The sequence below is a fragment of the Lactuca virosa genome, chromosome 3, assembly GCF_052849685.1.
Source record: "Lactuca virosa cultivar CGN04683 chromosome 3, Lactuca_virosa_CGN04683_v6, whole genome shotgun sequence".
NCBI classification, from domain to species: Eukaryota; Viridiplantae; Streptophyta; class Magnoliopsida; order Asterales; family Asteraceae; genus Lactuca; species Lactuca virosa.
This window is the reverse complement of record NC_136428.1, coordinates 126510786-126582874: the sequence shown is the minus strand read 5'-3', so window position 1 is coordinate 126582874 and position 72089 is coordinate 126510786. Positions and strand designations below refer to the sequence as shown.

General features: G+C 35.3%; 2 long non-coding RNA genes and 1 pseudogene across 2 annotated transcripts; 1 reads left to right on the top strand and 2 right to left on the bottom strand.

The window, feature by feature from the left end:
- Positions 1 to 34167: 34167 nt before the first annotated feature.
- LOC145164024 (uncharacterized) lies at positions 34168 to 57219 on the top strand (annotated as a pseudogene).
- On the bottom strand, positions 34835 to 35555 carry LOC145166530 (uncharacterized). The gene is made up of 2 exons (XR_013740583.1): positions 35405 to 35555; positions 34835 to 34992 (listed from the first exon to the last, which is right to left on the bottom strand). It is a non-coding gene; the product is annotated as an uncharacterized LOC145166530 (long non-coding RNA).
- On the bottom strand, positions 41576 to 42210 carry LOC145166531 (uncharacterized). Its single transcript, XR_013740584.1, has 2 exons — positions 42146 to 42210; positions 41576 to 41733 (listed from the first exon to the last, which is right to left on the bottom strand). It is a non-coding gene; the product is annotated as an uncharacterized LOC145166531 (long non-coding RNA).
- Positions 57220 to 72089: the final 14870 nt, after the last annotated feature.

The following is a 72089-nucleotide window of genomic DNA, read 5'->3' as shown; positions in this document are numbered from 1 at the left end:
AATTACATATACAAAAAAACGTCCAGACTTCCATCTAAAATAAGGAAGATAATGATCTAAGTTTCTTCAAAGGTGTATTGGCTGTAGTGTGAGATAGAAGCTGACAATTGTAGATTGTTATACAACCAAATGTTGATAATCACAATCATGTTTAGCCTAAAACTAGTATATAATTAAAAGTCCAACAAAAAACACACAAACATTCACATGAAGATGATGGCAGAGACCTGTAATGCAATTTAAATCAATTTTGTACATTGAAGCATGAACCGAATCCAACTTACTTGTATTTATATTGTGTTATCATCATCTTGAAAATTGCTAATACATTTGTGATTTACATGTGAATTACAAAAGTGAAATATATGTGAATTACATGTAATTCATATGAATTACATATACAAATGGCGAGGGGGACATATGAATTACATGTGAATACATTTTTTCATATGTAAATACATTTGTGATTTACATGTGAATTACAAAGTGAAATATATGTGAATTACATGTAATTCATATGTGAATTACATGTGATTTACATGTGAATTACATGTGATTTAAATGTAAATTCACAAGTAATTCACTTGTAATTTACATGTAATTCACCTCCCTGAATTGGTTAGCATCTGAAACTTGAAAGCATATCAATTCACCACTACCGAACGGGGTATAAGGGATTCTAATATGCATTGAAATAATAGTATGATTTCTTTTAATGTGTGTTAGGTATTGGGGAGGTTACTAAGGAAATATTGATGTGGTTAAATAAGATGTAATTCACATATGAATTACATGTGATTCATATGTAAATGACAAGTAAATCACATGTAAATCACAAGTGAATCACATGTGATTCACATGTAAATCACAAGTGAATTACTTGTGAATTTACATGTAAATCACATGTAAATCACATGTAATTCACATATGAATTACATGTAATTCACATATATTTCACTTTTGTAATTCACATGTAAATCACAAATGTATTAGCAATTTTCAAGATGATGATAACACAATATATATTAGCAAAACTTGCATAATTTACCAAAAGTTGTTAAACTTAGTCATTATAGTGTTTTACAAAATACGTGCATACTAAAAATTTTGCCAAAATAGCCCATACAATTAATTAAATCCTAACATTCTACTGTATAACAAGAGCTTTGTTTTTAGACATTCCTATTCCTTTTTTTTCTATTACAATTTTTTTAACTTGTTCTCAGTGATCCTTTCAGAAGTTTTTCTAGTTCTGATCATTTTAGAAGTTTTTCTAGATCTTCCTTCCTTTGTCTTATGGACCTCATCTGTGTAATCCACATGCTCTTTGTTATCGACCTCATTATCTTCCTTCTTTTCTTCTTCACCAATTCCTTTTTCTGACATATTCTAGTATAGAAAAAAAATAGATGTTAGTTATGTTATTAGAATTTAAAATTTACTCTGAACTTTAGAAATATACCTTTTGGATTTCTTTTGATTTATGAAAGAAGTCATCAAATTCCTTAAGTTGTTATTTGGTGATATTAAGAATCGAAATGATATCTTGCTCACTGTAACTTGATTGTCTCAAATCATTCAGAAGTTTACAAAGTCTTTCTCCTTCAATGATATGATCGACCTGAACACATGCTTTTGGAAGATGTTGATTTTCCAAAGTTGTTTGAACTTTTTGAGTAATTTCCAAATTGTCAGGTTCTCCATCTATATTGTAAATCACATACAATTCACATATGAATTACATAATTCACATGTAAATCACATATGTATTACATGTGATTTATATGTAATTTACATGTAAATCAAATGTAATTCACATGTAAATCAAATGTAATTCACATGTAAATCATGAGTAAATCACATGTACTACATCTTTGTCAATAACAGGTTCCTAGAAATTGAAAGTGCAGCTTGGCTTGATCTGGAGACAACTGATATATCTTCTAATTCGGGTATAAATCACATGAATTTTTAATGAATCAACTATGAATATCAATTCAGAATATTTTAATACCATACGTTTATTATTAAAAAAATTATGAATCATTACCTGCTAAAAAATTTATCTCGCTTTGCGGATCTTCAAGTATTCTTCCTGAATCCATTAAATTGCTGAAAAAATCTCAATTTACATTCAATAAAACAACGAATTAGAAATCCGAATGCTACTGTACTTAAATATATAAATAAAACATAAAATATTCGGTAATATGTTTTTCCTTCATTGATATAATCGTAATGAATGAATCGTATGAATTTAAGATAACATGATAACCTCAAAAGAAATCAATGACGAATCGTATGAATTTTTCTTTGTAATCGATCTCGAATTTGCGTTAACAGCGACAACTATTCGATCGATGTAGATTTGTTATGATTTCGTCGTTGATTTTGATAATTTTGAAGGTTAGAAGATGATATTTTGGAAACAAAATCGTACAGATGTTGTATTTACGTAATTAAAGTAATATTCAAATAAAACGTAAAAGACAATCTTACCCTTATGATCTTAAATCCAATCCAACGGTCCATTTTTAGTTCTCGGGTTCTCGGGAAACTATGAGTTCTCAACCGATCTCAACCCTATATATATATATATATATATATATATATATATATATATATATATATATATATATATATATATATATATATATATATATATATATATATATATATGTGTGTGTGTGTGTGTGGAAAAATGCAATAAAGTCCTTACATATTGGGCTCATAATCGATTTAGTCATTATATATTTTTTTTATTCAATTAAGTCTCAAATACCGGTAATCGTATTCATTTTAACTATTTGAGCCGGTCAACATGTCATCCAACTTTAAAAAATTACATTTTTGGCCCAATTTTCAAAATTTATTACAAATTTGTTCTAACATTTACACTTCTGACCTAGATTTTAAATTTTATTACAAATTTGGTCCAAATTTTACCCTTTTTGCCCAAATTTTAGAATTTTATTATGAATTCATCCTAACTTTAGTTTTTTTACAACTTTTTTTTTCTCAAAAATTTGTTTCTAATATGTTTTTTCTTTATAAACTCATATTTATACAAAAAAAACATATTTTCACATAAAAATCTTATACTTTCTATATAAAAACTTTTTTTAAAAAGTTTTTGGTATATGAAATATCTACTTATAAAAATAGGTTTGGATTATTTGTGTGATGTCTCTTAAAAAATCAATTAAGAAATTAAAAGTAACCTCCCCAGTCTCATCTGAACAAGCAATCTAGCATGTGGTGGAGGATGAGCAAAATGAAGGTCATAATCAAAGGTACGCCGTATATAATGGAATGTATTTGAGATCATGAAGATGAGACTCTCGGGGATCGTGCATGTATAGACAAATTTGTTGAACTGCAAAGGAGATGTTCGGAAGGGTGAAAGTCAATATTGCAGTCCACCTACAAGATTGTTATAGAAAGTGGGATCAGTAACCGGAGGTCCCACATGGGCCAACTTTGAGACATGGGCCAACTTTCAGTTAGGTTACGGAAAGGATTACATGATCACATATTAGCATGATCCAAAAGTTAAATGGATATTTTTGTTGAGATAAAAATGGTCCTAACTTGTGCCACGTAGCAGATATGCCTAAAAATGAGATAAGTCTCTGAAATCTATCACAGAAAACTTGGAGGACACCATGGATATATTATGTTGGAGAAGCGAGTCGGTGGTGGCCATAAAAATGATATCATCAACATATAATAATAAATAAGAATCAACGTCCCCTATCAGAAGAATAAATAAAGATGAGTCGAATTTGTTGTGCATAAATCCGATCCTAGTAACAAAGTCAGTGAATCTATGAAACCAAGCTCAGGAGGCCTGTTTTATGCCGTAGAGAGACTTCTGAAGATGAAAAACATAAAGGTCATGGAAGAACGGAGAACATATCTGATGGTGGTCAGTTTAACAACAGTACTAAAAGTCTCGTCACAATCGATTCCGAGGCGTTGGCTCTTTCTGTTTGCAACCAAGCGGGATTTGTACCTGTTAGGAGAGCCATCGGATTTATATTTCTTTTTTAAATAACAACATATAACAAACCACATTAGCATAAAGGGGACACAAAACAAGAACCCGTGTTTTGTTAGATATAAGAGCATCAAATTTGTCTTACATAGCAATAGTTCAGTTTTGGTCACGAAGGGCATGAAGATCGGATTTTGGAATTGGGGACTCATTAGAAACGTGAAGGTTGAGACGGTAAATAGGTTATGAGATCACATGTTGAGATCTAGTAACTATGGTATGAGTGGGAGGTATGTGATGTTCGGTTTGCAAAGGGGCAGGAGAGCTCTCAGTTTCGACTGTGGATTGGGGGGTTGTTAATGGTGGTCTAAGAGGTGTGACTAGGAGGGTCAAGATTGGTGGTGGAAGAGGTGTTTTTTTGTCAAGAAAGGATCGAGATATGGGTGACATATCGAGAGATAGTGATCTTTTAATAGGAAATGAGGACTCTTTGAATGTGACATGTCGAGATATAATGGTCTTTCAAGAGGAATGATCAAGACATCGGTATCCTAAATGTTGAAAGGGGTACCCAATAAACACACACGGGGTAGAGCGAGGTGCGAGTTTAAGAGGTGGATATATGTGAGGGTAACAAAGACATCTAAAAACACGTAAGTGATCTTAAGATGATGGCTTGTTAAAAATTTTGGAAAAGGGTATGGCATTATTGATTGAGGTGGATCAGGTAAATTGGTGCATGTGAGTTGCCTTATGAAGGGCTTCGACCCAATAGGTGGGGGAAGGTGAGCTTGAAAAAAGAGGGTCGCACAATGTTATTTATGGAACGAATCGTAGACTCTAACTTTCTATTTTGTTGGGACGTGCGAGGACAATAATAATGAAAAACAATCATGTGTTGATTAAACAAATAGTGGAATTGGTGGTTATCAAATTCACACTCGTGGTCATATTGAAAAGATGTAATTATGAATTTGAATTGGGTTTGAACATAAGCACAAAAATGGATAAATTTGTTAAACACTTAATGTTTAGATCTCAAAGGGTACACCCAAAGAAAATGAGAATAGTGATCAAGAAACAACACATGATAATTAATGGCACTTACACTTGTAACAGGAGATGTCTATAAATCCGAATGGATCATTTCAAAATATTCACAAACAATAGTACTAGATTTAGAGAAAGGTAAATGAACATGTTGTCCAAGACGACACGATTCACACGAAAAAGAAGACTTAGGTTTATTACATAAAAGAAAATTCCTAGAAATTAAATTTTGTCATACGAAAAAGAAGACTTGATTATTGGGATGACCATGACGTTGATGCCACAAAGCAGGACTGCACAACATGAAAGCAACATGTTGACTTGGATTGGAAGAAACGAGATACAGATCACCCAAGCTATCGGATCTAAGGAGTGTTTGACGAGTTAGAAATTCCCTCATAGAAAAACCAAATTTGTCAAATTCAATAGTAAGATTATTATTAGCAGTGACTTGACGAACATATATGAGATTTTTTATTTTATCGGGACTAACACGGACTTTGTGTAAATTAAAGGGATGGTGTTTGGAAGAGATTATGTTGTGCTTAGTACTAGTGGATGGACCATTGCTAACAAGTACAAAATTAATACAATTCTTATTTCTATGGGAACTAAGTATACCTGAGTCTGAGGCCAAGTGTGTAACACTCAGTTTCGGATTGCTTCATTATTCGGGGTTGTGGCCCAATTATTTGTTATCTTAAGGCTTAGGGCCTTGGGGAAGATTGGATTTGGACCTTTTTAGATGTGGCTATTATGGATTAGATAATCCAAGAGTTCGATTGTGTTTCAGAGCCCAAGGGTATAATCATAATTTGGGCAGTTCGGGTCTTTATGAATTTTGGGTTGTTGTTCGGGAGGTTTTAAGGCGACAGTTAGTTGTTAGAAGTGTATGGCTTCTCATCACCTTTTCGTGGATATAAAGTTTGTCAAAAACGGTCTTAGAATGAAGAAGTTAGGGCCAAGTGAAGTTTTAAGGGTTTAGAGGTTCAATGAGTACGCGGGGCGAACTCATTGTGAACGTGGGGCGTAGTAGGTGAGATGGTCATGAATGGTCATTGACTACGCCAGGCGTACTAAGGGGTACGTGGGGCGTACTCCCTTCAGCACCAAACCTTAATTTTGGAGTTTTACCCCTATATAAGCATCATTTTGTCCTTCCTTTAGGCATTTTAAGTCTGTCTCCACCCCTTTAGCATATATTGAAACCCTAGAGTTCCGTGAGTGAGTTTTGGAGCTTGGAAGAGGGTTTTTGGTGGTTGTACAAGAGAAAAAGAAGGTTGAAGACTCAATCCCTGGAGAGGAGCTTAGAGATCCAGTGTTAGCTTCTTCATTTCGAGACTTTGGAGGTATAAAGTCCCTATCTTGTCTACTCATTTCATATATCTTCTTTTGGGGTTGCTTATGGTCATTTTAGTCCCTTTTGGTTGGTCCTTATGCGCTATGGTTGTTTTCAGAGGCTTAATCTAGTAGATCTAGACATATTAAGGGTCCCTCATTCATAAAGGTGCAAGCTTTATGGTTTATTTGGACTTATGCATGTGTTAAGACCCATCATTAAGCTCTTTTGAGCTCTAGAGCCTAATTAAGCCATGCATTCAAGTAAAGTTGCTAACTTTACGTGATATGTCATACATAGGAATCAGATCTGGGAGTTGGAAGCAAGGGCGTAAGTGATTAAAGGCTTAATGAAGTAGAATGGGGTTCAGGGGAGTATGTTGGGCGTATCCATCTGTTACGCTACCCGTACCGGCCCTAAAAGGTGTACGTTGGGTGTACCAGTTGAGTACACAGTGCGAACTCAGTCTGTTGGAATTTATTGAATTGTTGACCGTTTGACCGTTGACCATTGAGCAAAAGTTTGACCAGGGTTGACCATTGGTTATTTTGAGCCATTTTGCATATAGGGCCTTCTCAGGTAAGGACCATGATGGGTTTGGGCCAATTTGGATATTTGGGCTTTATTAAGTCTTGTTGTGTCATTGCGTGTTTGGGTTATCTTTTGGGCTTGGTTGTATGGGGTATTGCTCGGTCATCTGAGAATAATTGTTTTGAATAAGGGAAAAGTTAATGGGTTTTAGCGTAAGGCCCATGTAAGGGTTTGGGCCCAATTTTGAAAATTAGGCCATAAGTGGGCTTTGGATGATAATTTGGTTTGCGGGCTTTTTGATTGTGAGTTTGGTCCTTAGTCTTGGACCAAACTAAGTGAGGGGTAAAATGGTCTTTTCACCCCATATATGGATTGATGGTTTTGGGATTAGAACCTAAATTTTAACTGAATGTTACTCATGTTTGATAGCGTGTGAATATTAGCGGATCTGCAGTCAGAGAGTAATCGTGGGTTTCAGTTGTCCGACGTGAGTCTTCTCACTATATCTATGCGTCGAAGGCACCAATGTCGGCCCATTACTTGTTATGTGTAATGCTAGTTGTCTCTGTGATACATGCATGAAAGACCATGGTGGCAGCCCATGACACTTGGATATGAGACCATGGGGGTAGCCCATGGCACTTGGATATCAGACCATGGGGGAGCCCATGGAATTCCAGGTAAAGACCATAGGGGTAGCCCATGGAACCTGGATATCAGACTATGGCGGAGCCCATGCATTCCTGGTAAAGACCATGGGGCAGCTCATGGCAACTATATGTATGTCCTATGATATTATGTGCTTGTATGTTATGTGATATTGTAGCGAACTCACTAAGCTTTGTGCTTACGGTTTTCAATTTCAATTTATGTTTCAGGTACTTCTGTTTTCAAAAGGAAGAGTTTGGGATGATTGCAGAGCACACACAACCACGGCCGCATCTTCTTAAATTACTCTGATATGATGTAATGATTGACACATTTTTTTACCTTGATTCTTATGATGATGTTTTTGGAGTACTAGTTTTATTAATTGAAAAATGTAATTTCTCGGGTCCTATTTTTGGGATGTTACAAAGCAAGATGAGCACCGATGTCTATATACCACGTAACATCCGAGGGTTCATTGAAGGACATGGTGCTAAAAGCCTTGGTTGTGATAGTTGGTTAAACCTCTGTTGTAGAAGGGAACCATTTCCATGGAGCTATGACCGTAGGTTGACTGTTTTTGTATGAAACACAGATGGAGCATCGGGAGGCTGTGACCGAGGATTCCTTTGTTCTGTCACGAGGTGGGAGGAGGTACTGGCGGACCTACATGCCGCTGTCGATGCGGGTTCTTATTTGGAAATCTTGGAGAGGACTGGGAAGGTGTACTCCAGCCATACAGCCATACAGAGGCCAATAGGGAGCAAAGTAGGGGCAGTTCATCACCTCGTTCATCTATTGTCTTGATACGTGAACCAGTCACCAACAAATCTGCCACAACATTTACTTTTTGATATTGATCATTGATAGATTGATCTCTGAGTGCCATATTTCGAAGCTCATCCTCTAGTTCGATGGAGTGTTCATCCTTATTGTCACAAAAGAGTTCTTCAAGGGAAAACCAAATCATGGTGGCTGTGGAAACACGTTTGAGAATCATAGTGAGTAAGGGTTGGGATAGAGTAGCATACATCCACATTTTTACTAATGCACCAAGATCCTCCCACTCTGTGTCTTTGTCAGATGTCAGTTTTGATGTGTCATCGAAATGGGCAACCACTCCATAACCTCTACAGTGAGTTCCAAATAATTCGTGCCACGAGTCATAATTATGTTGATTCGGATCGAGGATGAGAGGGACAAATGTTTTGATCTTTTTCACATTGTATGTCTCATGTTCTTCTTAGACAAATTGCTTGCTTCACCATTAGTCATGGTGCCAGGAGATGATGAAACAAAGAAGCGAATATGATTGAGGAGAAGAAGAACAATAGGAGGAAGCTGAATTAGGGTTAGGAGTGTGACAGCTCTGATACCATATTATTTTGGGTATTTTCCCATAATCGCTTAAATTCATTAATCACATAATATATACATAATGCAAATTACACTGGGCCATATCGGGTTGGGCTAAAGAAATACATACATACAACAAATACAATACAAGAGGCAAGTATACACTAATAACTACTTGTCTGATAGTATGGTTACTTATTCTTTTGATTGGTTGATGCATAGATGTAAAAAACGTTAATTCAAGTCTGGTGTCATGGTTTCAAAGCCTAGTTTTGGATATTACTTTATAACTTTGCTTCTTTGCTAGTTTCTTTTTATATAAAATCCAGTTGTTCCAAATAGAAAAATCAAAGTCATTAAATGATTTAATAATACGGAATAACACCTATAATTATATGTAACCAATAATCAATAACAATCAGTAAAATAATATAAATTGGCGATAAACATACCACAATTTTTATGGAAAACCAAAATTGGGGAAAATTACGGACCAATGGGACCACCAGAATGATTGATAACATTGTCATATGATTATGATAAAGAGAAATTACAAGCATTCTCAAAGAAAAGAATAAAGCAGATATAAATACTAGCTAGACAAAAACCCTAATGGGCTAAAGACAAAAGGGCCCATAAACAAGCTGGCTAATATATAGACTAACATCCCCCCTCAAACTCACAATGCCCCTGTAATTAGCATTGAGAGTTTGTCACATAAGAACCAAAACCGATAAGTCGATAAAGCCTTCGTAAAAATATTCGCAAGCTGCAAGGTTGATGAAACAAATGGAAGCGAAATGGTCCCAAGCTGTAGGTGATGACGGGTAAAATGACAATCAATCTCAATGTGCTTCGTCCACTCATGAAAAACAGAATTCTTCTCAATTTGTATCGCACTTTTATTATCACAATGCAAGGGAGTAGATGAAGAAACGTAAACTCCCATATCCGCAAGCAGCCACCGTATATAACCAGATAATCTCACAGGTAGTTACAGCCATAGCACGATATTCAGCCTCCATGGAAGATCTAGAGACAACATCTTGTTTCTTGCTCTTCCATGAAATGAGAGACTCTCCAAGAAATACACAAAATCCAGTCGTGAACTTACGATCATGACGATAACCATCCCAATCAACATCACTATAGGCACGTAACTCAAGAGAAGACGTCGAGGGAAACAAGAGAGTCTGAAACTGAGTGCCACGAAGATATCTCAAAATGTGAAGAACAACTACCCAATGAACAGTGGTAGGAGCAGTAACAAACTGACTAACAACATGAACATCATGAGCAATATTTGGACAAGTAACTGTGAGATAACCCAAACTTTCCACCACAATGCGATAAAGATTCAGATCGGACAAAGGAACACCATCAGTAGGAGAATATTGTGCATTGGTTTCAAGAGTAGTATCAACTGTACGATTGTCAGAGAGGTCCGCTCGTGTAAACACTACTAGAAAAACAGCCTTTTACGAGGCGCAATGCGTGTCGTAAAACGCTCAGACGACGCGCAAATGCGTGTCAAGGAAGGCCTTGTCATAACGAGAGACGACACGCTTTTGCGCGACTTCTATAGACGACGCGCATTTACGATGCGCAGTTACGACACGCACTTACGACGCTCATTTACGACACGCAATGCGTATCAAGGAAGGCCCTGTCATAAAGGAAGACGACACACATTTGCGTGTCGTAATCTTATGACTTGCATTGCGTATCATTAAAGGCCCTGTCAAGAAAGGCCATGTAATAAATGAAGATGACAAACCTTTTTGTGTATCGTAATTTTAAATGTTTAAAAAAAATATTATTTATAGATATACTAATTTCCAAATTAAATTTGTATTTAATGTCTCATAATAGAAAATAAAATATCATATACAAAAAATACAATCAATTACATCAAATTTAATGTCATACAAATAATCGTTCCTTGGAAAAATAAAACAAATCAATAGAAGTTGTAACAGAAATTTACAAACTAATAGTTCTAATAACCTAATGTGTGCCTCACTGTAAACAAGATTTGTGCTGATTTTTTTAAATGTATGTCTCACTTGTTTCCACTCTACCTTAATAACACCACTTAAGAACTCTAAACCTATGAACTTGCTCAGAGTATCTATATTGCCTGCAAAAAAAACATATAACTACAAAATAAGTGTGAGGATGGATTATTACAGTGTAAGAGAAGTAAAGAACTTTGAGCTTCCTCCAATGGGACACATGGGTAGTCAGACAAAAGAACACGAGGTTCTTGGTGACACATCTGATCTGAGTCTCTAGAGTAACTGGAGTAACCGATCTTTCTTCTTTGGCTTGCTGAAGGAATTGGGTACTGTATCAAGCAACACACACTGTCAAATTTATATACTTTTTTATTTTTTTTTAAAAAGTGTTTTGATGTTGGAATTTTCTCTGTACTTGGGGCAGTGTTTGTTGGTTTTCATGTGACCAAACTGATGAATCAAACCATAAAATCATCACATCACAACATATGTAGACCATACTTGACCTTTGTAATTTATGTTAAAAAGGAAAAAGGCATAACATTTGTAGAACATACCTGACCACAAGCTCCATATGCAAAACTCTCTCTTGCATTTTTCTTTGTATTTCCAACCTACATTAGGATTGATCAAGCAACAACTTATTGAACAAAATTATGTTAAAACTTCATCTTGTTTTTTGTGTCAATAAAGAGAAAAAAGCAACTAACTTACTAACCTTCATAATATTCATTCCATCATTCAAAATTCTAAGCTTCTTATTTAGCAAACCACCAACTTGTTCAAGATCTTTTGGGCTTCATCTTTCCAGAAAAGTTCTTTCTGTAAGGAAACATTTCATCCTGCCACCCCACCACATGAACATCAATCACTAAAACTATATAATATAAATATTACATAACACAGGTCCCACATGATGAATACAGAGTTACAGACGTACATCTTTTAATGACTTCACAACATTATCATTTATAGAAAAGGATCCATCAAGTCGTGTAACAGCAGACATAGTTTTCATAGGTGTGTGGTCCCTTCAACCTCTCCTTATTTTTGAAATTATGATTTGACATAGGAGTTGCTCCCGTATCTTTCACTTTTTTTCTTCTTCCGATCTGCCTCATCATTTCCTGAATCATAAATCATAAATAAATAATTAAAAATGGAGATTTTTAAAATAAAAATATAAAACATAACGAAGTTATTAGTTGGTACCATCCATGAGCATTCTGCTATTATGGGTAATAAAAAAGTAAAGTAAAGAGTAAAATTTCACCTGAAAATCACATAATAACTTCAACCTCTTCCTTAAAGAAACTTCAGCTACATTTGCAAACTGTGCAGATAACTCTTTGTCACGAATGGCAGGTGTCAAGCCACGTTTTTGAAGAGCGCGAAACTCATGATACATAAACACCAGAAGCCTATTCATATTATACATCTGAACACCTTTTGATACATGGGACATCACCTCCATGTGAGGCTCCTATTTACATTACACATTTTAAATAAATAAATAAAAATAAAGATGGAAAAAACAAACAAACAAAGGAAAGATATAGGTCAAACTTGTTGACCAACAACGTAAATCCGGTCAATGCGTCTTAACGAGAGCTTTCCCTTTCGAGAGCGAATGAGTAAATAGTCAGTGGATGAGAGTTTATGTGAATAAATTGGAGCTCTGTACATATTTGTTTCAAGACATGATTGAGTTGAACCAGGCTTTATATCTCCTAAAAAAGGGGATTTATCAGCTAGATCGAGTGTAAGAATGTTCCTAAAATTGTTGGGCCCACTACGCAATTGGGTGGCTGTTTGATCACCGGGACTTGATTTTTGGTAATAAGTGCACAAACGAGCACCCATTCCAGGGTTTCCAAGGAGTAAAGGCCTTTCCTCACAATACCTGATATAAAAAAAAGAAAACAAACATTAGAAATGTCTGAAACTAAAAATAATGAATGATCTTGGAAGAATACTTACTCCATTAGAAAAAGAATGACCATCTCTAGCTGAAAGATCTGATTTCTTTTTAAAAGATCCAGGAGGGCGTAAGGACTTGTTGTCACTAGGAAGTTTTTGTTAAGATTTATGGAGTCTTGAACAAATTGACAAGTTCCTAAAAGTTCAAGGGCCATAAATGAAACTTGGAAATATTAAACAATTGAATATGAAATGGACGATGCAATTATGGAGCACACCTTTTGAATTCATTTGTTGGACTGTCAAAGTTTTGGACGGCAAATAATTGGACGGTGGAAAAAATTGTCAAACACATGCATGAGAATTATTTTTTCAAACTATGCGGCAATCTTGTGCATATTGCGGCTCACAAATATACCTATATATATGCATGTACATTTTGCATATTTTGTGTGCAAAAACTTGAGAGAACATCAAGTGTAGAGTGTCAAGCCAATTGTAATCTTGTGAGTTTTAATAAAATTCTCTAGTTGCAGCCGGTAGACGTAGGATTTACACCGAATCCGAACCACGTAAAATTCTTGTGTTCTTTATTGCTTTATTTTCTCGTTTCGTTTGTGAGTGTGTGATAATGTTTCCGCTGCGTGTACCCTGTCTCAATTCCTAACAATTGGTATCAGAGCCTGGTTAGCGAGGTTTTGGAGGGTACATTCTTTTTTTCTGTCACACACGAGTGTACCTATTTTTTTTTGTTTGTCGTAATGGCTGAAGACAAGGTTATAATCGAAAGGTTCAATGGTTCTGATTTTAGCTGGTGGAAAATGCAATTAGAAGCATTGCTATGTCAGAAAGACTTGGACGTGGTACTCGGAGACAAACCGGAGAAAATGGAAAAAGCTGCTGAAGATGCGTGGAACTCAAAGGACAAGAAAGCCAAGGCGGTTATTACATTATCGTTGACGAAGAGCGTTGCTTTCAACATCATGAATGAAACCACGGCGCGTGGTATGATGGAGGCTCTGTCAAATATGTATGAGAAACCATCGGCGGCTAACAAGGTGTTCTTGATGAAGGAGATGTTCACTACAAGGATGAATGAGGAAGGCTCAGTTACGGTTCACATTAACAATCTAAATTCAATTCTGTCCAGATTATCATCTGTGGGAATTAAATTTGATAATGAGACTCAAGCTTCGCTGCTACTAGCTTCTCTACCTGATAGTTGGTCCGGAACAGTTACTGCTGTTACAAGTTCCGTGGGGACCAGTGGTATGACTTTTGAGGGGTTAGAGATTTGGTTCTAGGCGAGGATATCATACGCAAGAATCAAGGTGGATCTTCCTCTTTTGATTTATTAAATGTCGGAAGAGGTAGAGGGAATAACAGGAATAGTGGGAGCAGTGGGAGTCGGGGAAAAAGTTCTTCTAGAACTTTGAAGAATGTGAAATGTTGGAACTGTCAAGAAGTGTGACATGTTAAGAGTCAATGTCCAAAGAAAGAATTGAACATTGCTGATGCTGAGAATTTTTCTGGGGATGATGCATTGTTACTCAGTATGGAAAGTTATGTGGACTCTTGGGTCATGGATTCAGGGGCTTCGTTTCACGCCATGGGCAACGGGGAAACGATGGTGAATCTAAAAGAAGGAGATTTTGGGAAGGTACGATTGGCAAATGACGAGATGCTTCAAGTAACGGGCATGGGAGATATTGATCTAGTTACTTCATTAGGAACTACATGGAGCCTGAAGAATGTCAGGGTTATTCCGGAGCTGAAGAAAAAAATTGATTTCTGTTGGTCAGCTGGATAAACAAGGACTGGAAGTAAGGTTTGGTGGTGGTAAATGGATGGTGGTCAATGGTAATTCGGTGATTGCTCAAGGTTTGAAGCGTGGGTCATTGTATATGGTTGAGGTACCTGCTGAGGGAAGTATGACCATCCCGATTAAGCAAAACAAAATCTGGTTCGCTAAATCTACTGCTAAGAGAGTTCATTTTGCAAACATGAATTCTGGAGCCAATGGGATGTTAGCTGAACGAGTCGGAAATTCTAAACCATTCAGGGGATTCTGTGACAGTGGGAGCACGGGGTGTGTCCCGGGTACAGTTACAAAGAGCCGTTGGGTTTTGAAGACTAAGACTGGAAAATTCTCTCTTGTTGGAAGTTTGCAAAGTTTGGAGAGTGTTAGTGGTCCTCGGTGTATCTCTGGATCTGGTGGAGTGTCCAAACCGGTTGAGACAGAGGATGAGTCGGTGGTGGGATTAGCCACGACTGAGTTGGATCTAGTGGGAGCTTCAACTGGCCCTTCTAGTACTTGAAGATGAGGGGCGGCTGCAATTAGAGAAATCAGACTAAGTTTTAGCTTGTTCTTTGAAACTGGAAGCTTGAAGGACTTGGTTGTTTTTTAAGATTACTGGAGTAATTGAGAGTTGAATGGCGGAGAAAGACTAATTTGTTCAAGTCTCCAAGTGGGAGATTGTTAAGATTTATGGAGTCTTGAACAAATTGATAAGTTCCTAAAAGTTCAAGGACCATAAATGAAACTTGGAAATATTAAACAATTGAATATGAAATGGACGATGCAATTATGGAGCACACCTTTTGAATTCATTTGTTGGACTGTCAAAGTTTTGGACGGCAAATAATTGGACGGTGGAAAAAATTGTCAAACACATGCATGAGAATTATTTTTTCAAACTATGCGGCAATCTTGTGAATATTGCGGCTCACAAATATACCTATATATATGCATGTATGTTTTGCATATTTTGTGTGCAAAAACTTGAGAGAACATCAAGTGTAGAGTGTCAAGCAAATTGTAATCTTGTGAGTTTTAATAAAATTCTCTAGTTGCAGCCGGTGGACGTAGGATTTACACCGAATCCGAACCACGTAAAATCCTTGTGTTCTTTATTGTTTTATTTTCTCGTTTCGTTTGTGAGTGTGTGATAGTGTTTCCGCTGCGTGTACCCTGTCTCAATTCCTAACAGTTTTTGACCCCTTGGTAATAAATGTATTCTTGTACTAACAACATGCAGCAAAGAATTTGGTCTAACATCTTGTTCAGCAAGAGATTTTTCATCTTCAAGCTCCTTTCCAGAGTATATAATTTTCACAGGTTTACTTGGTTTAAAATCTACAAAAAAGAAAGGAGAATTTTGTAAAAAAAAAAATTAACTTCAACAGAAACTGTGGTAATATTATTATTAGCCCAAAAAAGAAGACCAGCCAAGCTTCTTGGTAGCTTTTCCTTTGAGAGATAAAACAGTCTCCTCAGCATCTACATGAAGCTTGCTCCCTTTCCCTCCCAAGCTTTTCAATACAATTTTCATTGACCATTTTGTAAGCAGCTTTCCTTGTTCTTTAAGTGCCACCACATTTTCATCAGGATACCATAAAGCTTTTGGCCTATGAAAATAGGCTATATCTTTACTGCAAATATAGTAAAAGAAAATTGAGTTGACAACAGAGTAAAAGAAAAATGACACTAGAGATTTTGTGGTTACTTGCTAAGTTTGAATTTCATTGTCTGTAGCTTGAGAGCGAGCAGGTATGGAATGCAAGACTTTAACACCATGTGATGTGCGTTTCTTGGAATGTGATTTCAACTGTTGGGAAGATTTCCTGTTGGAATAGAATTTGTCATTAGCTTATATTAAATCTCCCCCCTCCATAACCATGTAATAGCTCCAATGAATCTGGTGATGACTCAGCAGACCGAGTTGCGATCATGGCTCCAGCATGAAGCTGAAGATCATCTCCATCTTTGTTATCCAATATTTCAAAAAGCATCTGTTCATCTTGAAGATCAAGAAGTAATTTCGGCTTTGTAACAGATTGATTCGGGTCCCACACTATTCGATCCATCCAAGATCCATCAAGAACATCTTTATTGCGTAAAGGGAGTTTGTTGAATCGTTTAATGGTGTCGCTTTTAACTGTTGTATCTTTTATAGCATCATCTGTTTCCAATCGTGATTCTAATCTCAAAAGTTGGGGATGGTATATGGTTTCTTCAGATGAACTGTATGATTTTGGAGATTTTCTTGAACCAAATGGTTTTTTTTACCTGATTTGTACAAGCAACAAAGTTGCTGCTTAAATTCCAGGGAGTTATTTGTAATTCTTTCTCGATGTGGGAAGCAGCAGCTAAAGCAATTGCTTGATCAGGGAGCTGATTCATTGCAGAGGAGAGACCAGACGGATGAGTCATGCTGATTCCTAGACGTTTCAGTCTGTCATTCCAGCTAGTATGCTTTCAAAAGCGCACACCTAACACACAAAAAAATAAGATAAAAGAAAAGGAAGATAAAGATAAAGATTAAAGAAAAGTGAAAACATACATTTTCTGCTGTCACCATTCTTCTAAGCTCCTAATTCAAGAACACATGAAAAAAGCAAAGGAAGTATGTTCTAAATACTAATTAGAGAAAGCAATTTCAACCTAATATATGTCATTTCATATAATATAATATTGAAAATGTATCTTACTGGTTATATTTACATACATCACAGATAGCTAAATCACAGCCCTGTTCACGACAAGTAACAAAAAGGGGACATTTGTTTTACATGTTAAAAAGAAAAACTCAATATTTCTGAATTATTTAACGAAATTAAAATTACCAAAAACCCATATGAAGACATTAACGAATTCATAAATAATTTCAGAGCCAACAGATTGATAAACCATTAAATACAGTAAAAATCTCAAATGAAATACCTGCTTTCATACAATAATCAAAGACTTCATACTGTTCACTCTCTGTGTTTCGATTAAGTACATTCACGAGAATCAGGTGATTTGTTTGTATGAAACTAACAATCAGTGTGCGTTCAGTGCGAGAAGAGAGTCAACAGTGGAGCAGAGAGTGAAGAAGAGAGAGTATATTGTGGTCAGCACTTCTGAAACTCTCTTACACGTTTCAATCAGAGGATCCCCCAATTGACAAATCAACGTTTGTGTGCTTGTCTGCTTCTGCTTGCATACTTGGCTAGAGATCACATATTCCCAATTCTTTAACTCCTAAAGGCAACCTCTCTCCATCGGAGACCTGAGAATGAAAGAAGGAAAGAAATTACAATCATTTTGAAAGAAATTTGAATACAAGAAGAAACCCTTTTTTATTTTATTTTTGAATAGACAAAAAAGCATATGGACACAATTCTCATTTGCAAGTTCTGGATGCAGTGCTAGCTGGCAGAGTTAACAATCAGGTAACTTTTTATGCTCAAAATTTGAAGTATAATATTGTAGTAGTCATTAACTAATGTAGCTCCATTGGAGCCCATTAAATCCAGAATTTAGGTCAGGAAAATAAGACTCTTAAATTTATGCTCAAAATAGTAAACATGTGGATGTGTGTTTGGTGCTGTGTGCGACTGTGAACAACTATCATAACGGGATTAAGAAGCAGAAAAGTAGGGGAGATGGATGTCTCACCTAAGCAATAAAAAAAACGAGAATAAGGGAGATGGAACAGAGCGTACCTGAGATGCTTAGAGAGTAGAATTGGGGATCAAGGAAGGAGGAGGAAATCACGATTAATATTTGTATCGCTTTTCCAGTTACGGTTTTACAGAGGAGAATACGAGAAGAATCAAAATCGAAATCAGAGGTATAAATAAAGGAGAAATAAAAACCTGGATCTTTTCTTTGACATTCTCGATGGTGTCGTTGCTCTCATCAAAACTAAAGAGGGCTAAATACAAACTTGGAGACAGAGATCGTATGCACTCCAAACTGACAACGGAGGGTGTTAAATATATAACCAAAAATAGAGGATGGCGGTGGGAGACACTCGGAAGGGTCGAACGGTCGTCTTTCATTGGAAGTCGACGGCGGTGGGAGACACTCGGAACGATCAAAGAATCAGCAGATGGCGGAAGGTGAATGGAGGTTTGAGAATCGAGAGAGGAGAAAGAAAGAAAGAAAGGGGGTTTTCGGCGGGGATGAGCTAGGGTTTTCAGCCGGTGGAAACAAAACGCGTGTTTCATTAAAATTTATAAAGCGATATGGTTAGACGACGCACATTTTATTTATGGTGGCCTCCGTGTTTTTTTTATTAGACACTAATTTTAGGGCACACAAAAAATGCATGTCCTCTATGCTTCATATTTTGGAAAAATGACATCAATTTTTAGGGCACTCACAAATGTGTGTCCTTTATCAGCGCGTGTCATTGATTCCGCGTCGTAAAAGGCTGTTTTTCTAGTAGTAAAACAAGTCAGATATATATTTAGTATGGGAAAGAAGGTACCCTTTCTTAGACTGAGCAACCTCAATACCCAAGAAATAACGCAGCAAGCCGAAATCCTTCATAGCAAATCGACGAGCTAGATCATGCTTCAAAGACTCAATACCACCATGGTCATCACCCTTAATAATCATGCCATCCACATATAAGGACAGAAGAATCCGTCCTGCACTCGAGCATCTAACAAACAGAGCAGAATCGTGATTACTCTAGACAAATCCAAGAGAGGTAATCATTGTGGAGAATTTATCAAACCAAGCACGATGGGCTTGCTTGAGCCCATACAAAGCTTTGCGAAGCCGACAAACCTCACCCGGTTGGTGCTGAATTCCTAGAGGAGGGGTCATATAAACCTCTTAATGAAGGTCACCATTCAAAAGGGCATTCTTGACATCCATTTGAAAGATCTTCCACTGTCGGATGGATGCAACTACAATCATAGTACAAACTGTCGTCATCTTTGCAACAGGGGCAAATGTCTCCTCGTAGTCAAATCCATACTGTTGGGAATACCCTTTTGCTACAAGTATAGCCTTGTATCGTTCAACAGAACCATCAGCTTTTGTTTTTATCTTGTACACCCAACGACAACCTATCGTATTTTTCCCAGGAGGAAGAGAAACCAAATCCCATGTATGAGTCTGATGGAGAGCAGTGAGTTCTTCAGCCATAGCATTCTGCCAAAGAGGATCTGTAACAGCTTCTCTATATGATTCAGGTTCAGACAGATGATGGATACTTGCTATAAAAGAAGCAAACGGTCCTTAATATGTAGAGTAAGAAAAATATGGTAGCTTGGTGGACTTGACAGGATGAGAAGATCTCCTGAGGGGTGGTGGTGGAGGTGAATCCTCAACTTCAATAATCGGAGGATCAGGCTCAGGAACAGGTGGAGTCGAGGCACCCTATGAAGAAGTGGGTGTGTCTTGAGCTGAGGGATCATGTGGCATAGATGAATCTCGAGCCTCTATATCTTCATTAAAAGGATCAATACGCAGAAGATCGGACTTCGTTACATTGTGGGTTGTAGCAGGAATAGAGTAGAAAGGAATATGTTCCAAAAAAATAACGTGTCGGGAAACATATAACTTCTGACTCACATGATCATAGCAACGGTATCATTTCTGACCAATACCATACCCCAAAAATACACAAATAGCAGATTTTGGCCCCAGCTTGTTCCTTTCAACATGAGGACGAAGAGTAGTCTGGTAGATGACCATATAACTTCTCAAAAGGAGCTATTCCTGAATGCAATGAAGTAGGGATATGATTAATCACATACACAATAGTTAGGACTGATTCTCCCCAAAAGGAACTAGGGACCTGCACAGACAGGAGCAATGAGGGGGCAATCTCAACAATATGACGATGTTTTCGTTCTGCCACACTATTTTGCTGAGGTGTGTCAGTACACGAAGACTGGTGTATAGTACCATCAGAAGCAAGTAACTGAGTGAAATCATTAGAGGTATATTCACCCCCTAAGTCACACCTGAAGCACTTAATCACAGTCGAATGTTGAGTTTTAACAAGACCTCTAAAATTGTTGTAAATATCAAAGAAATTAGATCTGCGGTTCATAAGATAAACCCATGTATATCGAGTATAATCATATATAAAAGATACATAATAGGTTGACCCACCCTTTGTGGATACTCGTGCAGGACCCCATACATCAGAATTAATAATGTCAAAAGGAGTAGTAGAACAAGACATACTTTTATTGAAGGGTAAAGCATAGGATTTTGCCAGTTTGCAACCACTACAATCAGAAATATCACAAGAGTTTAAATGACCCAAAACACCACTAGATGCTAAAAAAATTCAAACGTGATACAGACACATGTCCCAAACGAGAATGTCAAAGATAAAATTCAGAATACAAAAGACTCAAACGAAAAGAAGATAAATCAATGCAGGAAGCAGCAACAACAGATACTTTGAGGACCTCCAAGACATATAGTTCCCCCACCCTACGGCCGATCCCAATCACCTTATGGGTGTATTGATCATGTATAACACGGACAGAATCAGAAAAGAACACCCAGTTACCAGACTTACATAACTGATTGACTGAGGCGAGATTCAAAGTAAGTTTAGGAATGTGATAAACATCAGGAAGAGTGATATGAGAAACAGAGACATACCCAACACCCTCAACTACCATAGATGTGTCACTAGCAGACTTAACAGAAATAGATGACACTTGCGACAAAGAAGTAAATGATGACAAATGAGGATTCATATGATGGGTTGCACCAAAATCTAAAATCCACAAAGATGAGGGAATACCTGATGTACCAGATGAAGAAGGACCAGAATGAGACATAGATGCAAACATGGCAGTGAGATTAGAAGCCAAATATTGTCTGAAGCTCTCAAACACCTTGGGATCCAATGCAGATGGTGGCATGTGTCCAACGGATTCTGTGTCAACTGGTGGTACAGCAGCAACATCAAATTGTGGAGGATGAGTGGTCCATGGAGGAGTACCAGAGGAATGCGGCTGAAACTTCTGTTGACCAGACCTATTTTGTTGCCCTGACTGAGGTTGACCAGATTTACCCTTGTTGACTAACAATGGACACTAAGCTTTCCAATGATTTTTCTGTTTGCCGAATGCACACTCATCATAAACAACCCTTGACGTTTGTCGAGACTGGTTGGAGGAAACAGCAAGCACAGTAGCAGCAGGAGTAGGAATAGAGGTTGCTTTAAACCCTTTATCCGCATGAGACTTGATACGAGTCTCTTCTGCAATTAACTCATGGACAACAGAATCCACTGAGGGAAGAGGAGAGCGATGAAGAATGGTTCCATGTAGGCCTTCAAAATCAGAATGCAAGGCCATCAAGAACTGGACCAAGCATTATTCTTCCCTCCTAGCAATGTAAGGCTCAAAATCTTTTAACTCTTTAGATTCAGTAAGAGCCAATTGGTCCCACAGATCAGACATAACGGCATAGAAATCTTGAATACTCTGGTCATTCGGTTGAAGAGCACGAATATCATATTCTAACTGATATTGTTTAGCAAAATTTGACTGAGTATACAGTCTCTCCAAGTGATTCCAAACTTCTTTTGTTGTGTCATATTTAGCCAACTGCATACCAATAAACTGAGAAACAGAGTTATTAATGTTGGATTAGGTTGTCTAAGCCCAGAACTATAATTGGTATGTACTTGAATTGATAGCAGCACAGTCCTTTTGGTTTGCCCTCAAACCTAGCAACAGGACAAGGGAATTATGAAAGGAGAGATATTAATTTATTATAAGATTAATAAATTAATATAAATTATTTATTAATATGTTAAAAGATTAATATATTAATTAGAAATCATTATGTTTAATTAATAGTTAGCCAGAAATTAATCAGAATTAATTTTGGGGTTAAAAGTATTAATTATAAAGTGCACGGACTAGTTTGCAATTATCAAATAGTTGAGTGGAAGGCTCCAGAACCTCTTTGGAAGGAGGTGGATGAAATCTATAGGGGAAACCCTAAGGATTTCGTCAAAGGGGGCTTGGATAACGCCTTTAGATTAGCTTCGGCCCCAAGCAAAGGAGTATTAGGGTTTTCCCTAAACCCTAGATCCCTCAGCTATATAAGGAGCCTCCCAGCTCCTAAATTCGGCCATTCCTTCCCTTGAGAAACCCTAGGGCCGATTTTGCATACCCTACTCTCTCTCTCTCTCTCCTTCTAGTTTCCTTCTTGCTAGTTCTTGGGTGTGATTCCATTAGAGGCATTACATTTGTGGTGCTAGGCTTCCAAGAGGATCAAGTTCAAGAGGATTATCAATTGTTTACTATAACAATTGAAAGGTATGTAACTCTTAAACCCTAGTTAGTTATTTTCGAAAATAGCCTCTCTCCTCTAGGGTTCTTGTTTTGCAATTCAAAGTTATATGTTCAATAGTTAAAACATAGATCCAATATAGGTTGCATGTGAACTTAGGAATTGTTTTCTAGTTTATTTGTTTTACCTAAAACCCATCAGTGGTATCAGAGCCATTGTTTTGTTTTAAATTAAATTGCTATAATAGTTGAATTGCAAATTAGGGTTTGTAGCTATTAAACCCTAAAGGCCAAAATTTTCGCTATTTAGGGTTTTGGTTCAAAGGGTTTTCGAAAAACCCTAGCATGCATGAACCCTAATCAAAACTAGGGTTAGGGTTTTGAAAACCCTAGCCTCCTCCCTTGATTTTCGAAATTTACATGGTAATTTAGGGTTTCTTGTTTTTTGGGTAATTGGTGCCTTATTGGATAATTGAGAAAAATAAGGAAATTATCCTATCCCCATATTTTCGAAATCTAGAAGGGATATGGATTAGGATTAAATTAATTGTTTAATTTAATTAGATAATCCTTACAAGATTTAATAAATTAATTAAAAGTTAATTAATAGATAAATATTAAATCTAGTTATTTGGTTTATTTTAAATTTAAAATTAATGGCTTAATTTTCGAAATTTATATATAAACCTTAAAGTTTTAAAAAGTTTAAAACACACCTTATATATGTATTATAATTAAAAGTTAAATATTATATATGTATAAAAATATGGTCTGTCAAATCGCTAGTATGCCTCATTCACGAAGCTAGTCTATAAGGGGGGGTATAAGGAAACTGCCTATAAAATGGTAGTTGAATGGGTGTCCACTCTCACCAACCGCTTCCTTGATTAGTGGAGGGTCGTTAGCAGAACGGGTTTGATAGGACAACTACATCTCATAAAAAGTATAATGTTATTAAAGAAAGTACTAGAACATTATTTTACAAAATCCCAACTCTAGTTACTTTAGAAAAAATATGAAAAGTATGCTAATCCATTAAATTGCACATTATGCTTTATTGGTCACTAGTGGAGCGTGTGTGGTTAACCAGCACACTAATAGGTACTAATAAAGAGTAGTAATAGGTATCTCATAATTGCCATTTTGATGGAGCGTGTGTGGTTTACCGGCACATCACCTGATGATAAAGATAATGTGGTTACCAAGCACATTTGCATGGTTATTCACATCTTGTTTGTGATCCTCAGCATCCCAGTCACAAATAGAAGAGCATAATCCGAGATTAAAACATGCCATTGAATAGTTTCAATGTATCTGAAAAGAATTAGGAATTTCACTTCGTTTATTTCGTCTAATGGTGGAATTGGTGAATCGTCATTCACCTACCTTTATGAATTTTACACTTGGATCTCGGCATCCCATTTCTAAGTTGTGAATCTTCATAGTTGGATCCTAACCTTAATATTGTATCTTTGGGTTATTATATTGAGGTATCTTATCTAACTAAAACTTTCTTTCTTTTCAGATGTCTACTCCTGGAAACACTTCTGCTACATCATCCTCCAACCACAACTTCTCTTTGTTCAACATTTGCTCCAAAGTCGTTATGGATGGCTCTAACTATAACGATTGGATCTGTAACATCAAGATGGCGCTTCGTTTTGAGGACAAAGAATATGTCCTTGAAAGGGAGCTCAAAGAAATTGATAAATCTAAAGCTACTCCTGAAGAATATGCTGCCTACAAGAATCACTATGACGATGCCACCAAAGTGGCATGCATCATGGTTGCAACCATGTCCCCAGAACTGCAGAGGTACTATGAGGACTACTGGCCCTTTGAGATGAACAAGGACCTTATGGAGAAATACTATAAGCGAGCTCTTCAAGAAAAGTTTGAGGTAGTCAAGTCACTCATGGCTTGCAAGATGAAGGAAGGGGATTCGGTTATTAGTCATGTGCAAAGAATGCAACGCTACATAGAGCGTTTGGTCAAGCTCAACATTCAATTCAATGAGGAATTGCCCATAGATATAGTCTTGAACTCATTGCCTAATTGTTATGGTCAGTTTATCCTAACTTACCATTTGAACAACATTGAGCAGACACTGGCCCAATTGCACAATTTGTTGCAGACATCTGAAGCAGGGATGAAGGGTAAAAGTATAGCCTCCACTCCTGCAAGTTCCCCTGTCTTGGCTATTGGACAGGGAAAGGGGAAAAAGAGGAAAGGTCCTCCTAAGAAAAACTGGAAGAACAAGGCTCAAGCTGGGTCATCTAGTAATGGCCCAAACGCTAAGCCCAATGCTACCATTCCCCATGTTTCTGATCCAAAGGATGTTGATTGCTTTTATTGCAATGACAAAGGGCACTGGAAGAGAAGTTGCCCAAAATATCTGCAGGATATCAAAGATGGCAAAGTAAAGCCATCTTCAGCAGGTATTTACACTATTTCTTCTAATAACTCATTATCTTCTCGTTCATGGGTCCTTGATACAGGATGTGGTTTTCACATCAGTTCTGATTTGCAGGGGCTAAAAGAAAGTGAGGAGATAGAGCGAGGAAGGATAAACTTGATCATGGGACACAAGAAGTCTTCACCAGTGACCAAGATCGGAGTTTATCAACTTTTGCTTAGTAATGATGTTAGATTAGATTTATTGAATTGTTGCTATTCGTCTGAGATGACGAGAAACATTATTTCATTTCATGCATTGTTTAGACAAGGTTTTAAGTATTCTTTTAATGATTTGAATGGTTCAATTCCTGTTTATAATAATGGTGTTTTTGTGTTTGAAGCTTTGCCTTGTGATGGTGTGTATGAAACAGTGACTTCTGTTGATATCTTAGGAAATAGTGTAGACAAGGCATGCTTGTGGCATTGTCGTCTTGGACACATTAACAAGAAACGCATAGCCCAACTCCAAAAGGATGGAGTGTTGGAATCATTTGACCTAAAATCAGATGATATGTGTGAATTTTGTCTTTTGGGAAAGATGACAAAATCACCATTCACAGGGTCTTGTGAAAGAGGTGAAGGTCTGTTAGATCTCATACATACAGATGTATGTGGGCCCTTCAGATCAACTACAAGGGATGCTAATCGATTCTATGTGACATTTACTGATGATTATAGCAGATATGGCTATATCTACTTAATCAAACATAAGTCAGAAACCTTTGAAAAGTTCAAAGAGTTTAAGCATGAGGTCGAAAATCAATTGGGCAGGAAGATAAAGGTAGTTAGATCTGATAGAGGCGGGGGGTATCTTAGAATCGAGTTCAACGACTAAAGAATGTGGGATAGTCCCACAATTAACTCCTCCTAGGACACCACAGTTAAATGGTGTAGCTGAGAGGCGTAATCGAACCTTGTTAGACATGGTTTGTTCTATGATGAGTCGTGCTTCGCTTCCTATTCACTTCTGGTGGTATTCCTTAGAGACAGCCACCCACATCCTCAATCTTGTCCCTACAAAGAAGGTTGCCAAAACACCTCACGAAATGTGGACGGGGAAAGCTCCCTCGTTAGCACATATTAAAGTTTGGGATTGTGAAGCTTTCCTAAGAAGAGAGACTCACGACAAGCTAGCAGCTAAGAGTGAGAAATCTATTTTCATTAGTTACCCAAAGCAGTCTTTTGGATATTTGTTCTACAGACCTAGTGAAAACGTGATCTTTGTAGCACGAAGAGGAGTCTTTCTACAAAGAGAGCTTATATTCAAAAGGACATTGGGAGCACCATTGACCTTGAAGAAATTTAAGAGTTAGCCAATGAAGGAACCTCAGATGACACTAGCACTCAACTAGAGGAAACAGTTCCTGTTGAACCAGTTGATAACTCATTACCTCTTCTAAGATCTACTAGGGTGAGTGTGCCACCTGAGTTGTATGGTTTTCATATTACTTCAGATGGTGACACATTCATCAGTGACAGGACACTGGTAAATTTAGCTGAACCAGTTACTTATAAGGAAGCAATGGCAGGCCCATAGGCTTCCAAGTGGAAAGAGGCAATGGACAGCGAGATTAAGTCCATCTATGACAACCAAGTTTGGAATTTGGTTGATAGTGCACCAGGTCGTAAGACAGTTGGATGCAAATGGATCTTCAAGAAGAAGACAGACATGGATGGAAATGTGCACACATTCAAGGCTCGACAGGTTGCAAAAGGTTTCACTCAAACCCCAGGGGTTGACTATGATGAGACCTTCTCGCTAGTAGCCAAGATTAAATCTATTAGGATATTGCTCGCCATAGCTGCCTTTCATGACTATGAAATCTGGAAGATGGATGTCAAGACTGCTTTCCTTAACAGGAAGTTGGCTAAGGATGTTTACATGAATCAGCCAGAGGGTTTTGTTGATGCAAAGTTTCCCAATAGCGTGTGCAAGCTTGAGAAATCCATTTATGGATTGAAACAAGCGTCTCGCAGCTGGAATCTTTGCTTCCATGAGAAAGTCAAAGAGTTTGGTTTCTCTAGAAGTGAATATGAGTTTTGTGTGTATATCAAGGCTAGTGGGAGTATAGTGACTTTTCTGGTGTTATATGTCGATGACATATTACTCATAGGTAACGACGTTCCAACCTTGAAAGATGTTAAGTCTTGGCTTGGAAAGTGTTTTTCCATGAAAGACCTTGGAGAAGCTGTCTATATTCTTGGGATTAGAATATTGAGAGATAGAAAGAAGAGACTAATTGGACTTAGTCAGAGCACATACTTGGATAAGGTACTAAAGAGGTTTAGTATGGAAATTCCAAGAAGGGAGAACTACCTATCCAGAGCAATACCAAATTGAGTAAGACTCAATGCCCGAGTACAGATGAGGAAATAGATGACATGAGTCGTGTACCTTATGCTTCCGCTGTCGGATCGATCATCTCCGCTATGACATGTACTCGCCCTGATATGACATTTGCTTTGAGCATGGTCAGTCGTTATCAGGGAAACCTGGGTAGAGCTCATTGGATAGAGGTTAAGAATATACTCAAGTATCTGCGAAGGACAAAGGACTGGGTCCTTGTGCTTGTTGGCAATGATACTTTGAGAATAGATTATTACAGTGATGCCAGCTTTCAAACAGATAGAGATAACTTCCGTTCTCAATCAGGCTGGATATTTTTACTGAGTGGAGGAGCAGTTACTTGGAAAAGTTCTAAGCAAGATACGGTGGTTGATTCTACCTGTGAATCAGAGTACATAGCGGCGAGTGAAGCGTCTAAGGAAGCAGCTTGGTTAAGGAACTTCATCGGTGATCTCGGAGTTGTTCCTACCATCCAGGAGCCTATAGAACTGTTCTGCGATAATGAAGGAGCAGTTGCCTTGATGAAGGAACCAAGAGATCATGGTAAAACCAGACATATCGACAAAAAGTACCATTTTATCATACATAGAGTAGAAGAAGGTCATCTTGTTGTAAAGAGGGTATCATCTGAGGATAACCCAACAGACCCCCTCACAAAGGGTCTGAGTACGGTTAAGCATATTCAGCATACTCGGAGCATTGGACTGAGAGATGATATTAGTTTTAGTAGTTAGATTAGTTTTGTTCTGAAACTTGTAACAAAGTAAATGTAATTGACTTTTGGTGATTAAATAATAAAGTATTATTTATAAGTTTGGTTACTGCCTTTTGTCAATTGTTTATTATTGTGTTTCATCTTTTGCATGTTTTACTTCCTGAATAATTTAATTATTCAAACTCCACAGTCGCTCGTACTTTTGGAAGTAAGTAGTGAATTAAGACTGTCATGAATTGGATTGTAGATTGTCTAAGGGAGTTAGACATAGCAATAGAATTGCTGCAATGTTCATGAGTACTTAGAAATAGAGATTTAAGTATTGGATAAACCCTCGCTCAGAGTATTACTTCATGGAATTCATCACGAGTAATACTGAGACGATAATATCTTATAATCTAGAAGCGGAGAAATATGAGTTGTAATTTACGAGTTGGTCATGCATTATGATACGAAAACGCATCAGTAACTTGGTGTTATCAAACGTATTGTCATGTATAATTTGATGAGTAAAAGATACAAGCATATGAGTCAAAGTTTATTCATTCCTTTTGCCATAACGGGAAAAGAGATATTTGTGGGCCCCTCGATGATTTGGTGTTGACTTATGTGCTGGGCCCAGCCAGGACTAAATTGATGTGTTCAATTAGAAGTCCTACATCATCACAAATCAGAAATCAGGAAACATAGATTCTGGACAAAGAGATTGATTACATTCCATGTCTTATGTCTGGGGATATCTTGAAGAACCAAGGATTATATGATCACTTATCTTAGGACATGTAACTGATTGGGTCAGAGTTCAACAACGGCTTTTGGAAGCTACAAGTTGCTGGTCAAATTTAGAAGTAATACTAGCATTATAGTTACTGACTTATCCAAGTGGGAGACTGTTGGATTAGGTGTCTAAGCCCATAACTATAATTGGTATGTACTTGAATTGATAGCAACACAGTCATTTTGGGTTGCCCTCAAACCTAGCAACTGGACAAGGGAATTATGAAAGGAGAGATATTAATTTATTATAAGATTAATAAATTAATATAAATGATTTATTAATATGTTAAAAGATTAATATATTAATTAGAAATCATTATGTTTAATTAATAGTTAGCCAGAAATTAATCAAAATTAATTTTGGGGTTAAAAGTATTAATTATAAAGTGCAGGGACTAGTTTGTAATTATCAAATAGTTGAGTGGAAGGCTCCAGAACCTCCTTGGAAGGAGGTGGACGAAATCTATAGGGGAAACCCAAAGGATTTCGTCCAAGGGGGTTTGGATAAGGCCTTTGGATTAGCTTAGGCCCCAAGCAAAGGAGTATTAGGGTTTTCCCTAAACCCTAGATCCCTCAGTTATATAAGAAGCCTCCCAGCTCCTAAATTCGGCCACTCCTTCCCTTGAGAAACCCTAGGGCCGATTTTGCATACCTTACTCTCTCTCTCTCTCCTTCTAGTTTCCTTCTTGCTAGTTCTTGGGTGTGATTCCATTAGAGGCATTACATTTGTGGTGCTAGGCTTCCAAGAGGATCATGTTCAAGAGGATTATCAATTATTTACTATAACAATTGAAAGGTATGTAACCCTTAAACCCTAGTTAGTTATTTTCGAAAATAGCCTCTCTCCTCTAGAGTTCTTGTTTTGCAATTCAAAGTTATATGTTCAATAGTTAAAACATAGATCCAATGTAGGTTGCATGTGAACTTAGAAATTGTTTTCTAGTTTATTTGTTTTACCTAAAACCCATCAATTAATCCAAGTAATGACCTTGGAATTGTCAGTCTCCCAAGCATCAAGCAACAGATCAAAATTCTCAGTTTGAGGCACTGAGGGTTTAGCTTTAGTTCCAGTGACATAGCCCCACATATTCTTCCCACGAAGGAAGTTCTTCATAACGTAACTCCAATGCGTATAATTCTTTCCATCAAAATGAGTACTGATTGACTGAAGGGAATCATCCTTTCCAGTCATGTTGATAGTAAATAAATAACCACAATGACAATATAACAATCTGAGAATGAAAGGAGTAACAAACCAGCGGAAGCAATCAATCGAATAACGAACCAACAGCAGCAATTACGACTCAACGGCAGCAACAACAACGAATCAACAGTAACAACGAATCAAAACATAAACAACGAATACCAGCGACAACAAACGAGTACGACATGCAACAGTAACCCTAGATGACTGCTACAAAGACTTCTAACAACGTATCGAACCTCCGCTCTGATACCATGATAAGATTGTCATATGATTATGATAAAGAGAAATTACAAGCGTTCTCAAAGAAAAGAATAAAGACTACAAAGAATAAAGCAGATATAAAGACTAGGTAGACAGAAACCCTAATGGGCTAAAGACAAAAGGGCTCATTAACAAGCTGCCTAATATATAGACTAACAATGATAATGTTAACAGTACAAATAATTAGGAGAATTAGAGGTACTTCGGGCTAAGAACGAAGTAAATTTGGAACTCGGGTGTTTGGAACGAAAACTCACACTCTCTCAACTCAAAAGAACCAAATTTGAGACTTTTAACCCGTCAGGGGTACCAAGTCTCACTGAATTATATGTTAATTTAACATGCAAGGTACATGTGAACTGGCATAGATTTTAATGATCCAAATAATCTAGACTTAGAAAATTATATATACGAGACTTCAATTAATGGGTGCGCATGATATATCCAAAAATCACAACCATATGTGAATTTGAAGTACCGAAAAATAATGGATGCATTTCTATCTATAACCGTATGTAGATTTACTTTTCAATATAACTAGAAAAAAGAAATTCCTTATATGTATAATGAAGTGGTTGTTTATCACTTTTTATTTAATTATCTTCATTTTTAAGTTAATGTTAGCATTAGACATAGTTTAGATATTCATAATACAAAATGACATTGTTATTCAAATCATCTTTTTCCCTCATTCACACGTTCAAAGAATGCACTCAGCTTTAGATTTTTATAAAGGAGCCATTACCATTGACCCATTAACATAGTCTTCCTCTAAAAAACATTGATTGCTCAAGTATCAGGTTCATTTGGTGGGCTAGGCAGTGGCGGGTCCAATATCCATACTAAATGTTGTTCAAGTTATGTTGGTAGTTATAAGAAAACAGAGGTATGGTACTCATTTAATCTTTTTTTCCACATTCACACGTTCAAGAAATGCACTTATTTTTAGATTTTTGTATAGGAGCCATTAGCATTGACTCATTCACATAGTCGTCCACTAAAAAAACGTAGATTGCTGAAGTATCAGGTTCATTTCGTGGGTTAGGCAGTGGTGGGTCCAATATCCATACTAAAAGTTGTTCAGGTTATAAGAAAACAGTGGTATGATACTCACTTAATCTTCTGTGTTTAGAAGTTTCCTTGATAATAAATTAGTATGCGATTTATTTTAGATTTTAATAACACAAACTTTCTTTGGATTTACAAGATGACACTGAAGAGGCAAAGAAAGTGATGAAATAACACAGGGAATAATAACGTACAGCCTCCTATATATGATATGCTTTTCCGGAGCGTTAACACATTTGACAAAGAAGTCTGATCAGAAATATTTTGAAGTGAAAGTCATTCTCCCTAAAAGATGATTTCTGAAGTAAAAGACACTCTATTCAAAGATTAAATGTTGTATTGATCGGAACTTTTTTCATGATAAATTTCCAGTTAGTTTTCAATTAATTAATGAAGATAAATTCTATTTTTTGTTACTATAGTTATAATTAGAAACAATGATAACCACAACCACTACAATTTTGAAAGTAACTATACACAATTTCAAAGATAATCGATTTGACATGTACATTTGCCTTCAATAAAGATATATTGCATTGTCAAACTCAGCATTAACATATTGTCATGATGAATACAATACTAATTCCTAAGCGTAATAAATTTCTTGTGGGAAATTTTGGCATGGCCCATATTTTCCTTTTTTGAAAATGGGAAAACAAAAATCAAGAGAAAATGGCCATTTAAATGCATCTTAGCTTTTTTATATACCAAGTTAAATTCCGCAATTTTATTTTTCTTTTTAAAAAAATAGAAAATTGTAAAAATAGTCGTTGTGGTTTGTTAATTTTTGCAGATGGAGTTCAGAGAGTTTTTCAACATGCAAATATAATCCTTTTGTCAAGGTTTCATTATACATTAGGTCCTTCTCTTTTAACTCCTTGAACTTTGTACAGTTATGTTATGTTAAAATGTCAATCATGCCCCTGTTTCACTATTAATTTTTTTTGTTAATCTTATCATTTAATACATCTATTATAATACAATTAAAAAACCCACCCCACTCCTCCTTTCACCTTCACCGATGACTGCATGATATCAAATCTCTTCCTTGCAATTGCCAAACCTTAACAATTTCATCAATCTTTATTTAGGTATACTTGCAATTCTCTGTTATTCTTTCAATTATACTATTTTACTCCATTTTTTAATCCGAATAAATTTCTTCTGGTTGTTGCAATTGTTTTTTGCTTACATTTTGTTGTAATTATGATATTTTGGTGGTGTTAATATCGACTCATTCATTTTGGTATCAGTCAATGACATGATGGATTAGGATAAATAACAATCTCTATGAGTTTGGGTGAGTTGTTTTTACTGGAGAATTTTAAATGTGAGAATGTTCAAGTATTCGATTAAAAATCTTTTTTTATTATTGCTGGCTCTCTAGGGCCAGTTGGGGTAAGTGGGTCATAATTAAGTAAAAGAAATAAAATTATGCACTAGCAATGCTCTGTTTCTTTATTTCCATGGAATTTTGAGAAGTGCAAAAGGCTTTACATCTGCTCAGACGCCTGTCAATGTGTTATATATACATACAACAGCGTTGTCAATGAAGATGGGGGAGGGGCATTTTGATTGAAGTAAGTATAATAACGATATAAATTATTAAAATTTTAAAAAGGGGTAAGATGGTAATTTAACACTGACTTAACAGAAATAAATTAACGGTGTTAAAAACAAGGACCTAAGCTATAACGAAACATAGTTAAAAGGACTACATTAAGAAGTTGGAAACCATAGGTACTATTTTTGCAGTTTTCTTTTTTAAAAATTAATATGGTGTTTAATTTGAAACAACAATAATAGAAATAAGTTTGTTTTCAGTCGATCTATTTGGTATGTATATTGTTTCCAATGACCATAATGGTCACCTTTTAGAGCTGTGTTGCAACTTTATGATCAGGATATTCTCCATGATGACCATAAAGAGTATCACAAGGATTACAGAGCGCTCTAGAATTATATTTTAAGAAGAAAAAATTTCTTGAAAAACTCAACAGTTACAGAATTGGTTATCAAGAAAAACACACTTTTAAGTGAATCTTCTATTAGCATTAATCAGAAAACAAATATAAATATGTCTAAATGATCAACTTAAGATATATTATTACACGGTCAAATCCATAAATAACATGATCTTCTTGTAACCGTAGTTCCTTTCTAAAGTTTGGCTTACAACGAATTTCATTGTTCTAAGAAGAAAGGATTGTCATGACAGATACAATTCAAAGTCTAATACACTCCTTTGTGCAAAAATCTGACACTAACTTCTAACGTAAAGGACACTCCTTGTACGTGGAAAAATATGGCATTTCCCAAATTTCCTTTTAAAAGTACCTGAAAATAAGAAAACAAGAGAAAAAGTTAGCTAGCTCAAGTATAAATTAGTACACACAAACCATCTATTTTTATAAAGCAAGATGGCAAAGCTAATGTCTTCATCAAACTTCTTATTTTTCTCTCTAGCACTATTAATCACAGTCTCCTCCATACCAAATTTCGCTTCTGCTTCTTTGAAGGAAGTCAAGGCTCTTCTGAAATGGAAAGAAAGCCTTCAAATCCCAAACAACTCCTTACTCTCTTCATGGATTCCCCTCCCTATGAATTCCAGTGCATCAGTTCCATGCACTTCTTGGTTTGGAGTAGTTTGCAATGATGATGGGAGCATTCAGAAGTTGAACCTTAGTTCATCTGGATTAAAAGGTACACTCCACCAATTTCCATTCTCTTTGCTACACAATCTTACACATTTTGATCTCGGTATGAACAACTTCTTTGGCCCCATTCCACCAGAAATCCGACACCTGTCGAAACTTGTCTATCTTGATTTTTCAGTGAATAAGTTTTCTGGAGTTATCCCACCTGAAATTGGAAACCTGTACCAGTTAACCATCTTCTACCTATACTAAAACAATATATCTGGCTCAATTCCTTCATCATTGGGTGATTTAACATTGTAACACCCTTTTTCTTTTTTTTTCTTTTTCCTGCGGTAAATAAATATTTACTACAGTAATAAAATATCTGATTTGGTCCCCATTTGAATATTAATAAAACTTCATTTATAATATAATGACATTTAAAGAGTTTTAAATAAACACAAATAAATCCAGGTTTAAACTTTATTACATAAAACATGATTTATTGAAATAAACAGCGGAAGACTTTTATCCATAATTTTCAAGAGTAATGCGGTTGCCACGATAGTCAAGCTGGATTCTTCCCCTTGTTTACCCCAGAGGGTCCTGTAAAAATGTTAATAGTATCTGATAAGCCAACGCTTAGTGAATTCACAATCTATACATTTTACCACATGCATATAATCATTATAAAAATATTTACTGTTTTACTACAGTAATTCTGAAATATTTACTGTTTTACTACAGTAATCCTGAAACATCTACTGTTTAACTACAGTAGTTAATCATGTATGTCATATAATAATCATAGTAATAACATTTACTAGTATATAATATATAGCATAACATTTTTACCGTCAACAGTAAAAATTACACATATAACATGTTTACACATAATTACCGTCAATAGTAAATAATGGTAAATAATGGTAAATATTATTTATCATAATATCTTCACATGAACTTGTTTTATAATAACTACATACATGAGTATCACATATAGAATAGTAAAACTCACCTTAGTCGCAGAACAGCAACACGAACGTTTGTTTTCTCGAGTTTATTCACTTAACAGCCTCTCGGGATTTATCTTCTCGATTATCAAGACTATAATTTACACTTGTTGTTCTTTCCCAAATGAAGGAAAATTACCTCTCTATTTATAGGTAAAAATGTTGATTATTTTATTCATGACCTAATTTCTCCATTATTATTATTTTATGATTTCTTTTACTTTTGGCCTAATTCTGGCACTCAATACCGCACCTAGAACTATTGGACCCGACTCCATCTTGAAGGAAATCGAGTCAGCTTTCCAATGGCACCAGCCACTCGCCGCCACTCGCCTCCACGCGCCGCCACTCGCCACTTTTCCGGCCGGTGGTCGGCTGCCGGATTTCATTTCGAGATTTTTGTTCAAACTTCAAAAATTCATAACTTCTTCATACGAGCTCCGTTTTCGACGTATTTTTTTTTCATGCGTAGATATTTCCGAGTACTACAACTTTCATTTAGATCACTTTAGCTAAAAATAAATATATTTTTACTTTCATATTTAAATGTAATTATAACTTTTTAAACCATATAACCATTAAATCTTTTATACACATTTTTGATTATTTGTAACACCAAATTTACTACTATATATTTATATATAACTTATGATAATTTTATAAACATTTTTGACATAAATACTTATCTTTATTTATTTATTTATAAATGAAAACGGGGCGTTACAATTCTCCCCTACTTGGAATGATTTCGTCTTCGAAATCCTTATAAAAAGAACTCGGGATAATTCTTTTTCATTTCATCTTCTGGTTCCCAAGTCCATTCTGTTCCACGTCGGTGCTGCCATTGTACTTTAACAATTACTATTTCCTTGTTGCGTAATGTCTTTATTTTTCGATCTATAATGGCAACAGGCTTTTCAATGTAGTTAAGTATGTTATCTACCTGAATATCGTCAAGTGGCACAATATAGGTTTCTTCTGCCATACACTTTCTTAATTGCGACACATGAAATGTGTTGTGTATCTGATTTAATTGTTCTGGTAGCTCTAAGCGATATGCTACCTTCCCAACTCGTGCAATAACTTTATATGGACCAATGAATCTAGGTCCCAATTTTCCTCTTTTCCTGAATCGGATGATTCCCTTCCATGGTGACACTTTTAGTAATACAAAATCTCCAACTTGAAATTCTAAGTCGGATCGTCTCTTATCTGCATAACTCTTTTGGCGGCTTTGAGCTGTCTTCAGTCTTTCCCTGACCATCTGAATATTCTCTGTTGTCTTTTGAACTATCTCAGTACTACCGAGTACTCTTTGTCCCACTTTACCCCAACAAATAGGTGTCCTACACTTTCTTCCATATAACATTTCATAAGGAGGCATGCCAATGCTTGCATGATAACTGTTGTTATATGAGAATTCTGCTAATGGAAGATAAGTATCCCAACTACCTCCAAAGTCAATCACACAAGCTCTCAGCATGTCTTCGAGTGTCTGAATGGTTCGTTCACTTTGCCCATCTGTTTGAGGATGGTAAGCTGTACTAAACTTTAATCTAGTACCCAAATCTTCATGAAACTTCTTCCAAAAACGTGACGTAAATCTGGTGTCTCTATCTGAAATTACCGATATTGGTACTCCGTGTCTTGACACCACTTCCTTGACATAAATGTCAGCTAATTGTTCCGAAGAGGAACTTTCTTTGATTGCAACAAAGTGAGCGCTCTTTGTTAACCTATCAACAATAACCCAGATAGTATCAACACATCTCGGGGTTTTGGGCAATTTAGTGATAAAATCCATGGTGATGTGCTCCCATTTCCAAACTGGTATCTCCAAAGGCTGAAGCTTACCATGCGGTTTCTGATGCTCGGCCTTTACTTTTAAACATGTCAAGCATTTTTCTACATAATTTGCTACATGTCTTTTCATTGATGGCCACCAGTATCCTTCCTTAAGATCTTTGTACATCTTGTTAGCACCTGGGTGAATAGAAAACTTTGACTTGTGCGCTTCTTCTAAAAGAACTTGTCTATTTCCACCGATGTATGGAATCCATACACGGTTGTATCGAGTCAACAATCCTTGACTGTTTTCGATAAGATTTGCAATTTGTCCTTTAATTCGTTCTTTCCCTTGATTTTCTTCCTTTATTGCTTCAACTTGAGCTTGCCTGATCATATCTATCAGTGAACCAACCACAGTTACTTCCATACATGATGCTTGAATAGTTGCACAAATTGCCTTTCTGCTAAGCGCGTCCGCAACGATATTTGCTTTACCCGGGTGGTAAAGTATTTCACAATCATAATCTTTCAAAACATCTAACCACCTCCTTTGTCTCATATTCAAGTTCTGTTGATCCATAAGGTACTTTAAACTCTTATGATCAGTGAAAATGGTACACTTCACTCCATAAAGGTAGTGTCTCCATATCTTTAGAGAAAAAACTACAGATGCAAGCTCTAAATCATGTGTTGGGTAATTGGCTTCATGTGGTTTCAGTTGCCTTGATGCATATGCAATCACCTTTCCTCTTGGCATTAATACAACTCCTAATCCGCGATAAGATGCATCACAATAGACAGTCATATCATCGACTCCTTCTGGTAGAGTTAGGATTGGTGCTTCACATAACTTTTGCCTTAAGATCTCAAAAGCTACTTGTTGTTCATTACCCCATTCAAACAATTCATTCTTTTTCGTCAATTTGGTTAATGGTACTGCGATTTTGGAAAAATCTTGGATAAATCTACGATAGTATCCAGCCAAACCAAGAAAACTTCTAATTTCTGTAGGGGTCTTTGGAACTTCCCACTTCATTACTGCATCAACCTTGGCCGTGTCAACTTTAATACCATTCTGATTGATAATATGTCCTAAGAATTGGACTTCTCGTAACCAAAATTCACATTTTGAAAATTTGGCATACAACTTCTCGCGCCTCAGTACTGTCAATACTTCTCGTAGATGATATTCATGCTCTTCTTTGTTCTTTGAGTACACAAGAATGTCGTCAATAAACACAATCACTGATTTGTCAAGCATGGGTCGACAAACTCGGTTCATTAAATCCATGAACACTGCTGGTGCATTTGTAAGTCCAAATGGCATTACAATGAATTCGTAATGTCCATATCTTGTTCGGAATGCTGTCTTGTGTATATCTTCCTCCTTAACTCTCATCTGATGGTATCCAGATCGAAGGTCGATCTTGGAAAACCAAGATGCTCCCTGCAACTGATCGAAAAGGTCGTCGATTCTTGGTAGAGGATACTTATTCTTTATAGTGACTTTGTTAAGTTCTCTGTAGTCAATGCACATCCTGAATGATCTGTCTTTCTTCTTGACAAACAGTATTGGTGCGCCCCATGGAGAACTACTTGGACGTATGAACTCCTTCTTTATCAATTCCTGCAGTTGAGCAGACAGTTCTTACATCTCAGGGGGTGCAAGTCTATATGGTGTCTTGGCTATTGGTGCTGCTCCGGGAGTAAGGTCGATCCCAAACTCTACTTGTCTTTTTGGAGGAATACCGGGTAAATCTTCAGGAAACACGTCGGTATATTCTTGAACTACTGGCACATTGGAAATTACTGTCTTCTTTTCTGGTTTACCATCTAGTGTATGAACCAAATATCCAGTACATCCATGTTGTATGTACTTCCGTACTCTTGCTGCTGAACAGATGGATGTCATGTTCCTTCTTCCTTCCCCTTGAATGATTAGTTCTCCCCTACTTGGGGTTTGAACTCGGACTCGATGTCTTCTACAGTCGATCAAGGCATGATGCTTTTCTAACCAGTCCATCCCTATAACGATGTTGATTTCTTTCATCGGAATTGGAATGAGGTCGATCTTGAACTTCACATCGGATATTACTAATACACAACCTTTATATACATGATGTGCTGTTATCGTCTTATCATCGGCTATCTCTACTTCTAATTCTCTATCTAACTTTTCTAGTTTAACAATTATATTCTTGCTATATGCTAAAGACACAAAAGAGCGACTTGCTCCAGTATCAAACAGAACTAGTGCTGGTTTTGAATTAATGAGGAAGGTACCTGCAACTACGTTTGGTTCATCTTGTGCTTGCTCAACGGTGAGCTGGAAAGCTCTACCTTGAACTCTTGGGGCTTCATTTCTTGTTCCTGTTCTCCCATCAGTGATCCTCAGAGTAGATGGAGCTGGAGTTTGAACCGTACCTTGAGCCAGCAAAGGACAATTTGGCTTAATATGCCCATACTGATTGCAATTGTAGCATATTTTCAACTTTTCTGGACAATCCCTACTCATGTGCCCACTTTTTCCACACTTGAAACATACTCCCATTCCCATACGACATTCTCCTGGATGATTCTTCCCACATTTATCACACTTGGGATGGTTCTTCTTGCCTTCAGTTTGGTTATTGGTTTGTTTGAACTTCTTGTTTAGTTCTTGAACGTGTACCTGCTTTCTCTTCTTGTCTTGAGTCTCCATATCCAGCTCCTTGAGTCTTGCTATTTCTGTCATGTCTTTGAATGTCTTGCAGTTAGAGGTTACAACAACCTCTCTGATCCTGGGCTTGAGTATCTTAACATAACGATTCATCTTCATCTTTTCCGTGGCCACAAATTCTTGACAAAAGATTGATTTTTCCAGAAATTTATCGGTGATTTCATTGACCGATTCCGTTGTTTGCTCCATAGATAGAAACTCTTCAGTTATTCTATCTATTTCTACCACTGTAACATACTCATCTTGAAAGAGTATTTTGAATTCTGCCCAAGTCATGTTCTCTATTTCAGCTTCCTTAAGCTTCTTCATGGTTAACTCCCACCAATCATTCGCCGTTCCTCGTAATTGGTTTGCTGCAAATCGAACTTTTGCTTCTGGCTGACAAAAACAAGTACGAAAAGCATTCTCTATCTCTGATATCCAGCGCATGCTGACCAGAGGGTCCTTCTTTCCATGGAACAATGGTGGTTTGGTAGCTGCAAAATCCTGATACTTGCATTTCTTGGGTTGACCAGATGCTGCCATCTTATTATCAATGATTTTTAACAAATCAGTCTTTACTTGCTCGAATAACTCTGGGAGAAATTCTTGAATTGCTACTCTTATTTCAGACGCAACTAGCTCCCTAACATTGACATCTTCATGTTGATCTTCATTTCCATTTCCACTTCCATTTCCATTTCCACTTTCATTTCTTGTAACCACCATCTTTCTGATAACCATAATATAATAAATTATATATATATATATATATATATATATATATATATATATATATATATATATATATAAGTAATTAATCCTATGCCTTATTCTAAAGAAACTTCCATCTGTTTTCTGGTTTTCCTTGTGGTCCTCCCGTCCCAATTATGTACCATGTGCTTTCGTTAGTACGGGCCCATACTAACGTCCACACATATACATAATTGTTTTTGGTATATCACAAAGTCTTCCAAATTGCAGATTTTAGTTTAACACGCATTTTCTATTTCACATATTGTAGACATACATATAATGTCTACAGAGTTTACTGATTATACTCTTTTTAACCAATTAATATTATCAAAGAGTATTATAAATACATAACTATACATAATGCTGAATCAAATAGTCATTCAAATAATTAACTTTTTACCCTAAAGCAACAATCAAACAAGAACATGCAGTAAGGCTTTAGTCAAAATTCTAAGTCTATGTAATTCTAATTATGCATAGTTTTAAAGCATTTACTTTACTCTTTGCTAATTTTAAGTAAACACATAATCATACGGATATTTATCTATATCCTATTCAATTCTAGCATGTGAAATATATACATATATATCATATATATCAAAATTTCTTGTATGTAATATATTATAAAAATATATTATATTATACCTTTTGAAGAATACCGGCTGACTGCTCGTTCCGCATTACTTTACTCTTTTAAAATTTTGACACTTTTTCCAAAATTTTATTTTTCTTGAAAATTTTGAGCTTCGGTTTAAGTTCAAACACACACTGATGTATATTTGAATCCCTTAAACTAAAGCTCTGATACCAACTTGTAACACCCTTTTTTTTTTTCTGCGGTAAATAAATATTTACTACAGTAATAAAATATCTGATTTGGTCCCCATTTGAATATTAATAAAACTTCATTTATAATATAATGACATTTAAAGAGTTTTAAATAAACACAAATAAATCCAGGTTTAAACTTTATTACATAAAACATGATTTATTGAAATAAACAGCGGAAGACTTTTATCCATAATTTTCAAGAGTAATGCGGTTGCCACGATAGTCAAGCTGGATTCTTCCCCTTGTTTACCCCAGAGGGTCCTGTAAAAATGTTAATAGTATCTGATAAGCCAACGCTTAGTGAATTCACAATCTATACATTTTACCACATGCATATAATCATTATAAAAATATTTACTGTTTTACTACAGTAATTCTGAAATATTTACTGTTTTACTACAGTAATCCTGAAACATCTACTGTTTAACTACAGTAGTTAATCATGTATGTCATATAATAATCATAGTAATAACATTTACTAGTATATAATACATAGCATAACATTTTTACCGTCAACAGTAAAAATTACACATATAACATGTTTACACATAATTACCGTCAATAGTAAATAATGGTAAATAATGGTAAATATTATTTATCATAATATCTTCACATGAACTTGTTTTATAATAACTACATACATGAGTATCACATATAGAATAGTAAAACTCACCTTAGTCGCAGAACAGCAACACGAACGTTTGTTTTCTCGAGTTTATTCACTTAACAGCCTCTCGGCATTTATCTTCTCGATTATCAAGACTATAATTTACACTTGTTGTTCTTTCCCAAATGAAGGAAAATTACCTCTCTATTTATAGGTAAAAATGTTGATTATTTTATTCATGACCTAATTTCTCCATTATTATTATTTTATGATTTCTTTTACTTTTGGCCTAATTCTGGCACTCAATACCGCACCTAGAACTATTGGACCCGACTCCATCTTGAAGGAAATCGAGTCAGCTTTCCAATGGCACCAGCCACTCGCCGCCACTCACCTCCACGCGCCGCCACTCGCCACTTTTCCGGCCGGTGGTCGGCTGCCGGATTTCATTTCGAGATTTTTGTTCAAACTTCAAAAATTCATAACTTCTTCATACGAGCTCCATTTTCGACGTATTTTTTTTTCATGCGTAGATATTTCCGAGTACTACAACTTTCATTTAGATCACTTTAGCTAAAAATAAATATATTTTTACTTTCATATTTAAATGTAATTATAACTTTTTAAACCATATAACCATTAAATCTTTTATACACATTTTTGATTATTTGTAACACCAAATTTACTACTATATATTTATATATAACTTATGATAATTTTATAAACATTTTTGACATAAATACTTATCTTTATTTATTTATTTATAAATGAAAACGGGGCGTTACAAACATCTTTGAATGTCCTTTATTTGCACCAAAATCAACTCTCTGGTCCCATTCCAATTGAGCTTGGAAATTTGAGTTCTCACTGAGCTAGCCATGTACAACAATCAACTTAATGGTTCTATTCCTTCATCATTGGGTGATTTAACATATTTGAGTGTCCTTTATTTGTACAAAAATCAACTCTCTGGTCCCATTCCCATTGAACTTGGGAATTTGAAGTCTCTCACTGATCTTGAGGTGCCCGACAATCAACTTAGTGGTTCTATTCCTTCATCATTGGGTGATTTAACATCTCTGAATGTCCTTTATTTGCAAAATAATCAACTCACTGGTCCAATTCCAGTTGAACTTGGGAATTTGAAGTCTCTCACTTTTCTTGTGGTATACAACAATCAACTTAATGGTTCTATTCCTTCATCATTGGGTGATTTGACATCTTTGAATGTCCTTTCTTTGTATAAGAATCAACTCTCTGGTCCCATTCCAATTGAACTTGGGAATTTGAAATCTCTCACTCAGCTCCCGTTAAATGACAATCAGCTTAGTGGTTCTATTCCTTCATCATTGGGTGATTTGACATCTCTGGATATCCTTCTTTTGCAAAATAATCAACTCTCCGGTCACATTCCTATTGAACTTGGGAATTTGAAATCTCTTACTTATCTTGTGATCAACAATAATCAACTTAGTGGTTCTATTCCTTCATCGTTGAGTAATTTGACATCTTTGAATGTCCTTTATTTGTACAAAAATCAACTCTCTGGTCCCATTCCAACTGAATTTGGGAATTTGAAATCTCTCACTGATCTTGGGTTGAGCAGTAATCAACTTAGTGGTCCCATTCCCATTGAACTTACTTATTTGAAGTCTCTCACTAATCTTGAGGTGGGTTTGAATCAACTTAATGGTTCTATTCCTTCATCACTAGCTGTGGAAAAGTTGCCTCCAAAATTAGCAAGTGGCTAATAGTTTAGGGGTTATTTCAGTAACTTATCATTTACTATTCATAGTTTGACTATGAATAGTAATATATATGTGAATTGAATGAAGAATTGGACGGTGTATATATGTGGTCAAAGTAAGGCGCCTAAAAACAATTGTCCGCCTACAATTTGGACGGCTTTTCTTCTTTCCTTTCATATGATATTACTTTTGGCTATAAATAGCCTAAGCCATGAACCAGAGGAAAGAACACAACCAAAAAATCATCCAAGTATATATAAAAAAAGCATTACATATATATACTGATACACCACCGTGTATTTTAGCTCTCCCACTCTATTTTATAATCTCTTTCATAATCCCTGTAAACACTGCAAATTATAGTGAATTGTTTCTCGGCTTCCTCCGCCCGTGGTTTTTTCCCGATTTGGGTTTCCACGTAAATTCCTGTGTCTCTATTCTATTTATTTTATTCGTATTACGTTGTGATTATTACGCTTTGATAATTTTTGATCCCATTCCGCATTGAGCTAATATTATTTGAGTCAATTTGGATCTGTCGTATTTTACAGCAATTGGTATCAGAGCATCCGGGTTGTGATATTAGCTCGTTGGGATCATTTTATCAAGTAATTAATCATGTCTTCGGTAAAATACGATATTCCACTACTGGATCGTAACACCCGATTTCCGTTGTGGCAAGTAAAGATGAGAGACATTCTTATTCAGATGGATTTACACAAGGCGCTCTTGGGTTTCAATAAGATGCCCGATACATGGACCGAAGAAGAAAAGGAGATGAAAGATCTGAAGGCTTTATCCCAGATTCGTTTGCACTTGTCAAATGATGTTTTGCAAGATGTTCTAAAAGAAACATCAGCGGCTTCTTTATGGCTAAAGTTGGAACAACTGTTGATGACCAAGAGCTTACCAAACAAGTTGCATTTGAAGCAACGGTTGTTCAATCTCAAGATGATTGAAGGAGGCTCTTTAGCTGAACATATATCCACATTTAAAGAGTTAGTAAATAACTTAGAGAATATGGATGTTCAGTATGAAGATGAAGACTTGGCTCTATTCTTACTATGCCAGAATCCTATAGCCATTTTCGTGATACTATTATCTATAGTCGTGACACTCTAGTTTTAGATGAAGTCTATACAGCTTTGGATTCAAAAGAGAAGATGAAGCATATTACTGGTGGTGGTTTAAGTGATGCTAAAGCCGAAGGTTTGAATGCCAGAGGAAGAACAACAGAGAGAAGTAGAACTTCTCAATCTTCCAACAGAACCAGATCCAAGTCAAAAGGCAAACGAAAGTTTTGCAACTATTGTCACAAGAAGGGACATGTGCTTGAAGAATGCTTCAAGTTGAAGAACAAAGAAAAAGAGAAGACGGCAGCAAATGGTAAATAAGCTAGCACTTCGGGTGAAGCCGATCTAGCTAAGGTCGAAGGTATTGGAGAACTTTTGACAGTTTATTCAGATAAACTGGATTCCACTGGTGATTGGATACTCGACTCTGGTTGTACTTTTCATATGTGTCACAACAAAAGTTGGTTTTACACATTTGAAAAGGTTAACCAGGGCTATGTGTTGATGGGTAACAATACTACATGTCCAGTTCTTGGACATGGTTCAGTCAGGATCCGTATGTTTGACGGAGTTATTCGAACCATGGGGGGTGTTAGATATGTTCCTGACCTCAGAAGAAACTTGTTATCTCTCAGTTCCTTTGACAAAAAGGGATACGAGTTTGCTGGTAAAGGTGGAGTTCTCAGGGTATTCAAAGACGCTTCCGACAAACTGAGAGCCGAACGAAAAACCTCAGATCTTTACTTTCTTGACGGGCAAACAATTTCAAGTGATGTTGTTGTTGTGTCAAAGTCTTTTTCTGATCCAGATCAGTCCCGTCTTTGGCACCTTCGACTCGGCCATATGAGTTTTCAAGGCATGTCAGAATTGAGTCGAAGAGGTTTACTTGGTCAACAAAATATTGTTGATTTGGATTTTTGTGAAGACTGTGTATATGGCAAGGCAAAACGAGTGAGGTTTGCAAGTGGTATCCATACAACGAAAGGACCACTTGATTATGTTCACTCGGATTTGTGGGGACCGGCTCGAGTTGCTTCAAAAGGTGGAGCTATTTATATGCTCACTATTATTGATGATTTCTCCAGGAAGGTGTGGTCTTTCTTCTTAAAAAATAAAGGAGACGTTTTCTCTACCTTCAGAAATTGGAAAGTTCAGGTTGAAAAGCAATCAGGTCTGGTGGTAAAGTATCTTCGTACGGATAATGGACTTGAGTTTTGCTCAGAAGAGTTTAATGTCTATTGTCAAAAGGAAGGCATTACTCGACATCGCACAGTAGTCCATTCACCTCAACAAAATGGTGTAGCTGAAAGAATGAATCGCACCATTATGGAGAAGGTCCGGTGTATGCTTTCTAATTCCAAATTGCCAAAGTCTTTTTAGGCGGAGGCTGCTTCGACTGCTTGCTATGTTATCAACCGATCACCGTCACGAGCAATCGAGAAGAAAACTTCGTTTGAATTATGGTCCGGTAAACCTGCAAATTATTCAGATTTAAAACCATTCGGATGTCCAGCGTATGCACGAGTTGACAATGGGAAGCTAGAACCAAGAGCAATCAAATGCGTTTTTCTTGGGTACAATCAAGGTGTAAAGGGTTACAAGTTATGGAGCTTTGATTTGGAGAAAATTATCATCTCAAGAGATGTTACTTTTGATGAGTCTGCTATATTTCAACCAGTTGCTGACTCTTCTAAAAGACCAGATGCATAGTATCATCCGAAGCAAATAAAGAGAATGCTCAAATGGAGGTGGAGCATCCTACTTCACCTACCACTAATCAGAGTACAAATCAGCATCAAGATTCTTCTTCGTCGGATGAGCATGTTGTTGGTAAAGATTCAACACCTTTACAACCACAAGCTACTACTCCAAGCATTGCAAGAGATAGACCGAGAAGACAGATTATTCCTCCGAAGAGGTATGCTGAATCTGATTTGGTTGCATATGCTTTTATTGTTGCTGATAATATTGAGTCTGCAACGGAGCCTGCAAATTATGACGAGGCTATCAAATCTGAAGACTCAAATGATTGGATGCTCGCTATGCAAAATGAGATGGAATCCTTGCAGCGAAACAGTACTTGGAATTTAGTTCCTATTCCGAAAGGGAAGATACCAGTTAAATGCAAGTGGGTCTACAAGCTAAAGGAACCTGTCAACCCAAATGATAAACCAAGATACAAAGCTCGGTTAGTAGCTAAAGGCTACAGTCAGATTCCTGGTATTGATTACACTGACATTTATTCCCCAGTTGTCAAACATACTTCCATTTGTGTGTTGTTGGGGTTGGTTGCTTCTAACGATTTTGAGTTAGAACAACTTGATGTCACTACAGCTTTCCTAAATGGTGAGCTTGAGGAAGAGATTTTTATGCAACAACCTGAAGGTTTTGTAGTTCCTGGAAAGGAGAACTACGTATGCAAGTTGAACAAATCTCTTTATGGCCTCAAGCAGTCTCCTAGACAATGGTACAAGAGGTTCGATTCTTTCATGACCAGTCACAAATTCAGCAGGTGCACCTATGATAGCTGCGTTTATTTTAAGAAAGGTGACAATGGTTCAAAGATCTACTTACTCTTGTACGTGGATGACATGTTGATTGCAGCGAAAAAATATGAAGGAGATTCAGAAGTTAAAAGACCAGTTGAAAGCTGAATTTGAAATGAAGGACTTAGGAGCTGCCAAAAAGATTTTAGGTATGGAAATTATTCGTGACAGGAAGTCTAGGATCTTGCATCTTTCTCAGAAAAGTTATATTGAGAAAGTCCTAAGACGCTTCAGTATGCACGAAGCAAAGTCTGTCAACACACCTTTCGCAGCTCATTTCAAGCTATCATCCGCTTTGAGTCCTACTAATGAGACTGATATGGCTTACATGGCACGTGTTCCATACTCTAGTGCTGTTGGATCTTTGATGTATGCTATGATCTGCACACGCCCTGATTTGGCTTATGCTGTTAGCATGGTTAGTAGATACATGGCGAACCCGGGGAAAGAACACTGGAAAGCAGTACAGTGGATTTTTCGTTATTTACGCGGTACGTCTTCTATGTGTTTACGTTTTGGTAAATCTAACACTGGGGTGTTCGGATATGTTGATTCAGATTATGGCAAAGATTTGGATAAACGAAGATCAATTACAGGGTATGTGTTTACTCTAAATGGTTGTGTTGTTAGTTGGAAAGCCCAGTTACAGTCTACAGTTGCCCTGTCTTCTACCGAGGCAGAGTACATGGCGATTACAGAAGCAGTTAAGGAATATATCTGGTTGAAGGGGTTATTTGGAGAACTCAATGATAGAATAAAGGTGACCACAGTTTTCTGTGACAACCAGAGTGCTATCTTCTTGAGTAAAGATCAAATGTTTCATGACCGAACAAAGCATATTGATATTCGTTATCATTTTGTGTGGGATATCATTGAAAAAGGTGATTGTGTTGTGGACAAGATTCATGCAGATTATAATCCCGCTGATATGTTCACCAAAAGTCTTCCTATAGCCAAGTTCAAATTATGTTTGGACATGGTGGGTGTTTCTGATCGCAGTTGAGCCTGAAGGCTCGTGGTGGAGGAAGTATTATTTATTTTTCGGAAACAATTTTTTCTCTATATAAAATTTGCAGGTTCTTATGGAAGTTTTAGAGTTTGATGAGCTATATGTTTTGACTAATCGTAAAGCATGACTTGCTTAATTTTGACATCAAGGTGGAGATTGTGGAAAAGTTGCCTCCAAAATTAGCAAGTGGCAAATAGTTCAGGGGTTATTTCAGTAACTTATCATTTACTATTCATAGTTTGACTATGAATAGTAATATATATGTGAATTGAATGAAGAATTGGACGGTGTATATATGTGGTCAAAGTAAAGCGCCTAAAAACAATTGTCCGCCTACAATTTGGACGGCTTTTCTTCTTTCCTTTCATATGATATTGCTTTTGGCTATAAATAGCCTAAGCCATGAACCAGAGGAAAGAACACAACCAAAAAATCATCCAAGTATATATAAAAAAAGCATTACATATATATACTGATACACCACCGTGTATTTTAGCTCTCCCACTCTATTTTATAATCTCTTTCATAATCCCTGTAAACACTGCAAATTATAGTGAATTGTTTCTCGGCTTCCTCCGCCCGTGGTTTTTTGGTTTCCACGTAAATTCATGTGTCTCTATTATATTTATTTTATTCGTATTACGTTGTGATTATTACGCTTTGATAATTTTTGATCCCATTCCGCATTGAGCTAATATTATTTAAGTCAATTTGGATCCGTCGTTTTTTACAGCACTAGCAAACCTGAGCAACTTACAATGGCTGGCTCTCCAAGATAATAAATTTTCTGGTCCCATTCCTAGTGAACTTGGGAAGTTGAAGTTTCTTACACATCTTCCGGTGAGTAGAAATCAGCTTAGAGGTTCTATTCCTTCATCATTTGGTGATTTGACATCGTTAAATTTTCTTTATATGTATCACAATCAGCTTGCTGGTCAAATTCCTACCCAACTAGTGAATGTCAAGTCTCTCACAGTTCTTAAAGTGAACGACAATCAAATTAGTGGTTCTATTCCTCTAGAGTTTGGAAATTTAACTCAACTACAAAGACTTGATCTGTCTTCGAATCATTTGATTGGTGAGATCCCAAAGGAGTTTGGGAAGATGAAAAGTATGTTGAATTTGTGCTTGGCTGATAACCAACTTAAAGGTATTATACCTCAGGAGCTTGAATTCTATGAAGTCTTGGAAGAACTCGATCTCTCCAGAAATAGATTGAATGGGTCGATACCAAAAAGTATTGGTAAATGGGTACACATCCACTACCTGAATCTTAGTAATAACCAGCTTAGTGAGAAAATTCCATCTGAGATTGGTAAATTAGTTCATCTTACAGAACTTGATTTATCTCAGAATTTGCTCACAGAAGAGATACCATCTGAAGTTCAAAGTTTGAAAAATCTACAAAAGTTGAATCTATCTCACAATAGACTATATGGTTCTATTCCAATCGCATTTACAAGTTTGCCTAGTGGGATTGCCATCGACCTGTCCAACAATGAACTCACAGGTCCAGTTCCCCTTTCCTCTAACTTTGAGAACACATCCTTTCAAGGAAATCCAGGTTTGTGTGGAAACTTTACGGGACTAAAACTTTGTGCAACTCAAATCTCGAAGAAGAAAAATAACCCCTTTCATCATCGGCTCATCCTGGTAATTATGCTCCCACTTATCGGGGTAATTTTACTTGGTGTTTTCATGTATGGCTTCATTGATTATCGAAAACAAAAGAAACATTCTCCACATAAACCGTTGGAAAAAGAAGATGGTGATTATTTCTCCATAACAAGTTTTGATGGAGGAGTAGTGTATGATGACATCTTGAAAGCAACAAATGATTTTGATGAAGCATACTCTATTGGGACTGGAGGATATGGGACTGTGTACAAAGCCGTGCTACAACCTAACAATGTGGTAGCTGTCAAGAAACTTCATTCATCATCTGAGAATGTCGATCATAATGGATTCCTTAACGAGATACGAGCATTAACCAACATAAGGCATCGAAACATTATGAAACTTTATGGATATTGCTCACATGCCCGCCACTCATTTTTGATTTATGAATACCTTGAAAAGGGAAGCCTTGGATCAATCTTAAGAAGTGATGTTTTAGTACAAGAACTGGATTGGTCGAAAAGGGTAAATATTGTAAAGGCTATAGCTAATGGTTTGGCTTATATGCATCACGATTGCTCACCTCCTATAATTCATAGAGACATTTCCATTGCCAATATCCTTCTTGATTCTGATTATGAGGCACATATTTCTGATTTTGGTGCTTCCAAGCTTCTAAAGCTAGACTCATCCAATTGGACTGCAATTGCAGGAACCTATGGTTATATTGCGCCAGGTAACGTTCTTTTTTATGTTAGTTCTACATTTTCTCATGTTTCACGATATATATATATATATATATATATATATATATATATATATATATATATATATATATATATATATATATATATATATATATATATATATATATATATATATATATATATGAATAAGTATATGTACATATATGTATCTATGTTAGAATCTTGTGAGGTTGATATAACTTTTTTTTTGTTTTTATCTCATGTATCCTTGGATGTAGAGCTTGCTTATACGATGGTCGTGACCGAGAAATGCGATGTGTATAGCTTTGGGATCGTTGCACTAGAAGTGATGATGGGAAAGCATCCTGGTGAACTGCCAACATTGTCTGCTGATTATCTAGTGTTATCAAGTGTTGGAGATCGTCGTATTCCACTTCCTTCAGAACAAGTTGAAAAAAAAGAGAATTTGGTATTGAATCTCTCAAGAGCATGTTTGAACTCGAATCCACAAGAAAGGCCAGCAATGCGCCAAGTTTCAAATCTGTTGATGAAGGCTTGATATTATTGTACTTTCAATGTTATTTGCTTTTGTCATGTTCGCTACATGCATCCTGATAATATGTTCTTGTTTAAATGCCTTTTTGTTATGAAACTTCTCATATGTTTTCTTAAAGCATTATGTAGTAGATAAAAAAGTAATTAAGTTACTGAAGATTGCTATCCTCTTAGAAACTTCACTTCTTTAAAATCAAGTATTAGTCAGGGACAAATCTGTCGCTGAATACTCATACAGATACCAGTTGGTGCCACGTGGCAATGGTGGATTTTTATAGTAAGATGTGGAATCAGTAATCCTGACTTAATTTCACAACAAACAGTTAAAACAAATTAAAATACTTGAAAAGCGTCTTCTCTTTTCTTATAATTACTTTGGCCATTACTTTAAACTTCACCAAATACAATACCATAAAATTCAAATTCAAGAGGGTTGCCAAAGATTGTAGGCAAGTGGGTAACATAATTTTTTTGATTTTGATGCTACCTATCAGCTAGACTACATACATATTGTGGGGCCTTTTCAAGTTTAAGACATTTATCTTAAAATCAAGAAGAAGAGTTTTGGGATAGAAACAAATGGTTTATTGTTGACATACGTGAAAAATTAAATGTTATCTTAACTTTTTACTGTTATCATGCATGACATAGTGAAAAGATGATAACTATATTGTCATCATAACTTTTTATTGGTAATATAAAAAGTATATTTGTTTTCTTTTTAATTAATATGTACAATATTTAACTTACTTTTTAATTTATATATTTAAATTTCAATAATTTTAAAAATTGATGGTTTCAATAACTTATAACTAAATAGTTACCAATGAGATACGATAGTTATATAAACATAAATTAATTCGAATTGTAAATTTAAAAAATACAATATTTATTATTTTTTTGAAAATTGTTTTACGCCGATGTATGAAATGGTTTGGAGAATATCATATTTTCATTAAATTGTTTAAATATGACGTTTTTCATAGAAAAATCTAATAGACCAGAATCAAAACTCAAATTAGAAAATGATATTTTGTCAACACCGATTTAGTTTTATTATAATTTAGATTCTTGATTTTGTTTGTACTCTAAATTTAGGTTTTTTATTTAATTTGATTTTTTAACACTTATTAATTTTCATATACAAATGTACTAATAAAAATATAAGTTAATATTTTAATTGACAATAACCATAATATAAACAAATAAAAATTTTTAGAAAAACATTTCCCTTCAATATTTCAAATACATTTTTGAAAACTGTATACCAAACTTAAAACTTTTATGAATTATAGTGTTGGCAATTGTAAATCACCATCATCTTTAACATTTATTTGTGTTAAGATTTCATCTGTCAAATTTCAACTTTTTTGACAAATATATCTTCCGAGTATAGTCGTTTTTTTCGAGCAATTAATCCCTAAAAAGAGTTATCACAACTTCAACCAAAAGAGCTTCTGAAAGGAAACTAACGGACGCTCGGAAACTAATCACCGCCCGCAGCATCGTACGGGTAGCCTACTAGTGTGTGTGTGTGTGTATAGGTAGGTTCAAATGTTTCTCACAACTATTGTGTGCTAGAATGCACCAATAAGAATTTAGTAATAATTATATGTATACTAAATGCTATCCATACTTATAACTCATTTTTATGGAAACTAATTAAATTCGTCATTAATGTCAACAATAATATTCTTTCAGAATGAATTCGTATCTAGAAGAATGATAGTGTATTCCAGCAGAATGAGAGTGTATTCTACTAGAATACACTCTCATTCTTCATATTCCATTCAACTTTATTCTATTTTAAGTGAGTTAGTCATGAAACAAAAAAGAACTCATATATAAAACCTAGATGCGAAATCATTCTGAAAGAATATTATTGCTGACATTAATTACGGATTTAAGTAGTTTCCATAAAAAGAGAATTATAATTATGGATATCATCTAATATATATACAATTATGGAAATCATTTAATATCTATATTTATTTAATTAAATAATTATTTAATTTACTAAATTCCTATTGGTGCATTCTAGCACACAATAAATGTAAGAAACAAAATAACCTAGCCCTATATATATATATATATATATATATATATATATATATATATATATATATATATATATGAAGATTTCTGAGTTTGATTTTCTTATTTGTTTCTGTATTTAGGTTGGAGGGGTATTATCGCTTTTTTAGTTTTGTTATAGGGTTGAGCCGTCCCTAGCCTTTTAGTATAAATATTTCTTTCCTGTTCTTTAAGAGTCAGATAAATATGATGAATAAAAATAATGCAGCGTTTTCTCTCTATCTCTCTATGGTGTCCTACTAAATCAACAGTAGGGTTGCAGGAATTAATATGGTATCAGAGCAGAGCTCGATCCAGCCCTAATCGAGTGTCTTCCTTCAAAAACAAGTTGGTTAGATTATCCTTAAACCATCGATCTCTCTTATCATCCCATTCTTGGGTGGGTTATTCCAAACCAATTTTTTCCTTCTTTTTTTTCTTTGCAACCTACTAGTGTGAGGATTCTTTCATGCCTTTGTCACCATAAATAATACTTTAATCAAATTCGAAAATATACCTACTGCCCTGGTCAGTGAAGATGTCAATTTCGGCTCATCATCTGCAAAGTAGTTTCAAATTCCACCAATTTTGAATCCTGATGACATCTCCATGCCCACGGCATATAAACTGAATGGTTAGAACTACAACCTTTGGTCTCACTTGGTTTTAATTTTCATTGGAGGAAAAGGCAAAGAAAACTACATGTCCATAAATCTAGTCCAACCTGATGATAAAAGTCCAAAACATAAAATATGGAAGGCAGAGAACAATATGGTTATGTCATTGCTCTTGAACTCTATGACTCTTGAAATAGGAGAACAGATTATGTTTTACAAGACAACATCAGAAATTTAGGAAGCATCTCGTGATACATTCTCAAATCAATATAACACTTCAGCTCTATTTGAAATCAAGGGAATTCTCCATGATCTCTGTCAAGGAGAGTCAACTACTACGAGTTATTTCACCACATTGAACCCTTATTGGTAGCAATTGGATGTCCTTCATGTTGTTACTTGGAGCTGCCTAGTAGATGGAAAACAATACAAGCAGTTGGTTAAGACCGAAAGGATTTATAAACTCCTTCTTGGACTCAACCAAGAACTTGATGAAGTCTAAGGAAGGATTCTTGGTACTAAACCTATTCCCAACCTTAGGGAAGTGTTCTCAGAAGTCCGACGTGAAGAAAGCCGAAGAAGAGTAATGCTTGGAAATATTGGCAACATCACAGATGAGGGATCTGCTCTCGCAACTCGTGATCCATCTAGTATGAAATTTCAAGTGAGCCCTGGAATGTCTCAGAAGAAGAATAGTCGGTCTTGGTGTGATCATTGCATAGAAACTTGGTCACACCAAAGAAACCTGTTGGAAAATTCATGGAAAACCAGGAAACCTAGTAATCGTGTAAATGTAGCAGCTAGTGACAACCAGGAACTGTTTAGCAAAGAACAAATCAAAGCTCTCTGTAGGATGTTGCAAATCACATCCCGTGAAGACAAAGGGATGACTATTGTGGCTCAACAAGGTGGAGTCTCATCTGCATTCGTAAAAAATGCATTTGCAGAAAAACCATCGGTTGTTGATTGTGATGCTACTGATCACATGACCGTGGATCGGAATGTATTCACTGACTTCCAGCTGGTACCTAATGAAAGAACTATACGAGAGAAGACACGAAAGTAGAAGGCATTAGTACAGTTGTCATATCCAAGAATATAACATTGAAATATCTGTTATAAGTCCCCAATCTTGACTTTAATTTGTTATCCCCCATTAAATTAATGAGGGATCTTAATTGCATGAGTATCTTAACCCTATTTGTATGTATGTTTCAGACCTTGAGTTCGGGGAAGATGATTGGCAGTGTTAAAGTATGCGATGAGCTCTACCACCTTGAAGCCGAGAAGTCAAAAAAAAAACATTTGGTCTCATCAGTGTTTCATGTTTCTAGTCAAAATAATGTGATGCTATGTCATCATAGGTTATATCATCCAAAAGTTTGTTATTTAAAGATGTTGTTTCCCCATTTAATGAATAAAATTCCGAATGATTTCAATTGTGAAGTCTGTCGAATATCCAAACATGTTAGACATTCTTATTCTCCACTTCCGTACAAACCTTCTCATCCTTTCTACTTAATCCATAGTGATGTTTGGGGACCCTCCGGAGTGAAAAATATATCTGGTGTGAAATGGTTTGTTATCTTTATCGATGACCACACCCGTGTTACATGGGTATTTCTGATGAAAGACAAATCTGAGGTTGGGCCGATCTTCCGACGTTTTCATCAAATGATACAAAACCAATTCACAACAAAAATTCAAATGCTTCAATCTGATAATGCAAAAAGAATACTTTCACTCTGAGTTGGGTAACTATATTACTCAACAGGGAATTATTCACCTCACATCATGCGTTGACACCCCTCAATATATTGGAATAGCATAAAGAAAAAATATCATCTACTTGAGGTAACTCGTTCATTACTATTATCCGGTTCAGTTCCGAATCATTTTTGGGGAGAAGTTGTTTTAACTGCAGCAAACCTTATTAATAGGATGCCTTCTCGAGTCATTAACTTCAAAATGTCACACCAATCTCTAAAATCTATTTTCCCTCACATTTGGATTTTGTCCCAGGTATAACTTAAAATATTTGGTTGTGCCTCATTTGTTCATAATCATCAACCAAACCATAGCAAGTTAGATCATAGGTCATTCAAATATGTCTTTCTAGGATATTCCCCGAACCAACAAGGTTATAAGCGCTACTCCCCATTCACCAGCAAATTCTATCACTCTATGGATGTCACATTCTTTGAAGACAAACCTTACTACTCCAAAACTGATATTCATGGGGAGAACTTTGAGGAATATCAATTTCTGGACTATCCTACCTTATACCATTCCGACCCAATAGTGATACCAATTCAAGTAGATTCTAACAGTGCAAATCCGGGTATTCAAAATCCACCAACTGAAGAAACATTTAAATAAAGATGCTCAAAAATAGTACATAGTCTACACCAGAACATCGAGACAGCATACTAAGGTGGTATAGCAAGTCACTACTAAAGCACATAGCCATGAATCATCTCTGAATTCACTATGTAATATTAAATATGATGATTCCACTTCTTACATTTCCCCAAATGATTCGGATGATTTAAATCTTCCAGTTGCTTTACGGAAAGGGACGAGAAGTTGTACTATGCATCCAATAAGTAACTTTGTGTCATATGACAAACTCTCACCAAAGTACAAAGCATTATCTCTTTCAGTTTCAAAAATTCAAGTTCCTAGGAACTTTCAAGAAGCAATCTCAAAAACGGAATGGGCAATTGTAGTCCGTGAAGAAGTGAATGCCCTTCAGAGAAGCAAAACATGGGAATACACTAATCTTCCACCGGGAAAGAAAACTGTGTGGTGCAAATGGGTATTTGTTGTCAAATACAACTCTGATGGAAGTGTAAACAGATTTAAAGAAAAGGTGGTCATTAAAGGCTTTACACAGTCTTTCGGGATCGACTATGCAGAAACTTTTGCTCCCGTGGCAAAACTAAATTCCATTCGTGTATTACTCTCTCTTGCTGTAAATATGATTAGCCATTGCATCAACTCGATGTAAGGAACGCATTCTTAAATGGGGAACTAGAGGAAGAAGTTTACATGGATGTTCCACCTGGTCTTGAATCTCTGGAAAACAAAGGAATGGTGTACAAACTTAAAAAATCTCTTTATGGCCAAAAGCAATTGTCACGGGCATGGTTTGAAAAACTGACTCAAGTGGTTAAGCGATATGGATTCATTTAGGGGCAAACCGACCACATGATGTTCACTAAACACTCTCATGATGGTAGAGTTGCAATCATGAATGTTTACATCGATGATATCATTATAATCAGAGACTACTCAGAGCAAGTTAAAGAATTGAAACTTGTCTTAGGACAAGAATTCGAAATAAAAGATTTGGGCTAGCTTAAATACTTTCTCGGTATAGAAATTGCCAAATCAAGAAAAGGCATTTTTGTGTCACAAAGAAAGTACACTCTTGATCTCTTGAAAGAAACCAGATTGTTGGGTTGCAAACCAAAAAGTGTGCCAATGGAACCAGGACTAAAACTCCGAACAAAAGTCGAAGATGAGCCGGTAGATAAAGGAAGATATCAGAGATTGGTGAGTAAGTGTGCCAATGGAACCAGGACTAAAACTCTGACATTAGGTTTGCAGTGGGTATGGTGAGTAGATTCATGAATCCTCCTACAACTATGCATATGGAAGTTGTTTTTCAAATTCGGCACTACTTAAAAAAACATGGATATGGTCTATACTTTCAAAAAATCCAATGAGAGTGGAGTAAACATTTACACTGATGCATATTGGGGAGGATCTTGTGTTGATGGACGGTCAACCACAAGTTATTGCAAGATTCATGAATCCTCCTACAACTATGCATATAGAAGTTGTTTTTCAAATTCGGCACTACTTAAAAAAATCCTGGATATGGTCTATACTTTCAAAAAATCCAATGAGAGTGGAGTAAACATTACACTGATGCATATTGGGGAGGATCTTGTGTTGATGGACGATCAACCATATGTTATTGCACTTTTGTGTCGGGTAATTTGTTCACTTAGCGTAGCAAGAAGCAATCTATGGTGGCTAGAAGTAGTGCTGAGGCTAAATTCCAAGCAATATGTCAAGGAATATGTGAGGGGATATGGCTAGGAAGGATGCTGAAGGAACTAAAAATTCAGAATAAGCAAAAGATGACTCTATTATGTGATAATAAAGCATCAATTGAAATTGCTAGAAACCTGTTCATCATGATTGTACCAAACATGTGGAGATTGATGGCCATTTCGTTAAAGAAAAGCTAGAATCTGGAATTTTGGAGTTGTTGCATGTCCCGTCAACTTTCAAGTTGTTGACATTCTTACCAAGACCCTTCCAAAGAACAAATTCGAAAATGAAGAGCAAGTTGCATATGATTGATATCCATATCCAACTTGAAGGGGAGTGAAGATTTTTTAGTTTAATTTTCTTATTTGTTTCCTTATTTAGGCTGGAGGGGTATCATCGATTTATTAGTTTTGTTATGGGTTGAGCTGCCCTAACTTTTAGTATAAATATTTCTATCATGTTCTTTTAGAATCAGATCAATATGATGAATAAAAATAATGCAACCTTTTCTCTCTATCTCTCTGGTGTGCTACTAAATATTTCTATCATGTTCTTTTAGAATCAGATCAATATGATGAATAAAAATAATGCAACCTTTTCTCTCTATCTCTCTGGTGTGCTACTAAATCAACAGTAGGGTTGCAGGAACATATATATATATATATATATATATATATATATATATATATATATATAGAGAGAGAGAGAGAGAGAGAGATAGAGAGAGAGTTATGTTCAAATGAGAACATTTTTGAGATTGAGAACATTTGAGAACAAATCTTAATCAGATGAAAAAAAAACGTGTGTAAGTTTTAAATTAGATGGGGCTTATGTGTTATTTAACATAACTATTCCAATTGATACGCTTATTCACGCAAAAACCATCGACACCTATCTCTGATCCGGTCCTCCTCCCCAATATCGCCTCCTCCCACCTCGCTCCATCCTGCAGCGAACACGAGTTTCCATCAGGTCACGAGCATCACCAAATCGAGCCCTCACAAGTCACAATTGGTAATCTCCATCGGCAACTCAGATGGCTACCCTATGGCGATTCGTGATGGCGATTAACCGCCCAACACCAACGACTATGACGATGTCAAGTACTGGTGTGATTCTAATGGCCGTCTGTCTTACTGTGAAAGGAGTTGAAGATGTCCTTAACAAGTAATTGTGTTCGAGCTCTCCACCAGATCTACTACAGTTTATCGCAAATTCAGAGAAAGAGAAGGAGGATTGGATCAATTCGATCAGAATGTCAATTTTCAGTTCTCGAGGTCTGTCACGATCTCCATCTCTTAACATATTTGTATCAAAAGAGAAAACATTAATTCAGTTATTTTCTTCTTTCAAACATCTTCTTGCTACTGCAACATATATTTGAGTCCCCAGCTTAGTCGGAGAATAAACAGTTGGAGGTTAAGCCTTAACTTTAGACCTTGGTACCCATCAATAACTCAATATATTATCTACATATAATACATCAGAATGGATTTGTGAACTTTTCGGCTAGTAAAGTTGATCTTTGTAGAGTTTATCATTGTTGCAGGTGGTCACTCTTATCTCTATAATTACACACACACAATCACAATAGCTAGTAAAGTTGATATTTGTATAGATTTTTTATGAACACCGAGTGTTCAATGAAATGCCTCAATGAAAAAGTAGCATTTTATGTGAAAATCCTTAACTTTGAACCCTCATTAAGCCAAACATTAAGGCCCTTAGGTTAAATTGATTTTCACATCTTAATAACCTAATAAGTAACCAACAATCATATAAAAACTGATAAACTTAAGGCTTAACCATTACGTTCTTAATAGAACACCAAAAGTGATTTAAAAGCTATTATGATCAATTTTCCCAAATCTGTCCTCCAACTTCTAAAATTCGTGCAGGTCAATAAAAACATCTAAAAATCGTGAGACTTAGTTTTCTTGAAATATTAGTTTGTCTAGTTTCTTCAAACTTTGAATCACATTTCGAAATTCCAACTCCTTGAGGGGTAAAATTGGCAATCCTCTCAGGCTGGTCCACGCTGTCACAGATTTCATGCATTGTCTTCAAAAAATCATAATAAATTCATTAGAACTCCAAATGCCAAAATTCCAAATCCTATAATTAGATATGGATGTATAGTTTCCCACATATAAAGGGACTGATGTAATTCTTAGTAGATTGGTACAGTTTATTCCAAGAGTGTTGAGTGGTCCAGAAAGTGACAACCTAAAGTTACTAACTTGTAAATTTAATATAAAATCAACCAAAAATCATTAGAATAAGATCTTTATATTTATGAAAAGATAAAAGGGGGAACTTTACCAATATTATTTTATTAAAATTTAATAATGCGTTGAAAGGTAAGAAAACAGATCCCCAAAAGCGCACTACAATCAAAGAGAAAATAAGAAAATATATACATAAGTTTTATAAAAGTAGTAAACCAAAGCACAAGATAAATAATGTTATAATTGTTGTGTAGGTTCTCAGAAAGAAAATGATCCATCTTGTTCATGCTATCTGATTTTCAAGTTCAAGGAGGTGAGTTACATTAACTCTCCTATTAAGGAGGTGAGTTACATTAGATGTATGTAATCACATGTGATTAAATACACGATAACAACTATTGAATCGAGAACATGAAAATGATTATTGTCCACATAAATCATATATGATTAGATACATATAATAACATGTGGTTATGTGTATCTAATGACATATGATTTATGTGGCTAAGATTCATTTTCGCGTTCTCGATTCAATAATTGTTTTTTCCACTTTAATCATATGTGATTAAATACATTTAATCAGATGTGATTATATGATTCTAATCACATATGATTTTATTTGGAAAAAATGAATATTGTCTATATAAATCATATGTGATTAGATACATACAATCACATGTGATTATATACATGATAACAAATATTCAACCAAGAACACAAAAACAAATCATTATCCAAATTAATCATATGCGATTAAATACATCTAATCACATGTGATTAAATACGTGAAAAAATTATTAAATCTAAAACTCGAAAGTGAATTTTGTCCATATAAATCATATGTGATTAGATACATTTAATCATACGTGATTATATACATGAGAACAATTATTGAATCAAGAACGCGAAAATATATTTTTTTCTATATAAATCATATGTAATTAAATACATATAATCACATGTCATTAAATACATGAGACTAAATATTGAGTCAAAAACATGGAAATGAATATTGTCCATATAAATCATATGTGATTGAATACATATAATCACATGTGATTAAATACACGAGACCAACTATTGAATGGAAAAAGAGTAATAAATATTGTCCACATAAATCATATGTGATTAAATACATATAATCACATGTAATTATACGTATCTAATCACAAAAGATTTATGTGGACAAAATTCATTCTGGCTTTCTCGATTCAATAGTTTTTTTTTGTATAATCACATGTGATTATATGTATTTAATCACATATGATTTATATGAACAAAAACGAATATTGTCCACATTAATCATGTATGATTAAATACATGAGAAAATTATTGAATCGACGCAAAAATAAATATTGCCCACATAAATCACATGTGATTAAAAACATAAAAAATTTTGTTGAAGAGAAAATCTGAAAATGAATCTTGTCAATATAAATCGTATATGATTAGATACATCATACATATAATCACATGTGATTAATTATAAGAGAACAACTAACGAATCAACAACGCGAAAATGCATGTTGTTCACATAAATCATATGTGATTAAAACATATAATCAGATGTGATTATATATGTCTAATCACATGTTATTTATGTGGATAATATACATTTTTCTGTTATTTTCGTGTATTTAATCATATGTGATTACAGGTATCTAATCACATATGATTTATTTAGACAAAAATGAATCGTGTCCATATAAATCATATGTACACATATAATCATATATGGTGGTGGCGGGTGGGTTGGTGGTGAGTACTAACTCTCCTATTATGTAGGCATTACTTGATTTATGTTATTGTTCACAGATAACCTAATAACATGTGATTATATGTATCTAATCACATATGATTTATGTGGCTAAGATTCTTTTCGCGTTCTCGATTCAATAATCGTTTTTTTCCATTTTCATCATATGTGATTAAATACATTTAATCAGATGTGATTTATATGTTTCTAATCACATATGATTTTATTTGGAAAAAACAAATCTTGTCTATTTAAATCATATGTGATTAGATACATACAACCACATGTAATTATATACACGATAACAAATATTGAACCAAAAACGCGAAAACAAATCTTTATCCAAATTAATGATATGTGATTAAATACATATAATCACATGTGATTATATGAATCTAATCACATATGATTTATGTGGACATAATTCATTTTTGCTTTGTCGATTTAATAGTTCTTCTCATGTATTTTATCACATGTGATTATATGTATAATCGTATGTGATTAAGTACATGAGCACAACTATTGAATCGAGAAGGAAAAAATAAATCTTGTCCACCTCAAATCATATGTAATTATATACATATAATCACATGTGATTAATTACCCAAAAGCAATTATTCAGTCGAAACTGTAAAAATAAATATTGTCTACATAAATCATATCTGATTAAATACATATAATCACATGTGATTATATGTATCCAATCATATATGATTTATGTGGATGAGATACATTGTCACATTCTCGATTCAATAATTGTTCTTTGTCCACTGTAATCATATGTGATTAAATACATATAGTCATATGTGATTATATGTATCTAGTAACATATGATTTATACGGACAAAAAATAATGATGTCTATATAAATCATATGTGATTAGATACATATAATCACATATGATTATATACAGAAGAACAACTATTGAATCGAGACACAAAGATAAATATTGACCACATATATCATATGTGATTAAATGCATATAATCACATGTGATTATATGTAGCTAATCACATAGAATTTATGTGGAAAATATTTATTTTTGCATTCTCGATTCAGTTGTTGTTCTTGTGTGCTTAATTACATGAGATTATATGTATGTAATTAGATATGATTTATATGGATAATATTAATTTTCACATTCTTGTGTACATTTACTCACATATGATTTCTGTACACAAGATTCATTTTCGCGATTTTTATTAAATAGTTTTTCTTTTTCCACATTCATATGTGATTAATACATAAAATCACATATGATTAAATACATAAGAAAAAATATTGAATCATGAATATTATCAACATAAATCATATGCGATTTGATACATATAATCACATGTGATTAATTACATGAGTACAACTTTTGAATTGAGAAAGAAATAATGAATCTTGTCCACATAAATCATATGTGATTAAATACACATAATCACATGTGATTAAATATATTAGAATAATTATTGAATCGACGCAAGAATAAAAATTTTCCATACGAATAAAATGTGATTAAATAAATATAATCACATGTGATTAAATACACAAGAACAACTATTGAATCAGCACGTGAAAACAAATATTGTCCATGTAAATCATATGTGATTAAATACATATAATCACATGTGATTTAATACACAATACCAATTATAAAATTGAAAACACGAAAAAAAAATACGGCCCACGGTGGTGGTAATGGGTGGTAGGTAGTCGTTGTGGGTGGTGGTGGCAGGCGGTGGTGATGGGTGGTGGAGGTGGGTGGTGGTGGCAGGTGATGGTGATAGTGGTGGGTGGTGATGGTGGTGGCGGGTGGTGGTTGGTGGTGGTTGGTGGTGGTGGTGACGGGTGGTGGTGGCGGGTGGTGGTGGTGGGTGGTGAATGGTGTTAGTTAATGGATTTTTTAATTGTTTGTAAGTATTTTTTGATTTATATGAATATTATTTTATAATTTTAATTAAAAGAAATTCTATGGTCCAAATTTGTTCTCAAATGTTCTCGCGATAAGAAATGTTCTCGATTGAACGATCCCATATATATATATATATATATATATATATATATATATATATATATATATATATATATATATATATATATATATATATATATATATATAATGGTTGCAGAAATCGCGATTAATCGTGGATTAATCGTTTGGCGTTCTCCAACCATCGAGGATTAGGGCATTAATCGGTAATTTAGGATTAATCGGGTTTGGCAGGGTTAATCGGCCTTGGCGGGATTAATCGGTCAACAAAAGTCAAAAAAGTCAAAAAAAAGTCAAAAAAAAAGTCAAAAAAAGGTCAAAAAAAATTTTAAAAAAAATTCAAAATACCAACTTTTTTTTACTCCAAAATTTTCAAAATTTCAAAATCTCAAATATTATACCAAAATGTTCATATTTTCGTATTTCCAAATTACAATTTCTTATTTTCTAATTTTGAAGTATTTGTTTTTCTTAAGATATATTAATATTTAATTAATTTTAATATTTTATTAATAATCTATGGTCCCTGATTAATTGCCGCCAAGACCGATTAATCCCTTAACACCGGTCGATCGTCGAGCTACCGTCAAATGATTTTTACAACCTTGATATATATATATATATATATATATATATATATATATATATATATATATATATATATATAAACAAGTATCGAATGCCAAAGCAACTATTAACAACCTGGAACATTTACACATTACATAGGGATAACTTACTAATTAGTTCAAATGGAAATTTCATCATTTTAATTATTACTACTCAATTGACTTCACTTTGAAAGACTAGAATTCCAACTTCATACTATTTTATGTATCATATTCATTCATTTCATTTGAACATCATAGGGTGTAACCAAGCTTGTACAGTTCACTACGCGGTAGTCAGTCAACCAGGTAGGGTCTAGGGACTAACCGGACCAAGCACGGGTTAATTCGGGACACTAAATTATAAAGAAAAATTATTTTAAAAATAAATAAATTGAGCAATGACATAACAAAATAAGTAAATCACCATAAAAAAGTCATATTCTAGGGTTTAACATCAGTACAATGAGGGAGAGATATAGAGACATATGTGGGAGGGAAGAGAAAATATAAAAGGTTATCTCGATGGTGACTGAGACAGAGAGACGAATCGCAGAAGGGGAGAGGAATAAACAAAGTCATAAAGTTCAAATTAGGTATGTGTAAATAGTAGAAAAAACACAAAGTTTACACCAAAATACTAATTTGACACTGTGTTTTGCAATTTTTTACAATTCTGACAACTTGACCGGTCAACTCGGTTACCTGCTGACGTGTCATGATGACGTGTCAGTTTTGATGACACGGCATTCTGACATGACATGTTGACGTGTCAAAATTGAATTTTTTTTTCTCACACACTAAGTTTTCACTTTTTTCGATTTTGACACTAAGTTTAAGTTTTTCTTTCAATTTTGACACTCTGATTTTTGTTCCAAATCGAACATCATTTTTGCCAATTTTGTTCAATTTGACCATTTTCCATTTGAAACCGTATAAATATATTTTTTTATTACATTTTAAACCGTATAAATATATTTTTTTTCACTTAAAAACCACATTTTTATATAAATAAAAGGTTTTTTTACATTCAAAGCATAATGTTATGCTTAAATATGCATTAGTTATATCATGAGAACCAACCTAATCATATGCTTCGAATAAGATGTAAAATTTTCACTGGTTGCAATAGGGCTTGATCATCTACACGCCTCCAGACCTCAAATTCATTTTAAAGTTACGTATTTAATATAAAATACGATTTTTATATAACTAATACATATTTATACACAAAATTATGGTTTGAATGTAAAAAAAATAATAATAAAAATAAACCTTATATTTATACAAAATATGGTTTTTAAATGAAAAAAAATGTATTTATACAGTTTAAAATGTATTAAAAAAATATTTATACGGTTTTAAATAAAAAATGGTTAACATTGAACAAAATTGAAAAACAATGATGTTCGATTTGGAAAAAAAAAACTGAGTGTCAAAAATGAAAGAAAAAATTAAACTTAGTGTCAAAATCGAAAAAAAAAATTAGTGTTTTTTGTGTAAAAAAATTCAATTTTGACACGTCAACATGTCATGTCAGCATGGCACGTCATCATGGCACGTCATCAGGTAACCGGGTTAACCGGTCAAGTAGTCAGAATTGTAAAAATTTGAAAAACACAATGTCAAATTTGAGACAAAAAAAAACACAGTGTCAAATTAGAATTTTTGTATAAACTTAGTGTCTTTTGTATTACTCATTAGCTATTAGTATATTAGTTTTTGATTAATTTTGACTTTTACTGTTGGCTTAATTTGAATTTTTTGACATTTTTTACTATTTGACCAATTTTAACCGACTTTGACCATGACCGAAAAGGGATGTGATTGGATTCTTCTATCTGAAATATCAAACTCCAACAAAGTAAGTATAATACCAACCAAAATCTGACAAGGGACGAGGCAGTGAAGATGTGGTGTCACCACGCCCGGACACTATGTTGCTGAATATGAAAGGGTGAACAAGCAAATGCATAAAAAAGGACATCCACAAGGATTTTCATATATAAGGAGAAAGATGCTCTGTTTGCATAATGTTTTTTCTCACTTCACAAGTATGTATTACGTGTCACATATCTTAGATAATTGTGGAGCGCTTTTCAATCATCCAGCTTATAGTGTTTTAAATTTGTTTACACACAATTGGCTTCTTAACTGGAAGTGAAATGTGCAACTAGAAAAGAATACATAGTAACTTTTGTCTCTATTTACTCTGTTTGTCAGGAGGTCAAGCAAGACTCCTTTTGCTTTTGTGATACATAAAACCAATTAATCTTAGATCCATATATCAGTTGAAGTGATTGTTTTTTATCCAACTTATATAATATTAGAATGTTGCAAAATGAATAGGTTGAGATTGCGATCGTGAGTGCTAGAGTTCATAATTCAGCAAATTATCATAGTCATTAATGCACTGAGCAAGTTTTATGTCCATTGCTTTATATCTATTTATGGATAATGCAATAAATAATTCCCAATATTTGTATGCACGTCTCTATGTTTATAGGGGTTCACAAGCCTTTTGTGAGCTGCCATAGGCCTAATCTTATTTTGATAGAGACTCTAATTAAATATATATATATATATATATATATATATATATATATATATATATATATTGCAAAGACATCATCAGAAGATTAATTAGCTATAATAGCAAGCAAATTTACTTCCACTGAAAGTGTAATGTTAAATTTAAAAAAAAAAAAAAAAAAAAAAAAAAAAAAAAAAAACATTCTGACATTTCATCAAACACTTAATATGCATTAGATACAAGGAGTGTTAGAATTAAGATATTGAAAGAAAACGAAGAAAGCAACTAATACATACCTTCTAATTTGATATCCGCTTCAAGGACCACTCTGCTTCTACTATGGAAATGACTGATGAAAATTCACCAAGCTGTTTAAATCGATATATTTTCTGCGATCTTGATCGATTCAAGTGATTTGGAATAACTTTCTGATAGATTAAAAGGAACTTGTATGATAATAAAGGGATTCATATGACTTTGTTACCGTTTCTGCACTCGGGAATAGAAGGGAGAAAAGAGGGCTGTGGACGGATGCATGGGAAAACTATTTACCAAACTAGTATTATCTTAAATTGAATTTTATATATTATTGTTTTAAAAATAAAAAAATATACCCCTTCTTCCTGTCCAGAATAGAATAAAAATTCTAATTATTTATCTTAAAAATCATATGAACTGACTTTACTGCATGGGATTCATTTACTACGATTAAATTTTAAAATAACTTTGATGATGATGATAAAGTCATTTAGAGATTGAATTAATTAATTATAACAAGTAAAATTAAATCGTTTAATGTTTATCTTTTCTATAATAAAACATGGCCACAATCATCGTTTAGTGAACTAGTTCCAAGTATTGCAGGTAAGGATACTATTAGTTCAAGTTTAAGCTAATCTTGATGTTTTTTTAACAAGAAACGTTGGAGTTTTTTTACCTTAAAAGACATTTTTATGTTTAATGTTGAAGTTTTTGCACCATAAAGAGCATTGTATGTGTAATTGTAGTTTTAAATTAACATGACTAAAACTTGATGTTCAAAATGGTTTGTATAATTTGTATAAATAACGTCAAAACATTTATGTTAAATGTATATTAAAAAACTGAAATAAATCTAAAATAAAGAAAATAAAAAATGATATTTAAAATAAAAAATTACACTAAAAACTAAAATATAAGAAAAAAAACTAATATTTAAAATAAACAACAGTATGAAAAGCTAAAAAAATAGAGAAAAATGAAAAAAAATACTAGTTTGATAAATATTTTTGAAACTACATTAAATTGGTAAATATATTTTTTTTCAATAACTTATTTCGGTCAAAAAGTTGAAATCAAGGAGCAAGCTGGGAGCTATGAGAATCGATGACGAGAATAGCCATGGTTATGAGGGTTGATCAGCGACGGTTGTAATTTTAAATGAGTTGTGCAGTTTAGTTGATTTGGGGCGTATCGGATAGAGGGAGGGGAATGGAATCTTGGTATTATCAAATAGAAAATAGGGTTAATTATTGGGTTTTTTTTGGAACGATGAGATTTTATTTAGAAACTAGCAAGAAGATAGAAAAAGCCAACAACACCATTAAAAAATATAAGAAGATAAAGTTAGGTTATGCAATCAACTAACCCAAGAAAAACTAACTTTTCTACACCTATTGGAAATCCAAATGACAGACCTATCTGCAATGTCATCAAATGACCCAAAAAGTTTTAGCCACAACCATATTAATCTCTTTCCTTTGTCCTCTAAATATCAGTTTGATGCCAAAGATCCACCAAAACCGAGCATTCCACAAATAGATTATCAATAGTCTCCACCATTCAAGAACAGACCGGGCACATAATCAAAGGAACTAAAATTTCTCTAGCAGAAAGTTGTTCCCTTGTAGGAATGTCGAACAAGGTAACACGCCAAAGAAGGATATTCAACTTAATATGAATCCAAGAATTCCATCTAGTCCCACATCCCACACTAGGAATCATGTCATTATCAAGATAATCTCTAGCTAACGTGACTATAAAACAATATGTAGGATCTAAGGACTACCCCAATCGATCTGGACGATCAAAAAGCTTCACACCATGCATCATCTCTATCAACACATTCCACTGAGACTCCTCGACACCCCTAGGATTCTTCTTAAGGCACTCAACCGACCAACCAAAAGAGAACCTGGAGGAGACCGAACCAATCTTAAAGAAATATAAACCAAAAACTCTTTGAGAATAAAAAACTAAAGGATGATCACCGATCCAAGTATCCTGCTAGAAATCAATTCTCGACCCATCTCTAATACAGAACCAACAAAAATCATGCAAACCCAATTCCCAAACAGTCAAAGAACTCAACGCCCTACTTTATCCTACATAATCTCCCAGTACTTTCTCAAAAAGGCTGAACGAGAAACCATCTAGCCCTGGCGCTTTGTTTGAACCACAATCCCAAATTGAATTCTTGATTTCCTTAGTGGTAGATGAAGCTTGAAGGGCCTCTCTTCGAGGATCAGAGAGAGTAACAAAAAGATATGGGCTATTAGTAGGTCTAACCATGTGCTGCGTAGAAAGACGCGACTACTTAAACAATCTGAACTCCTATTTTACTTGAAGAGGATCGACCAAACAAACACCATCATTTCATCTATCATCATAACCCTAATGGAAATATGACTACACTTGCGATTAAGAAGTCCATGAAAGAATTGTAACGCCCCGACTCTCATGTATTAATTTTTACAGCTTTATTTTTCATATTGGAAGGTCTAGTCGACGAGTTGATGCTCTGACTCGTCGAGTAGGAACTTTTGGGGCCACGTGTTTTAAATGACCAACTCGCCGAGTCGGAGACATGACTCGACGAGTCAACTGGGGATATCACGACTTCTCGAGTTCAGGAAGGACTCGACGAGTCCGTGAACTGCACTCGACGATTCGGGTCAACATGGACTGTTGACCTTGACCATTGACTTGGACTTTGACCAAGGGTTGACTAGGTTACTTCTAGGGTATTTTGGTAAATTGGAAATTTATGGAAAATGTCTTATGGTAAATATAGGTGGTGGAGTTTGTGGCCGTGGTTCGAGAGTTTGAATTATCACTTCGATTTGACAGTTGAGAGGTGAGTTTTCCTCACAATACTCAATGGTCGAAGGCACCAAGGCCGGCCCTTTGGATTGTTATCCTGATATGTTATGCTAGTATGATCTGTTAGATCGGTATCCTGGTAGATAGGATGGTATTATGTTATTATGTGGCTATGATCCGTTAGATCAGTTTGTTTGTCTATAGACTATTATGTGATTATCTGTTATCTGTTATCTGTTATATGTGCACATGTTTGATTGGCGGTTAAGGCTTATCTGCTTTGGGCGAAAGCCAATAGACCTGCGCATTCCATCATGTTGGTTGTGGGCCATGAGTATTCCATCCCGAAGATGATTGGACTCGTAGTATGTGGGCATTCCAACCTGTTGGTTGTGGGCCTGGGGTATTCCATCCCGAGGATGATAGTATATTGGCATTCTAACCGGATGGTTGAGGGCCTGGGGTATTCCAACCCGATGGTTGACTGAAGCCATAATATGTTGTTTATGATTATATGTATATTATTTTGTGTATGGGTATTTTGGAGGAACTCACTAAGCTTTGGGCTTACAGTTTCATTTTTGTTTCAAGTACTTCAGATGATTGCGGAAAGGCAAAGGCGTGATCGTACAGCTCCTCATGTTTATGACTTGTTTCTGGGATACTCTGATATTATACTATTTTGAAAACAAGTTTTGTAATAATTAATGGTTTTGAAATATTTTGAAAAAGTTTAAATTTGGCATGGTTTTAATGGATGTTACAAGTTGGTATCAGAGCCTTGGTTTGAGTGAATTGGAGGAACACTCATGTGAATCCAGTCTCAAATCAAGGAAAGGATTTTCAAAATGATTTTTAAATGGTTTTCAAAATACTAAAGGAGGATGCAGAGTGTACGATCAGCTGGAACCAGTAAGTAGACCCCAAAATACCATACGGTTATGTGATATTGTGATATGTTAGAACAGCATGCTAGTACTAGGCTAGGGATCTTCAAGAATTGCATGATAGGATTGCCTAATTGTATTATGCCTAATAGTCTAGGGTCTCCTTATATGAAATTGACATCATTACTGTAGTTGCTTGTGTATGCATCACGGTTGTACATAATTAAGATCTTATAGCCTGAGAATGTTTGGTTTGGCCTTATTTCCTGTTCTTGTTTCATGAAGGTCTTAGGGTAGGATCAGGTATTCAAAAGTCTATAGGGTCTAGCGTTATGTATGGTTAGCATACATGAGTGTTGCAGGGTTGGTGGAAGTTTCATGGATGGGTTATGTGAGGCCGGTAGGTCAGTTATGAGATAGTTAGCCTTCCTCTAGGAGTGAGGATTGAGCAACCACCATGTATATGTATATTGTTAGGGTGTTGTGGTGATACTTGAGACAAATATAGGTAGGTGTGGAAGGTAGTATGGGCCCATACTACTGAAAGCACAGGACCCATACGCATAGCAAGGAAGTCACAACCCCTAGGGTTTGAGTTGGGAGTTGGTTCCCTGTTATTTATGTGGATTATATGATATCTTCCTGGTGTATTTTCAGAATGGTGGTTACGTGGTGTTTTGTGACGGGATCCGGATCCGGATCGGGATCAGGGCAGGGCGATCAGGAGGCCCCGACAGCGCTCGAGATTATCGGCCAGGGTGGGCCAGTGTTGACAGAGGATCGTGTCAGGGAGATCATCCGCAAGGAGGTGGTCGAGATTGTCCAGGGTCAGATTTCGGAGATGTTTGGGTGCATTAAGACCGCTATGATGGAGTATTTTGATGACGGATATGCAGCCATTGCTGAGACGGCTTCCGCAGCAGCTACATGAG